At 41.5% G+C, this 61,023-nt stretch overlaps 2 protein-coding genes across 2 annotated transcripts in view; one reads left to right on the forward strand and one right to left on the reverse strand.

The window, feature by feature from the left end:
- Positions 1-2,598, forward strand: part of LOC147030754 (uncharacterized) — a 3,555-nt gene extending 957 nt beyond the window's left edge. The window contains exons 1-3 of the mRNA XM_085875144.1: positions 1-80; positions 178-372; positions 470-2,598. The exon at positions 1-80 is cut by the window's left edge and continues 957 nt beyond it. Coding sequence (XP_085731270.1) covers positions 1-80; positions 178-372; positions 470-1,126 — 932 coding nt within the window. The 3' untranslated portion in view covers positions 1,127-2,598. The remainder of the gene's footprint in view (positions 81-177; positions 373-469) is intronic.
- A 26,858-nt stretch (positions 2,599-29,456) lies between these two features.
- LMF2 (lipase maturation factor 2) lies at positions 29,457-60,162 on the reverse strand. The gene is made up of 14 exons (XM_085875145.1): positions 59,880-60,162; positions 57,061-57,308; positions 56,707-56,735; positions 51,814-52,010; positions 43,879-44,057; positions 40,506-40,641; positions 40,183-40,311; positions 39,682-39,787; positions 38,149-38,245; positions 36,861-37,046; positions 36,604-36,772; positions 32,916-33,027; positions 32,729-32,837; positions 29,457-30,492 (listed from the first exon to the last, which is right to left on the reverse strand). Exons 1-14 carry the CDS (start codon positions 60,022-60,024, stop codon positions 30,256-30,258), a joined length of 2,079 nt encoding a protein of 692 aa, XP_085731271.1. The 5' UTR covers positions 60,025-60,162; the 3' UTR covers positions 29,457-30,255.
- Between the last annotated feature and the right edge of the window lie 861 nt (positions 60,163-61,023).

Raw genomic sequence — 61,023 nt, forward strand, 5'->3', positions numbered from 1 at the left:
TGCTTGTCTCGAACTGTCTGTCTTCTATGGAACTAAACCTTCAAGTTGATGAACTGGATTCAAACCTCTTATCTATTGAGGTAAGATTTTTTATTTTCCTATTTTCAAACTTTGATTGAAGTATACTCATTTAATAATTAAATAACTTAATTAATACATTATTATTTTCTCTCACAGGAAATTGTGTCTGAAATACGAAATGAAAATACTGCTTTTGCTACAACTTGGGGGGAAATTGTTGGCTTGGTTGAAGACCTTATGAGCGACCAAGACCTTGAGTGGGATGACTTTGGTGTTCCTTGGAACTCTCTGTCTTGTATGGAACTAAACCTTCAAGTTGATGAACTGGATTCAAACCTCTTATCTATTGAGGTAAGATTTTTTATTTTCCTATTTTCAAACTTTGATTGAAGCATACTCATTTAATAATTAAATAACTTAATTAATACATTATTATTTTCTCTCACAGGAAATTGTGTCTGAAATACGAAATGAAAATACTGCTTTTGCTACAACTTGGGGCGAAATTGTTGGCTTGGTTGAAGACCTTATGAGCGACCAAGACCCACAGAACGAGTTCGTCCTTGATGACCCAACCAAAGAGTTATACCTTGGAGACCAGCAAAATCCTGAAAAAGAGTTTTACAGCAATAGTACTCATTGTGAGTTATCAAGACAATACCCACTGAACAAGTTATACCTTGATGAGCCAGAATACAAGTTTTACCTTGGAGACTCACAAATTTTGAAAAAATCAGTAAATGAGTTCTGCCTTGATGGTTTAAATAACTACCTTGGAGACTCAGGAAAAGGGTTCTGCCAAGATGGTTCTAAATATGGGGCCTACCTTGGAGACTCACAAATTTTGAAAAAATCAGTAAATGAGTTCTGCCTTGATGGTTTAAATAACTACCTTGGAGACTCAGGAAAAGGGTTCTGCCAAGATGGTTCTAAATATGGGGCCTACCTTGGAGACTCACAAATTTTGAAAAAATCAGTAAATGAGTTCTGCCTTGATGGTTTAAATAACTACCTTGGAGACTCAGGAAAAGGGTTCTGCCAAGATGGTTCTAAATATGGGTCCTACCTTGGAGACTCACAAATTTTGAAAAAAATCAGTAAATGAGTTATCCTTAAGAGACTTTGTAAGTTGGTTTTACTTTGAATACTTGAAATGTGGGTTCTGGATTGATAACTCACAATGTGATACATATCTTGGAAACTCAACGGGAATGTGGTTATACCTTGAAGACTTGGAAAGTTGGGTTTATGTTGGACACTTGAAACTTTTTTGGGGGCTTTTATTTATTTATTTATTTATTATTATTATTATTTTATTTATTTATATTTTGGAGACTTTTGGAGTTGCTATCACTCTTTGGGATCTAAACCTATCGATGTAGTTCTTTGTCGGATGGTGCTTGATGGGAGCAAGATCAAGAAAGTTCTGGGAAGAAAGTGCAGGCTTCTCCCCCTTTTTACGTCATCAAACCTGAAAGCCTTAAAAGACAGAATTGGAAGAAGAGAAAAAAACAAAAAATATACATTGTTCGTTCTGGGAAGAAAGTGCAGGCTTACTCCCCTTTCTACGTCATCAAACCTGAAAGCCTTAAAAGACAGAATTGGAAGAAGAAAAAAAAAACGTAAAAATATATATATATAGGTGGAAATCTCATTTTGAAAAAGACATTGTGTTGGGCGAGGATTGAGTTGGGGTTGAGATTTTGAATGTGAGGGTTGGGGTTGAGATTTTGAATGTGAGGGTTGGGACACACACACATACACATCAACAAACAAAAGTTAAGCCTTGACTATTCAGTTGAGGATTCTGTGTTTGGGGTTCACAGATCTAAGAACGTCCCCTTGACACACATTATATACTGTTATACACCTCGGACTTGGCCCTCGAGTGTCCACAAAGGTGTATTATCTGCTTAGTTTTGTCTTTTGTAATTCCTGTGAATAAAATGAACCTAAAATCTCTTCCCCTTCCAAATCATATATTTTATAAGTCCAAGGAACTGTATCTATTACATCAACAATTTTAAAAAGTTCTTTCGTCCATCGTTCAGTAAAACCCTTTTCAAAATGAGATTTCCACCTATATATTCTTACGATATCACCAACTTTGAACTTAGGTTTTCTGACATTAATCTCTTTTTCATATTTTAATTTTGTAAATGTTTCTGATGGCTTCATATTCGTTGACGTGTGAATCGTGTCATTATACTTATCCACAATATCCTGAATAAAAGATGACCATTGTTGTGAACCGAGTTGTGTGAATTTTTTATATAGTCTCTCTTTTAAGGTACGATTAAAACGTTCAACAACAACTGCCTTCCCTTCATTAAAGGTACTGTATAATGTAATACTGTTATTTTTTAGAAAATTCATAAATGTCTTGTTATAAAACTCTCTACCCTCATCAGTCCACAATTTTTTAGGTTTTCTCTTACTTTTATTAAATATCTGTTGAAAAGCTAACATAAGAGTATTACCTGTTTTGTTTTTTAAAGGGACAACCCACGCATATCTACTCCTCAAATCAATAACGGTTAAAGCATACTTGTACCCCTTATCATTATTGAGTTCAATCAAATCAGCAGACCAGATATAATCAACTTCCTTGGAATAAACTTTCCTTCTCTGAAACTTTGTGAATATTGGTTTATGTAATTCATCAGCTAATTGCTCTTCAGTCTTAATGGCATCATTAGAGTCTATAAGTTTTTTGAATTTCCAAGTCCAAGTTTCAATTTAGCACTAATCATCTTCTTCACGATGAACCTATCAACTTTTTCTCTCAAGGTTGGATTTTGTATCAGAGACAAATTATACAACATTTCTCTATCGGCTTCATGCTTTTCTTCCAACGTTGTGGTATTCCCATAATCAATATAGTGTCTCATGCACACTTCATCAACTCTATTGATTGGTTTACTCCAGGATTTAGGATTGTCTGCCTCATCTAATCTTTTATCCAAGTTTGTGCCTGGACCACAGAAAGAATACCCTGGAAGATGTAATTCCCCTGGTATTCCAGTAGTTGTAAATTTACTTCCTGATAAAAACTTTTGTATATCTCCTCCGAGTTTGTGTTTGGAGATAAATTGATTTTTTTTTGAATCACACACCGAACATATACCTTTTTGTATAACCCTGTTATTTTTACTTTTAATATATGAAATATTTTTAGTATTAGTTTTCTTTTTACATTTGAGACAATAACTCATTTATTTATGAGAAAAATTTCTGCAGAGTGCAAAAACCTTTTTAGTTTCCAACATGCACATTTGAATCTTAATTTTTAAAACATAAAGAATCCTTAGAAATGCCTTCACTCTCTCCTCCATTTATTTAAGAAAAACTTGAATTAAAATGAATAGCTTGACGATGCTAATAGTTTTGTTGAAAGTATTGCAAATAGACTTGTTAATTCTTTGTATTCCTCCCTGGTGAGATAAGTTATTTTCTTTAATACCTCTATTCTTTTTTGAATCTCACTGGTTTCCATATTTTGATATTTATTCATTCTCTCTCTTTCCTCCCTCTCTCTATTCTCTCTTTCCTCCTTCTCTCTCTTCTCTCTTTCCTCCCTCTCTCTATTCTCTCTTTCCTCCTTCTCTCTCTCCTCCTTCTCCTTTTCCTCCTCTTCCCTCTCTTCTTCAACTCCTTCCTCATCCCTTACTATACTTGAATCGTTTACACCCCATAGAATATTATACATATATTCATCAGGATTTCTTGTTATTCCTGTATCCAAAATAATTTTTTTTACAACAGGAAACCAATAAAATTTCTTTTGAATTTCTAAAAGAGCCTTACCTTTTCTTAACCTTATAATTTTTTCATTATTTAACATTCTAATTAAATCTAAAGTTGTCGGTTTATCAACATCAGCATAATGCCAATCTTTTATTGAAAATACCTCATTCTTATGTTGTAGAACATATTTATTAAAATACCGAATACCCTTTTCTTGAAGGTATGCTTGAACACAGAAATGATAATTTTCTTGAAGCCTTCTTGCTGTCATTTATGTATTAGAAATATATGTTAGAATAATATTATGGCACGAAACACCTCCCCATCTTCCCATAGTTAAATCATTTTGTATTTCCTTACTTATTATATATAATCCTGTTTTTTCTGTTTTCATGAGATAAACAAGGGCAAAACCATTATTATATTTACCCTTATTAAATTCTTATATTTGTTGTTTACTAATCGTGGCTCCACAAAACTCATTCTCGATACCAAGTGGATAATATTCTTCCTTACGAGACTGATTTAATTGTTCCAGGTCTTCGAGGTTAATTTTAAATGACCAATTATACCCTAAATCATTCATATCATACCCCCATTGTTCTATTCTCATACAAACGATACGCCCTTCTTTATAAAAATTTATTTTAATTCGAACTGTGAATTCTGTATGACCTGGAGATAATATCAACACTTCTGTATCTTTAGAATACACAGCCGTTTTATTTAAGTATATATATTGTGATAAATCGCTTAATCTCACCAAGTCATTCGCGTCAGTCGGGCTTGGATAATTTTTTAATTTATAAGCATTTTTCATGTTAATATTTTTGTTTATATTATATTTATATCGTTCAGCCTGTGCCTTTGTATAATAATTTGATAAATCAATATCCAGTTCTTGAGATACACCAAAGATAGAACCATCTTTACCAACATAAGTCATTTATATTAGATTAAAAATAATATCATAAAATTTTTTATTTTTGTTGAGTTGAAATAACACATATAGACATAATTGACCACAACACTTGGAATTTAATTCTTGGACTTGAAATGTTTGATAAACACCATTCTGTAAGAATTTTATGACTTCAACAGGTGGTGGAAGACCAAAACTATCAAAATAATATTTGTCTTGACTATTAAAAATACAAACCCAATGAGAACCGTTCCCATCATTATCTTCTAAGTTCATAATAATATTCTTTGTATGTTTCGACACATTTGTTAATTCATCTCTCATACAAATAACCACATTATGAATTTTTATTTTCTTACAATATTTGGCAAGTTGTAAATTTGATGTTGTATTCTTTCCAAATTCTTTCAACCACTCATCAATGCTCATTTATTTATTAGAAAGATATAATCCATTACCTCTTTTCGTTAATTTTACACCTGCTTGTGCTATAGAAGAAAGCATATCTCCAACTAACAATCTCGCTTTATCAGGCAGACCTTCAAGTTTTTCAGCAAAATCTACAATTACACCACTTCCACTAATTTGTTTCTCCAACTCTTTGTTATGTCTTTCCAATTCTTTTTGAGCCTGGAGTTGAGCCTTCCTTTCGTTGGCAGTTTTGACCGCTGTTGAAATACCACCCGTCAATGCTCCAACCGCACTTAAACCAGCAAATAAAGGAATTAGAAATGGGAGAAATCCTCCACTCGTCTCTCTTATTGAATATTTTTTCAACATTGGTTTTGTCATTTTAATTTTAAGTGAGCCAGTGTCATTCAAGATTTTAACCTGTTCTCTTGTGAGCAAAACATCAATTCTTACTGCTCCTTTTCTCTGAATTGTATTAACGTTAATCGTACAAGGCTTTTGATTTTGAACACAAGATGATAGTTTATGAAGATTGATTTGATTAACATATACCCCAGTTGGTACTTTGCCACTCATTTATTTAACAAAAAAATTATGTGAGACTAATCATCACACCATTATCTGTATTAATCTGCAATTCTGTTTCTTCCAAAAGCAAACAATATGTATCAACTTCTTCACTCTCTCCTCTTTCAATGTATAGGGAAGTATCCACTCGATTAGACTTTATAGTTTCTTTTTGAGCGCTCAGGTCAAACGTATAGATTGTATACAAACTTTTAAATGCTGTCATATCCAAAATAGGTTCTTTATTTCCATTACTTTCACACACCTTTTGGTAAGACTTGTATGCTTCAGCAAAATCATTTTTTTCCCAATTAATTTCCAATCTATCTCGTGGATAAAATGTTCCATCTAGAGAAACGCGAAGTTGTTTCACCTTAGCATTATCACTCAATGCATTATTCTTATCAGTCGCAGTATCACCATCTGGCTTTTTAAAAATGATCCACAGATATCGTGGCTTTCCTTCCAGAACACCCAAATTCCACGTGCAAGTGGTTTGATTCAGTTTAACGTGTTGACATATTCTTTTACGGTATGATACATTGAGTGGTTTCTTTGAGTTAAGTCTTCGATTCAACATCTCTTCTGTTTTAAGATTAGGAGTATATTCACTGATATACCAACTCATCTCCTCAATTACAAATTTATTCTGATCACCAAAAGCATTACCAACACCAAAAAGCAATCTATTTTCATTATCATTCCTTTGTAGTTGAAATCTAATTTTAAGACCATACAGAACTTTATCATAATCACAAAATCCAAATATACCTTTAAGAGGAACTGCCACAGTAAAACTATTTTCTGCTTTTGTATCATCATTATACATTCCTTTCCTTTGAATATATCCAGGGTCTGTGTTTGTTCCCGTTGACATATCAGGAATAAAACCTTCGACAGACCCCTTTCCCATTCTATCACTGAATGTATAGAGTGTAAATTTCATCATTTCAGATACAGCAGAGACATAATCAACCGCTTCAACTTCTTGTGTTCCAATATACAATCGCACACTATCAAACATTTTCCAGAAGAAATCATTTACAAGTGTAGCGTTTGTGTTATTCCCAGCCTTAGTGAATTTAAATTTACACAACAAGAAACTTTCGGAGAGATTCAAATAGGTTTGTTGATTATTTATTTCAAAACTTTTTGTACCATTTGTATTCCAGTCTGTTCCAGTTATTGCATTTACCTTGAAGTAATCTTCTTTTTTAGTGGAGTTTGAGATAATAATAGTATCATCCAAATCATAGATACTATCAATTGCTTCCATACTTGTATTTATTTAGGAAAAAAGATGTTAAAACTTTTGAAACCCTGATCCAAGTATTTGAATTATTTTCTGTCGTTCTTGGGGGACAACTGAGTTTTACCTTTCTTAATTTCTTTTATTGCTTGTAATTTATGAGATTCTTTCTGAGCATCTTTTATACTCTTTACAGCACCTGCTACATTTCCCACAGCAGAAGCAGTTGAACCAATTAGGTCTTTATGTTTAAGAATAGTTGAACCAATACCCATGAGAGTATCAATTATCCCATCTCCTCTAAATTGATGTCCGACACCCCTTTGTCTCTTAGGTTTATAGTATCCTCTACCAAGATACATACCTTCACCCTTGTAGTACGGGGAAAGGAACATCCCATCCCCTGTAATTATTTTATATTTTCCCAACTCGTGCTTCCTCACAATAACCATCGTATTTATTTATTGAAAAACTTCACGTAGGTGAATTCTGATGGATATAACTTCTCCATTAAAAGAAATCACACGATTATCTTGGTCGGTTATCCTAAAATTTACTCTGTGTATGGTTTTTCCTGACACAGGTAGATAAACCAAATTTTTAGGCTCCATATTGAATTTATAACCAATTGGGGTTGAGTATGCGCTGAATGAAAATATTGTATTTGTTTTTAATCCATCATTATAAGCACCATCAATCAAATCACAGTGAATTAACACCGAATTTATTCCTGAGGATATTTGAATGACATTATCACTGTAAAACGTCCCATTAGTTTCAATCTTTTTTGAGGAGAAACCTAATAACTCTCTAAATGAATTATCAATTGTGAAATCAACCTTGTAGTTATTTTTAACTTTAATCGTTGATTTTGAAGTATGTTTTTGAATGTTTATAACAATATTTTTTGGTTCATCACACTGTTCTTTCATAAGACGAGCAATTTCGGAAGATATTTGAGAAATCTCGTATGCTCCGGGTGAGACTGTTATCGTTTTGTATCCACTTCCCGGATTATAACTAAACTTGTCATTTTTCTCGGTTATATTAAATAAGGTATTATAAGTCTCCATGGACAATAAAGATGCCTCATATTCTTTTGTTGTGTCAAGTTGTAGTGGGTATGGGAATGAAGATGTGTGGTCGCTTGTTGTGAAATTAAAACTCAGGATTGTGCTTCTCATCTTATTTAATATGAGATAAAATGTCTTTATATTGAGATTTATTAATTATTTTCATGTTCATCAACTGGTCTAAAATGGCTGATGCTTCATTAAAACAATTGTTATTTCCAGCCTTCTTACTGCCGAACAACAATAACAGTCTATTAACTAATTGCGATGGGTCATTTGGAAGAAAACTAATACCTGAACCAAGGATACTTAAAGCCTGAATAATGTGTTTCTCCTTCTCATTCTTCCTACTTTTACCAGAAAGAATAACCTTATAATTTAGAGTGTTCAGCAAATCAATATATACTCTATCATCATTATTTTCCATATCCAATGGTTTATCAATATACTTTGATTCATCCCTCACAGTTGAACCTTGCCTTCCATCTTTTGTGAGAAGAAACATTAATCTCGGAGTTAGTTTAACAGGGGTTGAGCAGAACTTAAGAACCTTAATTCATCATTAAATATCAATACCTTTTCTTGAACAAGATGAAATATTGCTGGTTGTTCTGTTGGAATGAGTCCTGCTTTGGTTTTTGAATCTGCTGAATATTCATTGTTTTGAACAGCATTCACAATATAATCAGGGGGTTGATTAATCTCTTCCAGTTGTTGAAATAAACCTTCATCATGTTCTAATTCTCCAATATGCTCTAATTCTTCCTCCGTCATTTGACTGAAATCTTTTAACATTTGAAGCTTTCTAGGAGTATATTCTACTGTGGGAACTGTGGAAACATCTTTCATTTTTTCTTGGGAAGTTTTTAAAAGTGGTTTAAAAAATTTATCTTGTTTTTTTCAAATGCTTCTTCGCCCGTTAGTTTCTGTCTGCGTTTCTTCTTTATGTCTTCCTGTTGTTTTACAACTTTTGAAACCAACTCTTGATGTTCCTTAAATCTTCTTGCTCTTTCTTTTGTATCCATTTATTTATTGTAAAATATCATTTAATGAATTGTAAAGATCAACAGGGAAATTTTCCTTTTCTTCATCATTCAAGTAGATGTGTTCAAATAAATCCTTTTCTTTAAATATTTCATCAAATTCTTTATTAACATTAATGCGAGTTGTAATTTCTTCTTCACTAATCCTTGCATCTCTGCTTTTCATACGTTTGTGTTGAGTTTCTTCATCAACATCAAAACCGAATGATAAAATCTTCACTCCGCTCAGATATTTAATAATTTGTCTCGTTCCTTCTGGATTAGTTTCTAATATCCCAACACCACCAGATTTTAGTTTCTTTAACTCACTCTTACAATGTGAATATTTTGTTGTACCAAGAGAAACCTCCTCAAATATTTGTCCTTCATTCCTCAATCGCATATGTTCCTCCACTGAAATATAGTGATAATCTTCACCTTTTACTTCTCCAGGTCTTATTGCTCTAGTTGTTGTTGATACAATGCGTATCACGGGGTGTTTTTTAAGTAAATTTACAATATTCTCATTTGTACTACACAAGAACCTTGATTTATGAAAGTTTTTTTCCAGAAGCAGATTTACCCACAAGATTTATAATAATAGTTGTCATTTATATATGTAATTGTTTATAAAACAAAAAATATATCCCTTAATATCTCATCTTGTTTCACAACAATATATTTATATTTTTCAGTCGTGTGCTTCATATAATCCTCAAATTTCTTTTTACTACATAATGTAGAACAATTATCTCTCCAAAAATTATTGATATCTATTGAATTTAACTTGAATAAAATAAAAGTATTAGCATTGTTTCTGATGGAACGACGAGGAAGTTGAAAGTACGATTGACTAAGATAAATACAATTACAAGAAGAATGTCTCCCTCTTGTGTAGTAGCTGTCCATTACCGTTTGGTTTCTCTCATTAACACAATCATCAAAGATAACGAGGTTCTTTTTTGATTTATCCAAATCTTGGGGAGACGGTATATCATCCGTATTATCACTAAGAATACAAGTTATAAGATTTGATTTCTTTTTACATCTCTGTGTATCACAAAATAGTTGAATTATATCTTCAATGTTATAATCATTTAGGTTTTTTGACGTTTAAATAAACCGATTATATCTTCTTTTTGAAGACCAGCATTAAAACCTTGTGAGAGTAGTTGATACTCTGGTTGAAAACTCGACTTTGTGAAAATTATTAAATTGTCATAATCTAAAAAGTTGGGAGTGAGGAGCATTTTTAAAAGTAAGCAGGTTTTTCCACATCCACTTGAACCAACTATGAGACATCTTAATGAATTTGGGAGATTTTTATGGTTGTTAAATTTTATCTTATTTTCCCAAATAGGTAAAAAATCATTCATTTATATATTTGAAAAACAGGTTATTTAATTTATTATTAGCTTTTTTAGAAACTCTATATTTTATCCTAAGTTCAGGTTTAATTTCAAGATAATCCATTATTTTATTTATACAATATCTTGTGTTGATATTTCCCTGAAAATTACATCCATGAATAATATACAACAACAATCCTTTGAACATTTCTCTTATACGTTCAGTTTCTTCCCTTGTAAGGAAAGGTGTGTTATCATCCTCATACTTTACATTCATTTCTCTAATCAATCTTGTAAAGTAATTCATTTTTGGTGTAAATCTGAAAGAATTATTTTCCTTTTTATATTTTTTATTATCATTAATTAGAAGATAATCACAGAATATACATTGTTTATAGGCTTTTGACTCTGTGTTTAATCCCTGTCTTTCACACGCAGGACAATTCTCAAATTTGTCATATGGAGAATCAGGAAAGTCTAGCATATTTATAAAGTAAAACTTTACTTAAACTGAAATTCATCTATACTTTCAGTTGTATATTACCATCGATATCGATATACTTTTTTTCATTATCAGATTCAACGACAACATTTTTTATATTAAAGGTAATTTTAAAATTATCGTTAACTACTATTGAACGAAATGTCATTTCACCTGATATATTAACATCCTTTATTTCATCAAGATTTACATCTTTAGGGTTGTTGAAAAAAATACAAATTTCTCCTTGCATATTACAGATGGTCTTATCTTTTCTTTCTAAAGCTTCATCCATAAGGTTTTTGTTCTTTGATACTTTTTCTTGTTTCATTGCTTTTTCTAGTTTTGAATATATTACTAGAAGGAGAGGAGAAACTTTTGTTAGAGATACTTTAATTGATGTTCTACCAGGTATACTAAAAGCCCTTCCACTGAAGGAAATTGAAGAACTCATATTATTTACCATAATAGTTTTTATCCAATAGTTGTTATATTTATCTTTGTTCAATTTTACATCCTTGACATATTTCTCAGTATCTTTAACAGATGAAGAGATTGATTGAAACTTGTCTTTTGTGTCTTGAAACATTGTATTTATTAAGTGAAAAAGTTGGAGGATAAAATGTTTTTAAGCACAGATTCACCTATAAATTAAACGAAATTTTCATCAAGAAAATTTTAGTTTAAGCAAAGTTTTATTCTATAAATATGGTGAATACAACGTACTGCGATGTTTGTAATCACGAATATAAACATTATAGAAAACACCTCCGAACCAACAAACACACATTTAATCTATTTCATCAAATATCTCCTCTTGAGTTGGAAAGAAAACATTGTGATATCTGTTCAAAGGATGTTTTGAAGAGTAGTTATAATCAACATCTTCAATCACAAAAACACAAGAAAAATGAGTTTAAAGTAAAGGGAGACTATTATATTGAAAACACTGATGGGGCATTTAAAGGGCATATAAAAATAAGGATTTTTCAATTTGGAGAACCCGGTCCATCATCAATAGCTGAATCAATTGAAATAGTGAAACCCGATGTTGAAAAATTTATTAAAAAGACATTAAAAGAAATGAAAACTTTAAAGTTTTATATGGGAGTGAAAATGAATATGAAAAGACAAGATGAAGAACAAACTCCTTATATGAGAACAGATCTTCATTTTATAACATCATTTCAAGATTTTTTGAATAGTGGGGTTTATGAAGAACTATCAAGACAAGAGGAGGATGTTGATAATACAGTGGTAGGAAGTGGATTCAATATTAAAAAAATCATCTTTTTAGACATACACATTCTAAAATCAAACCCTCTTAAAGCTTCTTCTTATATTGAATTACCAAAAGAAATAAAACTAAAGAAGGCAGTTGTTAATATTAAGAACAATGATAATAAATGTTTTCTCTGGTCTGTTCTTGCTCACTTACATCCACCAAAATGTAATTCAGAAAGAGTAAAACAATATATGAAATATGAGAATACCTTAGACATTAAAGATTTTAAATTCCCAATGCCACTAACAGATATTCCTAAATTTGAGAAAAAGAATAATCTTTCCATTAATGTATATGGATTAACGGATACAAACAAAGTTCAAATATTAAAAATTTCAAACAACTATAAAAATGAAGAAACACACATTGACCTTTTATATTTTAGTGTTGGAAAGAATTCACATTACACATACATCAATAATTTATCAAGATTAATCTCTTCTCAGGTATTCAGAACAGCAAACAAAATATATCCTTGTAAGCGATGTCTTAATTCATTTCATACAAAAGAACGATTAGAACAACATTCAAAATATTGTAGTAATCATAAATCAGCTGTAATTACAATGCCTAAACCTGGTGAAAAGATTTATTTTGAAGATTATAATAAATCTATCATGCACCCATTTGTGATATACGCTGATTTTGAATGTATCCTTAAAAAGATAAATACTGCTTCTCCTAATCCAAAAGAACCATATACAAATAAATATCAAAAACATATTCCTTGTGGTTTCTGTTATTATATCAAATCATCTGTTGGAGAAAAGTATAACAAACTTGAACATTATCGTGGAAAAAATGCTTCACAAGAGTTTGTAAAACGATTAGAAAAGGATTGTATAAGACTCACTAAATTAATGAAAGAAACAAATGAACCGATGAAATTAACCAAAGAAGAAAAATTAGAATTTAGAATGAACAATATCTGTCATATTTGTGAGGGGGAAATTAAGGAGTCTAAAGTTAGAGACCATTGTCATCTTACTGGTAAATATAGAGGTCCCGCTCATTCCTGTTGGAATCTTAATTATAAATTACCTTCTTTTATTCCAGTCTTTCTTCACAACAGCGCCAACTATGATACACATCTATTTATAAATGAACTTTCAAAAACACCAGGGAATATTTCTGCTATAACAAACACAAGTCAAAAGTATATTTCATTTTCAAAAATGATATTCACAAAACCTTTAACTCTTATTAGGTTTTTAGATTCTTACAAGTTTATGGGAACACCACTAGCCTACCTCGCATCAAATCTAAGCTCCACGGACTCTTTTCCAAATCTTAATTCATTCTTTCCAAAAGAGGAAATTCTCACTCAAGAGGAAATTCAGATTAAACAGAGAATTCAAAGTAAAGAGGAAACTCTAATTAATGAAGAAATTCTAACTGAAGATGAAATTCTAATTATAAAGAAAATTCGAACTAAAGAGGAAATTCAGATTAAAGATGAAATTCTGATTAAAGAAGGAATTCTTACGAGAGAGGAAATTCAAACAAGGAATGAAATTCAAAGTAAAGAGAAAATTCTTACAAGTAAGGGAATTTATCCTTATGATTATATGGATTCATTTATGAGATTTAAAGAAACACAACTTCCTTCAAAAGAAAGTTTCTATAATAACCTTTATGAAGAAGAGATAAGTGATAAGGAATATAAACACGCACAAGAAATATGGAAAATATTTAAGATAAAGAACCTTGGAGAATATCACGATTTATATCTAAAAACAGATGTTTTATTGTTAGCTGATGTGTTTGAAGCTTTTAGATCACTCTGTCATAATAAAAATTGTTATGGATTAGATCCTGCCCACTATTTCACAGCTCCTGGTTTAGCTTGGAGTGCAATGTTGAAAATGACAAAACAAGATATAGATTTAATCAGTGATGTGGATATGCTTTTGATGATTGAGAAGTCCAAGAGGTGGAATATCACAAGTATGTTCAAAAAGATATGCTAAAGCAAATAATAAATATCTTCCAAATTATGATAGTGAAAAAGATAGTAATTATTTGATGTATTTTGATGCTAATAATTTGTATGGATGGGCAATGTCTCAATCTCTGCCTTATGGTAAATTAGAGTGGGTGGAAGAAAAGGATTATGAAAAGGCTTTGATGAATATTGTTATTTCTTCTCAAGAGGAATTGAATGACGAAGAAGAAGGTTATTATTTTGAAGTTGATTTGAGGTACCCGAGTGATCTTCATAATAAGCATAAAGATCTTCCTTTTGCATGTGAGAAAGAAACTCCAAAGAAAGAATGGTTAAGTGATTATCATAAAAGTTTTAATATTAAAGGTAAATCAACAGAAAAGTTATTAACAACATTCTATGATAAAGAGGGATATGTTTTGCATCAGAGAAGCTTAAAACAGTTTTTGAGAGAAGGATTGAGAGTAGCTAAAATTAATAGAGTTTTAAAATTTAAACAAAGTCCTTGGGTGAAAAAGTATATTCAATTCAATACAGATATGAGAGCAAATACAAAAGTAAAATTTGAAGGGGACTTTTATAAATTAATGAATAATGCTGTATTTGGAAAGACTATGGAAAATGTTAGAAACAGGCAAAACATTAGATTCGCAACATCTTGGAAAGAAGCTTCGAGATTGATAAATAAACCAAGTTTTGAGAGAGAAGAGGTTTTTTCAGAGAACTTTTCTGCAATTCATATGAAAAAGGAAAGTATTGTAATGGATAAACCAATTTATATTGGAACAGCAGTTCTTGATTTATCAAAGATATTGATGTATGATTATTTGTATAATGACTTAAAGAAAGAGTATGGTGAAAATGTTTCATTGTTGTATATGGATACTGATAGTTTTATCCTAGATATAAAAACTGATGATGTTTATGAAGATATGAAGAAAAATATTGGAGTATATGATACAAGTAATTTCAGCAAGAAGAGTGAGTTATTTTCCAAAAAGAATGAAAAGGTTATTGGTAAGTTTAAGGATGAGTTGGGTGGAAAAGTAATGAGTGAGTTTATTGGATTGAGAGCAAAGGCATATGCTTATAAGTATGGTGAACAGATTGATAAGAGGTTAAAGGGAATAAAGAAATATGTAATAAAGAAATCAATAACTTTTAGAAATTATTATAATTGTTTGATGAATAAGAAAGAAGAATATAGGAAAATGAATACAATAAGAAGTTATAAACATAACATATATAGTGAAGAAGTAAATAAAAAGGCATTAGGAGCCTTTGATGATAAGAGATTTATTTTAGATAATGGAATAGATTGTGTTCCATATGGATATTGTATGATAGAGTGTATAAAATAGATTATGTTTTAACGATGGGAAGATGGGTTAGGGTTTTTAAGGGCTACCGCCACGTTTTTTCACAATATATAAATGGTTAAACCAAGTATTAATCAAACTAAAGAGTGGAGAAAATCTCAGTCTTGGTATATAAATGGAAAACATAATGAATGTGAAAAATATCAAATAAGTCTTATTGAAAAAATAACTAAAACAAAGGTAAATAAAACAAATAAGCGAATTAATTTAAAAACTAGTAAGTTAGAGGATGTATAGAAAAAAATGAATATCCTTGAATGGACTGAAAACTTTGATGGTTATCAATTGAACAATGAAAAAACAATTTACTATAATCTCAAAATGATATGTGGCTCAGGAGGTGGTCAGATGAGAGCATTAAGAGAAGTTTATCATTTCGTAATGGCACAAAAGGGATATCTTAAAAAATATAAAGATTCAAATGTTTTGTTTGTCAATATTTTAGATGGGGATTATTGTGCAAAGAAAATTAAACTATTGAAGGAATTTGAGAATGAACAAATCTTTATAGGTTCAATGAGTGAGCTGTTCAACCCCCAGGTGTTCAATTCAATGAGGTTCAACCTCCAAGTTAAAAGGGGAGACAAATAAATATACCTTGGGATAAAAAGGGGATTTATTTTTCGGGAAAAAAAATATGAATCGCTGAAAATCCCCCATTCATTTACATGGGGAAAAGTGAGCCAGAATCAGTATTCTTACCCTACTAACCTATTTTTTAGGAACATCAATTCTTGACTTGTCAAAGTCATTAATGTATGACTATTACTATAATAATTTAAAATTAAAGTATAAAGATAATGTCATTGTTATATATGGATACAGATAGTTTTATATTAGAAATTAAGACAAGTGATGTATATGAGGATATGATTGATAATATTGATATATATGATACAAGTAATTATGTCAGGTGATGTGTTGTTTTCATCAAAGGATAAAAAGGTTATTGGTAAGTTTAAAGATGAATTGGGTGGGAAGGTAATGAGCGAATTTATAGGATTGAGATCAAAATCTTATGCTTTCACGTATATTGATAATAATAACATTAAAAGGTGTGATAAGAAGCTAAAGGAAATGAAGAAAAATATAATCAAGGAAACAATAAACTTGAAACATTATTACAACGGTTTAACCTTAAAGAAGGAAGAGTACAGAAAAATGAATACAATTAAGAAGTTATAAATATCAATTATATACAGAAGATATAAATAAGAAAGCATTAGGAGCTTTTGATGATAAAATATATATTTTAGAGAATGGAATCAATAGTCTCCCTTATGGTTATAAGTATAAGTGTTAAGATATTGGGTTGGGAATTTTAACAGGCTACCCCCGTCTTTTTACTGATTTATAAATGATAGAACCAAGCAATAACCAAACCAAAGAGTGGAGATGTAATCAGCCTTGGTATTTAAATGGGAAACATAAAAAAATGTGACAAATATCAAATAAGTCTTATTGAAAAAATAACCAGGGTAAAAGTAGATAAAACAAATCAGCGGATAAATTTTATTACAAATAAGATGGATGATGTAAAGAAAAAAATTAATATCCTTGAATGGACTGAAAACTTTGATTCTTATCAATTGAACAATGGACAAACAATTTACTACAATCTAAAAATGATACGTGGCTCAGGAGGTGGTCAAATAAGAGCATTAAGAGAAGTTTATCATTTCATTTCTGCTCAACAAAGACACTTAAACCAAGAACCAAGTTCCAAGTTATTCTTTGTGAATATACTCGATGAAAATGAATGTTATAAGAAAATTAAGTTATTCCCTAAAGTAGAATATGGTCAAATATTCGTTAGTTCGCACTTTGAGTGGAATGAAAAGAAGAAAGGGAAGAAGTGCTTTCATCAGTAAGTATCCATCTTTCATAGTCTCAATTTTACATTTGCTTGTATGGGAGGGAAGGGGATAGGTGGGGAGAAAATCAGTCTCCTATTTTACATTTGCTTGTATGGGAGGGAAGGGGATAGGTGGGGTGAAAATCAGTTTCCTATTTTGGGCTTTTGGGGCTTGAGTTAAAGTTTTTCCCTTTCCCCCCATTCATTTGAATGGGCATCACAGAAACCCCATTTATCATCTACTCACATTGCAAAGCTTATAAACGCCCAGACGCCAGCATTCGTGGCTTTATTTCATTTCTGTACATGCCATAACCTTGAGAATCTCTTAAAACAAGCCAAATTTCAAAATTTAAGCTCCAGAATTGAACTTAGCAACACTTCCGGCTCATAGTGTTCATTTGTCCAATCCGGACATGGCTTGGGCGTTTCCAGGTACATGGGTTTATATGACCGATTGGCATTCGGTCATCGCTTGCTAAGCCAGGAATTCAATTGGAGTGCTTAAGCACATGGTGAGCACTCACCTAGCTGCGTGGTTGTTAATTATTTCAGCACTACCAAAAGTAAGATGTCGCTTCACTGATGGAAATACCAATATTTGCGGAATTGCTAAAAACAAACAAAAAAACATTTTTTTTTTAAAACCCAGAATTTAAATTAACTTTCACCCTTTGAAAATCGTGTAAATCAATTATCAGCTGTAAATGAAAATCAGCTGCTTTTTCATATTCTATTCTCAACTGTGTTGCAAGTCGAGCAACCTGCTTTGTGATGCTTGAAAAGGTGGTGTATAATCAGAGTTTTCTGGATCTAATCAATCTGAGAAATGGGATTGAATGAGACATTATTATAAATGAAGAAAGAAGAGAGTTTTTCCACCTGGTTTCAAAAAGAACACGGTGGTTAAAAACAAAATGTTGCTGTTCGAGTGTGTTTTATCATCCTGGTAATGCCCTTGTATGTTGCTTACCTTCCCCCTCACACTTCCTTCCCTTGCTCTTACGCTGCCTCTCCATTCCCTCATGCTGCCCTCCCCTCTCCCCCCCAACCCTTGCACTGCTTTTGCTCCCCTCCCCCCACCCCTTGCGCTGCTTTTGCTCCCCCCACCACCCCTTGCACTGCTTTTGCTCCCCTCCCCCCACCCCTTGCGCTGCTTTTGCTCCCCCACCACCCCTCGCGCTGCTTTTGCTTCCCCTCTCTCCCCCCACCCTTGCGCTGCTTTTGCTTCCCCTCCCCTTGCGCTGTGTTTGCTTCCGCTCCCCACACCTTGCGCTGCGTTTGCTTCCCCTCCCCTCATGCTATCCTCCCCAACCCCCTCCCTTCTCCACCTCCATTTAATTTGATCCTGCACTCCCTCCCCCACCCAAGTCCCACTACTAAACACAAGTCGAGAACCCCTCCCCTCATGCTTTCCTGCTCACAAACTCCTCCCCCTGTGTGTATGACATTTGGTGAGGTGTCACTCTCCCCCCTCCTTCCCCTCCCACCTCTCATCCCCAACCTTCCACTCTGTTAAAAAAGGGACTATGTAGGGCTGACAGTTTAGTTTTGAATTTAAAACAGCTTCCCCAGAGTATAGCATGTATGAATCAGATTCAGAGTAAGCCGACTGGGGGGATGCAAAGGTCGTTACATGTATGAGCATGCATACAGGCAGGCCTTTGTCAGGCAAATTGTGTTTTAAAGAGAACATATGTGTAAAAAAAAAAAATATATATATATATATATATATATATATATATATATATATATATATATTGTTGTGGTTACCAAATTCGCAAACCACCATTCAGGTCCCTTAGGTGAGGTATCTCGGTAAGTGCATGTGTAGTTCGGCCCGAACCCGTTGTCTCGTGGGAATACATGTCATTTATGCGTGCTGCGACTCTTCAGGATAGCCGTTTTTCTTTTACTATCTTTATTTTGGACCAACCGCCATGATTACCACCACAACCACAACATCAACCACCAACCACAACGCCGCTTCACCACAACCGCCACGACCTTCACGTCACACCTCGCAGCCGTCGCATCGCCACCGTTCTTGCCCCGCTGTGGGTACCGGTGTTGGACTCGTGCAGGGCGCGCGTCGAACAGCGTGTACAAAATCACGGATTTTGTGCTTCAAAAACGGATCAAAAACGACACACGCCCACTTTTTGCCGTCCAATCGGTGAGCGAGGGGCGATTTGGCCCCGCCTCCAGGACGATCGATATATGCAAATTTGTGGATCAAAAAGCCTTCACGCCCACTTTTTCTCGGGCCAATGGGGAGCGAGGTGAAAGGTCAAAGGGAGGGGGTCAAAGGCGAAGCTACGGGGGGATAAAAGGACCGTGTTCGTCAGTCAGGAGAGTCGGAGAGTCCAGAGGCGGAGAGGAGGAGAGTCGAGAAGGGGAGAGTCCAAGGAGGAGAGTCCAAAGAAGAGTCCAGAGTTGGAGAGTCGGAGAGTCCAGAGGCGGAGAGTAGGAGAGTCGGAAGCAGAGGGTCAAGACTTCGCGGGCGGTGGAGCTGCTCGTCGTGTGCGTTGGAGTCGGAACGGAGGGGACGAGCTGTGGAAAGGCGGCGACACCAGACGAGGGGGTGCTCGCGTCGTGCAGGGAGCTGCACCCGAGGGAGGCCGACAGCGCGACCTGGCCGAGGTGGAGACGCACACCAGGGATAATAAAGATCCTCTATACCCCGAGCATCAGCAACCCCCTCCTGTTTCCCCCCCGCGCTGAGATAGTGCGACCAAGGGGGCCCCTTTCCCACCCCCTACCAGACACCGTCCGCGAGGCCCGCGGGGTTGCGGCGCCATCGCCGCTCCGCGTCTCATCACCAGACGGGCAGGCGCGACCCGGTCTCGGCCTCAGGCCCGCCTCATTCTTGGGGGTATTCTTTCCTTGGTTTTGGGTATGTGTTGTCGGCGCCGTCTGTGAAGTAGAATTGTATAAGTGTTGCCGTGTGCTCGGTAGTCGGTATTAGCTCTGCATTGTGTTTTCGCTTTTATATTTGCTTTTTGTGTAAATGGAATTGTGTGTTTTCTGTGTGCTTTTGGTGGAATTGTATATGTGTGCTTCCCGTGTGCCGCGAATAAATGTGCTTTGTGTTGAACTGTTTCCCGCTTCGCTTCGTCATTTCTCCCATTGAATCCTCATCTTGCTTCACGTAAAGGGTTGGTAGTGGGCTGAATACGCCCGATAATTAATCGAACCGTCGAGGTCGACGATAACACCGCTCGGTTATTCTGATAGTACGGAACGGGTCGCTTAAGTGGCCCGTGTCCGAAGTCGACCTGCGGCGAGGTGCGATCGCCCGGTCTACCCTCCGCGTGGGTACTTAGGTAGGTCGAATTTGGCGAGCAACCCTATCCCACGCGGGGGCTGATTGGCTCGATCGCGGTGAGACCGAAAGGTCCACCCGTGACTGGTTCCCGGCGTTAGTCCGAGAGGGTCACGACTGGATTGTCCGTCCGGTGGGCGACGTGCCGCGATTCGAGTTACGTGGCCGTCAGCACGCCGGCGGGCGCGAAACCCGCAACACTGGTGTCAGGTCGTGCGATACAAATTCATCGCCCTCCTCGCGGCACTGGTATTGGAGAACAGGAAAACGGGCTCTCCTGTCTCCAATTAAATTCACGGGAATCGGTCCAGGGGTGAGAGAAGCGACCCCCGATTCCCTCCAAATTACGAGCGATTCAAATTAACTCTTTACGAGAAGCAAGATGGCGTCTCAATGCGAGCGGGAGCCGGGGGTATTAGAAATGGATGTAGAATGTGTAGGATCCATGGTCCAGGATGGAATCCCCGAGCAGGAAATGTTGATTGTGCAGGAACACGGACTCGCCCAACTGAACCCAGAGCCCGAAATGGGTGCGGCAGCGGCCGCAGTGTATGACACCTCCCCCCCCCCCTCTCCACCAAAACCCTTCCCCAACCCTTGCCGAAACGGCTCAGCTGAGTGCATCCGACATGGCCCAGCTATGCGCCATGCTGGCGGCAATGAACGAAAAGATGAATGCGAAAATGATCGAAAAAATGGATGCGAATATGAAAAACGAAATGAAAGGCATGAACGAAAAGATGGATGCGAATACACAACAAATAAACGAAAAGATGGATACAAATACAAACGAAATGAAAGGCATGAACGAAAAGATGGATACAAATACAAATGAAATGAAAAACGAAATGAACAAGCAAATAAACGGAATGGAAGCAAACATGAAGGAAGAAATGAAAGAGCTACGGGGTGAGACGCAGAACGTGGGCCGATGCCTGCAGGCGGGCATGAAGGCCGTGACCAGGGAGCTGGGAATGGCGACTCCACGTGTGGGAGCAAACGAGCTGGAAGGGGGTGCAACGGCTGACAGGCCCGCGGTGGAGGCGGGTAAAAAAATAATTCGGGGGGCGTGTTGGGCAAGGGTCGTGACAGAGGAATCGACGGTGACCAAGAGGAAAAAATTAAATGGGGAGACCAAAACGTGTGAGACGAGACACGAGGTGACGACAACGGAAATAATAGTGGAGACAAGGGAGGTAAAGGGTGAAGAGTTGGCAGTGACGGTAGCCGGGAAGGGAACGATAGAGGAGAGACTGCACGGTGAGGACGGGGTAAGTGACGCACACACGGAGGTAGTGGAGGACAATGGGGTTGAGCTCGCGGAGCGTGTCGAGACCCAGTGCGAGCACCTGGATGGCCTCCTCCAGGAACGAGGGGAGGGAGTATGCCCCCTTGAGGCGAGTCACGACCAGGTGAGTTCGGTCGTGCTTTGCGAGGTCGAGGGGAGGAGTGCTGTGGACAGGTGCACTGAGAGCTTGGGGGGTATAGAGGCCCCGGAGACCCTTGTGGGGACACGAATCCCCAGTGTGGTTGTCCCTGTGTGTGTGGTGCAAGGTGTGAGTGCGACCCCGTGTGTGAGTGGTGTGGTGGCGATGGTGCCAGAGTACGTGCTTCCCAGCACGCCGTGTGTGGATGAGGCACCGTGCGTGAGTGTCGCCATGTGTGTGAATGAGGCACCGCGGGTGAGTGCCCTCGCGTTTGTGGATGAGGCACGGAGTGTGGATGAGGCACCGCGGTTGAGTGCCCCCGCGTGTGTGGATGAGGCACGGAGTGCGAGTGAGGAACCGCGGGTGAGTGCCCCCGCACGCGTGAGTGAACGGCCGTGTGCAAGGTCGCTGTGTGCAAGGGAGACCGTGTATGTGAGAGAGCGGTATGTGAGGGAGATGTCGGTTGGCATGCGGGAGCACGCAGCCGCGTCTCCCGGTGTGAATGTGATGGAGTGGACTGTGTGCGTCGTAACACGCAGGTATGCGTGTGTGGAATGGAGGCGACGACGGCGACATGTAAAGAAAGAAAGCCGAGTAGCGGCTGTAGCTGTTTCGTGGACCGTGCCGGGTTCACCCAGCCGCGAGCACGAGGTTCGTGCTGTGCAACGCACGAGACCGCCACGTGCTCGCTTGCGAGAGTGAAGTCCCGGTCCGGAAACGCACGCGGTGGATTTGCCGATCCCGCGGACGGACAAAGTTTAGGCAGGAAAATGGATTTGGACCGGACGGGTTCTCCACGCGATCGTGTGTGTTAAGCTCCAACGGGCAAAGCACATGTGTTCGCGTGGGGAACCCCTCGAGACGTGGGGCTTGTGTTTTTTTTTTTTTTTTGCGCACGGTGACGTCATGGCTGCACGTGTGGTTGGAATCCGGCAGGAGGGGTATCTCTGCCGGATGGTAGCGTCCAAGGAGGGACGAGGAACACGTGCAGCTGCATGACGTCACGGGCAGGTGTAAAGTGCGCGAGCTCTGAGTTGCCGCGCAGGTGCTGCGCATGAAAAAAAAAAAAAATAAAAAACAAGCCTCACTTTCGGGTGCACAGGATTCCTGGGCAAGGGGTGAAAGACCCCCTTAACCCGGGGCACAGGATGGAAACTAGTTAGGGGGAAGGGTTAGCTTAGTTAGACCGACTTCATGGGGCAGGGGTAAGTCCTCATGGAGTCCGTGGAATGGATTAGTTAGAGGGATTGTAGTCAGATTTAGGTTGGGAAATAAAATGATTTATTTGGAGACAGTGACAGACTTGTGGATGTGTAGAGTTGACGTAGCTTAGCGACGTAGTGTTAAAAGGAACGTGCTGTAGTATAAGGGACGACGTGGGAGCACGAGTTAGTTAGGGGATGTAGTTAGAAGGATGGCAGAGTTCAGCGGTGAGTGTGTTGAAGAGTTGGTGAGATGTGAGGTGAGTACATGATGAGTGAGTGAGGCCAGCGGGTCTGTGTGTGTGGAGTGAATGGGGAATGCATGGTGCGATGAGTGATTGGGGGGAGGAGTGACTCCCGCCCAAGGGACCCCGGGGTCAGTATAGAGTGAGTGAGGGGGTTAGTCAAATTGAAAAATGGAGGTCGTTTTGTTGTTGGTGGGAAAGTAGGCTCGAGACCCATTTGGAGGGGTGCAGGAGCCCTGTTGACGGGCTTGGGAGCGTGGCTGCGAAAGGTGAGCATCGCTGAGAGGGTACCCCGGGCACCAGGCTAGTCGGCCGCGGTAGGCCATGGGCCCATGGGGGGCCGGGATAGAGTAGTGGGCACGGGTGCGCCTGCTTGGTGCGGGGGCCCGGGGCGCCATTAGCCGCGTGGGCAGTGTTGTGGGCACGGGTGACCCTCGGAAAGGGGCCCGGGAGGCCGGCCTGCCACGTGTGCGTTTCAGGGGAGGTGCCATGGGGGGCACTCCCCGGTGTTAGGGAGCTGGTAGGCTCGGAGGCAGTGTAGTGCCCGGGGGTGCCATAGCGGGAGAATCGGCAGAGGGTCGTGCCTGCCAAAGGGAGCCACGTGTCCCAGCCAGGAGACCGTGTGAGGGCACGGAGCGAAAATTGGGGGGCGAGGCCCGAAATTGTGAGGACACCAACATAGGCGACGGGAATCTGGGTTGTTAGAACCAATAGTTTAAGCGAGAGGCGCTTGTTGAAAGCCCCGGGGTAGTTTAACTGTTAAATGGATAGGGTAGATTAGGAGATGTACCCCTCCGCACCATCCATCCCCTCGCTCTCGTTGTGGGCCGCTGGACCCACTTTGGGTTAGATCGCCGAACTCTGGGGAGGCCATTCTGAGGCTTCGTTGGGCCTCGACACAGGACGTTAGCTCTCCCTTATTCCCCTCCGGGAAGGGAACGTCGGGGTTGGGAGTAGGCTAGGTGACAGGATAGGTTAGCCGAACAAGGACGATAAAGGGGGTTAGGGGGACGATTTATAGTGGGGAAGTAAAAATAAAAAACAACAAAAAAATAAGTTGGGGCTAAATTGGGGTTTGACAAATTAAGGGAGTGGGTATGTACAGTGACAGGCAAAGGCGATAGGTGGGAGGGAGACAGGTAGGTAGGTCCGAGCCCGCCTTCCAAGTGGCCAGCACCACCGCACTCCCTCCACCAACCTCCACTGAACGGCAAAGGCTGGCCAACTTCATCGGCTGGCCGTGTTTTGCTTCAAGGCGGAGGCCGGCCAACTTCGTCTGCAGCTGCTGTGCTGCAAGGCCTGTGCCGGCTGGATCGTCTGCAGCTGCTGTGCTGCAAGGCCTGTGCCGGCCAGTTCATCTGCTGGCTGTTTTTCTTCAAGGCCTGTGCCGGCCAGTTCATCTGCCGGCTGAGTTTGCCTGCAGCGGCCTTATTCTGCGGGCTGTGATTGCCTGCTCACCTTTGCCATGCCATGCCCACTGCCCATGTTCACCAGCCCCGTTCAATTTTTGCTTTGCCCCCCCCCTGTTCATTGCCATGTGCGCCAGGATCAAGGCAACAGTTTGCAAGCTGCAAGAACTGCCCTGTTGGCAGCTACAACACGGGCCTGCAGTGGCGGCCCGTGCACCGTGTTTGTGTTCATCCATCCATTCGTTGTGCTCATTGCGTGTGCCACTTGAGCTGGCACGGAGACTGCGTTTGTGCAGCCCATGCACCGTTGTGGTTCACTGCGTTCAGTTCAAAAGGGAAGGCCTTGGACTGCGTGTGAGCAGCCAGCCACGTTCCCTGTCACCTGCATTGTTTGAGCCAGAGACTGCATGCGGGCAGCCTGGCTCCCTGCTAACTGCTTTTCTTTTGCAGAGTTCAATGATCCTGGGCCATGGTTTAGTGTAAAATTTGTAAGTTAAGGTAAGATGTACTGTAAATATGAGTGCGCCCCCGGCATGTCTGTCTAGCGCCGGCAATTTTATTTAAGTCGTCCGTGTGAGTGAGTTTGTTTAGATAGTTACGCAGCCCTCAGGTTATTTATTTTGGGGACACGAATACCATGAATGTCGCACTCAGGGATCCGTAGGTAAAATGTACTAGGGGAAAACTACACATGATGGCACACGAAAATTTGACGACTCGGGACGAGTCTGTAAAAAGGGAAGGGGGTAGTGTTGTGGTTACCAAATTCGCAAACCACCATTCAGGTCCCTTAGGTGAGGTATCTCGGTAAGTGCATGTGTAGTTAGGCCCGAACCCGTTGTCTAGTGGGAATACATGTCATTTATGCATGCTGCGACTCTTCAGGATAGCCGTTTTTCTTTTACTATCTTTATTTTGGACCAACCGCCATGATTACCACCACAACCACAACATCAACCACCAACCACAACGCCGCTTCACCACAACCGCCACGACCTTCACGTCACACCTCGCAGCCGTCGCATCGCCACCGTTCTTGCCCCGCTGTGGGTACCGGTGTTGGACTCGTGCAGGGCGCGCGTCGAACAGCGTGTACAAAATCACGGATTTTGTGCTTCAAAAACGGATCAAAAACGACACACGCCCACTTTTTGCCGTCCAATCGGTGAGCGAGGGGCGATTTGGCCCCTCCTCCAGGACGATCGATATATGCAAATTTGTGGATCAAAAAGCCTTCACGCCCACTTTTTCTCGGGCCAATGGGGAGCGAGGTGAAAGGTCAAAGGGAGGGGGTCAAAGGCGAAGCTACGGGGGGATAAAAGGACCGTGTTCGTCAGTCAGGAGAGTCGGAGAGTCCAGAGGCGGAGAGGAGGAGAGTCGAGAAGGGGAGAGTCCAAGGAGGAGAGTCCAAAGAAGAGTCCAGAGTTGGAGAGTCGGAGAGTCCAGAGGCGGAGAGTAGGAGAGTCGGAAGCAGAGGGTCAAGACTTCGCGGGCGGTGGAGCTGCTCGTCGTGTGCGTTGGAGTCGGAACGGAGGGGACGAGCTGTGGAAAGGCGGCGACACCAGACGAGGGGGTGCTCGCGTCGTGCAGGGAGCTGCACCCGAGGGAGGCCGACAGCGCGACCTGGCCGAGGTGGAGACGCACACCAGGGATAATAAAGATCCTCTATACCCCGAGCATCAGCAACCCCCTCCTGTTCCCCCCCCCCCGCGCTGAGATAGTGCGACCAAGGGGGCCCCTTTCCCACCCCCTACCAGACACCGTCCGCGAGGCCCGCGGGGTTGCGGCGTCATCGCCGCTCCGCGTCTCATCACCAGACGGGTAGGCGCGACCCGGTCTCGGCCTCAGGCCCGCCTCATTCTTGGGGGTATTCTTTCCTTGGTTTTGGGTATGTGTTGTCGGCGCCGTCTGTGAAGTAGAATTGTATAAGTGTTGCCGTGTGCTCGGTAGTCGGTATTAGCTCTGCATTGTGTTTTCGCTTTTATATTTGCTTTTTGTGTAAATGGAATTGTGTGTTTTCTGTGTGCTTTTGGTGGAATTGTATATGTGTGCTTCCCGTGTGCCGCGAATAAATGTGCTTTGTGTTGAACTGTTTCCCGCTTCGCTTCGTCATTTCTCCCATTGAATCCTCATCTTGCTTCACGTAAAGGGTTGGTAGTGGGCTGAATACGCCCGATAATTAATCGAACCGTCGAGGTCGACGATAACACCGCTCGGTTATTCTGATAGTACGGAACGGGTCGCTTAAGTGGCCCGTGTCCGAAGTCGACCTGCGGCGAGGTGCGATCGCCCGGTCTACCCTCCGCGTGGGTACTTAGGTAGGTCGAATTTGGCGAGCAACCCTATCCCACACGGGGGCTGATTGGCTCGATCGCGGTGAGACCGAAAGGTCCACCCGTGACTGGTTCCCGGCGTTAGTCCGAGAGGGTCACGACTGGATTGTCCGTCCGGTGGGCGACGTGCCGCGATTCGAGTTACGTGGCCGTCAGCACGCCGGCGGGCGCGAAATCCGCAACAATATATATATATATATATATATATATATATATATATATATATATATATAATCACACACACTGATGAGCTAAAACATTATGACCACCTGCTAATATGCTCCTTGGTCCTCCGTGTGCCACAAAAACAGCGCTGACGGCCAAGGAATGGACTCGACAAGACCCCTGAAGGTGTCCTGTGGTATCTGGCACCAAAACATGAGCAGCAGATCCTTCAAGTCCTGAAAGTTGCGAGGTGGAGCCACCGTGGATCGGACTTGTCGGTCCAGCACATCCCACAGATGGTCAATCGGATTGAGATCTGGAGAATTTGGAGGCCAGGGCAACACCGTGAACACTTCATCATGTTCCTCAAACCATTCCCGAACAATGCGTGCAGTATGGCAGGGCACATTATCCTACTGAAAGAGGCCACTGCCATCAGGGAATACCATTGCTTTAAAGGGGTGTACCTGGTCTGCAACAATGTTTAGGTTTGTGACACGTGTCAGATTGATGTCCACATGAATGGCCGGACCCAGGGTTTCCCAGCAGAACATTGCCCAGAGCATCACACTCCCTCCAACGGCTTGTAATCTTCCCACAGTGCATCCTGCAGCCATCACTTCCCTAGGTAAACGGCGCACACGTACACGGCCATCCCCGTGATCTAAAAGAAAACGGGACTCTTCGGACCAGGCGACCTTCTTCCACTGCTCCAAGGTCCAGTTCCGACGCTCGCGTGCCCATTGTAGGCGCTTTCGACGGTGGACAGGGGTCATCATGGGCACTCTGACCAGTCTACGCAGCTCCATATGCAACAGGGTGCGATGCACTGTGGATTGTGATACATTCCTCCCGTGACCACCATTAAAATTTTCTGCGACTTGTGCCACAGTCGACCTGTTGGTTCGGACCAGACGGGATAGCTTTTGTTGCCCTTGTGCATCGATGAGCCTTGGGCGCCCAACACCCTGTCACCAGTTTGTCCCTCCTCAGACCACTGTCGGGAGGTACTCACCACTGCTGACTGGGAGCACCCCACAAGCCGTGCCGTTTCAGAGATCCTCTGACCCAGCCGTCTGGCCATAACAATTTGGCCCTTGTCAAAGTCGCTCAGGTCTTTACTCCTGCCCATTTCTCCTGCATCCAACACATCAACTTCAAGAACTGACTGTTCACTTGCTGCCTAATATATCCCACCCCTTGACAGGTGCCATTGTGACAAAATAATCAATGTTATTCACTTCACCTGTCAGTGGTCATAATGTTTTGGCTCATCAGTGTGTGTGTGTGTGTGTGTGTGTGTGTGTGTGTGTGTGTGTGTGTGTGTGTGTGTGTGTGTGTGTGTGTGTATATATATATATATATATATATATATATATATATATATATATATATATATATATATATATATATATATATATGCTGGCAAGATGACTGATCAGTATGCACAATCACCTCTAAGCTGCCTTGTCTGGGTTTAAATCCTGATCCAGCTATAAACTGTCATCCCAGGATTTCACATGCAGGGCGATTCATTATTGTGCACCATCCTTCATATGGACATTAAACGTGGCTTCCCATCTGCCAATATTAGTTGGTGGACGATAAACATCCTCCAGTAACCTTAATGAAGAGAAGGTGAGCTTTCACCATCACTGTATAAATTTTTGCCCTCACCTACAGGGAGCACTGTGATCCACAACTTTGTGAAATGCACCTCAGCAATGATGCAATCAGCAGCCACAGGGTGCATATTGTCACCCTCATAACAAAAGTGCCGAAGTCATTTTTCCCAGTTTTGAGAAAAACACAAACAACTGCAGCAATTCTTCATTTTGACTTAGACATTTTCATTATGAGTTAGACTGAAATAATACCAATGACTTGGGCATTGTGACATGTGTGGCAATTGACACAAGAAGTGATTTAGGCAGAAAATCTCAAAAACTGGAAAAAATGACTGAGGCACTTTTGTTATGAGTGTGAAAATGTGAAATGTACGTATCTACTACAACTCCAACGAGATAGGGAATGCACAATCAAATAAAGTTTAAATCTTTACTGCTGTCAACACCTTTTAAAATGAATTCATCAATCAGAATCTCCTTTCACATGAGGGATTATTTCCAAATATACTTTTCCTCAGCTCTATTCAAGCTGTTTCTCAACAAGTTGCAGGGAACAATTACCCAAATGGACATTCAAAAAAGGCATTTTACCTTTGTGTGTGACCATGTATTCCTGCAGATTCCAGAAGATGCATTTGCTGCTGCAAAATAACCGTTGTACTTGAGACCAAGCAAACTTAAACAAAGTTGTACTTGAGATCTTTCTTTAACAATTCAGTCTCCCTTACCCTTGTAGTTCCCTCAAGGAGGAAATATAGCAAGTACAGCCAGACCAAAGCAATCCAAATTTATTGCAAGGTCATGCGAATAATAAACTCTGCTCCATGTTACCCACTGCACTCCCCTCACCCTCATTCCCACCCACCAACTCTATTATCCTTCAATTTCAATCATACAGAGAGCAGGACTAGACAATGAATACCCCATGATTAGCAAATCATTAAAAAAATAATAATAATAATAATAAAGCGAAGAGTTTTTTTTACCCTGATTGGGTAAAACGAGGCGACTTTTCCCCAAATTTATTGGGTAGCAAAATGAAACATTATCCATCAGCCAACAAGAAGGCAGAAAATGTAACGAAAAGAAATTAAGTGCTCTTCCTGCAGCCAGGTTAAGCCCCTTGCCTGATGATTAAAAATAAAATAAAAAATAAAATTAAAAAAACAAAAAACATTAACACCCCTTCATCAATCTGCCACTGTATGCTTTATATTACTCTTGTTTCCTCCCCTTTCCGGATTTCCCCCGCCGGCTCTTAGGTGCTTCCATTGGCCTCCCTTTTGATTTGCGGCTGGGTGTGGTGAACCGCTGAGAGAGGATGGACAGCAAGACGACAAGGCACAGTGCTGTGGTGAGATGGTGTGGGGGAATTGAGCGTACCACACGGCCGATCAGGGTCATGGTCTGGTGCAACTGGCTGGCTGAAGGTTTGTCAGCAGGTGGGGAACCCTCGGGAAGCAAACACAGGAGAGAGAAAGAAAGGAAAAAAAAACAAAAAAAAACTAAATGATGGACCTGGTTTTTGATTTCCAACATGATTAAAACCCCTTCCTCACCCACCCTCCCCCCCATCAAAAAAAGCTCCAAAAAGTCAAGTCCTAAACTGTGCATTAGCAAATGTCACATTTTCTTCTTTAGAACGTCATCACTGCCAGCAATACCAATGTGAAGCTGCTGTTTTATGTTCACAACATAAACATGATTATTGATATAATGCAGGTACCACAGACTGACAAAATATTCTTCCACTCTAATCCGAGCTTCTTACATTGTAATCCTAAAAATGCAATCTCATCAGTGCACAGTCCACTGTATTTCCTCTCACATTATTTCAATCTTTGTTTTTGAGAACAAATCTGCAGAGTTTAAAAAAGTAAGGCGTGCATACACGCCGCTTCACCGACATGTTTAATCAAAAGACAGCATGTTGTACTTCACAAACATATTGCATTTCCATCTGTGAATCTCAATGAAGATATACCATGAAGTGAAACACCTAAAAAGGTCTTTATTGCTGCTGTTGCTGTCATGGTGGCTGTGGTTGTTGTTTGTGTGCTCCTTCCGTTTATTATTTATGTATTTTAATATTGCTCTGAGAAGTATTACTATCCTGTATATAATTCTGTGTGCTCCTTCCATGTCTTATAAAGTGTCCTGCTGTCAGAATAGTAAATGTTACCAATGGAACCGCTGCATGAAGCTCCCATTCCCGCTACTTCTTCAATCCCGGAAAGACAGGCTTAAGCAGGCATCTTTATGATGAAAAGAACGTAAATATTTGTTCCAACTAAATGGATTATATTAGCTTTCCAACCAAGTAAATTGATTATTATCTTCCTACCAGTTAAATTTTTATTCTACAACAGCAGGAACCGCTACATTAACAATAGTTCTGGTTCTGGATCTGGATCGGAAGCTCTGCTTTCATTTATTCGTGACCATAAAAGGCATAAATCCTAGTCTGCAAAGACCTGAGAGCCACACTGACGCCATCCTAGTTTGGAGGTGATGCGTCTCCATAATTTGGGTGCACGACAGTGTCATGTCGCATCTTGGGTCAGTGTGCTCCTTACGTTTATATATATATATATATATATATATATATATATATATATATATATATATATATATATATAATCATCCTTATCCCAGATAACATTTACATAATAATTATCAGATATGAGATTAGTTCACGAGATAAAACTCGCATTTTATGATTTTCAGTTAACAGCTAATTAAATAAGAAATTTTACTATCATGCAAAAGCCATAGTTCAAATAATTTTTAAAAAAGTGGAGATTTTGAGAGCTTGTCAATACAAAATACATTTATTGGGCTCCATCAAAAAATATAATCTTTGCAGTCATGAAAAGAGGAATCAGTAGCTCAAGTCTCAACTGTTTTGAGTGAGAAGCCAGTTGAAAAGTGGTGTGGAATCAAACATAGCATCAGTTTTCATAAAAATAAAGATAAAAATAGGCTGAGGTTGTTGGTGTTGTTCCTCCCTCCTCCTCCCTCCTACCCCTCTTCCTCCTCCCTCCTACCCCTCTTCCTCCTCCCTCCTACCCCTCTTCCTCCTCCCTCCTACCCCTCCTCCTCCTTTGTCCTCCTCCTACCCCTCCTCCTCATCCTCCTCCTACCCTCCCACCCCTCCCCCTCCCCCTTACCCCTCCTCCTCCTCCCCCTTCCCCTCCTTCTCCTCCCCTCCCTCACCTCCCTCCTCTTTCCCCCCTCCCCTCTTCCCCCCTATCTTCCCTCCCCATCTCCTCCTTCCTTCCTCCCCGTTCCCTCCCCTCTTCTCCTCCCTTCCTCCCCTGTTCCCTCCCCATCCCACCCCCTCTCCTCTTTTCTTCCCCCCTCCCCTCCTGCCCCACCATCTGTGTCTCTGTCTCTTCACTCCTGCCCCTCTTCTTCAAATGTTGAAAAAAAATGTAATGATTCCATATTATATTACAATCCATGAAAATAAATTTTTCTTGAAGTTTTCAAATTGAGCATTTACATAAAAACACCACCACCACCTGATACAACCCATGGTGTAAAAAGGGAAAATAAAAATAGAACAAATAATTTTTTTAATCTGTAAAAGAATGACCAAGGTTAAAAAAAAAATAAAAAAAAGAGGGAAATTTGGTTAAGGTCTTACTCTGGCATTGCTTGGTCCACTGCACATCTTAAGACTTACCTTGCAGCCAAACTTTGCCAGCTGAGACTCAAACTGAGGTTCACCAAGATTCACAGTCGGATGAAACTCATTCACCCACTCCCTCCACCACCAGGCTTGCGGTAACGAGCTGCGCAAACAAATAAACAAGAGATGATGATAATGGCAAGGTTGCTAATCTTTTTACACTCAAAACACTGCAACTCACCCATTCTTTAAGATGCTTGTATAATGATACTTGTATAGCTGAGCCCGTACAAACGTTGGTGGTTTATGGGCAAAAGGGTAATTTGATTGGTCACTCTGGATTAGTCGCAGCACTGAAATGAGACAAAATATATATATATATATATATATATATATATATATATATATATATATATATATATATATATATATAAACATATTTTATTAGTTTGAAGTATCAATTATATTTGTTATGGATATTCTGGTTAGATTGAGGAAAATATCTGTATATCTATATCTATATCGATATCTAAATATTCTACTGGGCAGGAGGACCAGCTTGTTCAACACAAATGTTGTCCAAAACCTCGTTGATCAGCCGAGGAAACACATTGTGATGAGACCACCAATCAAAATTCAACAGCTTCATCCTGAAAGCAATACAAGGTTTAAATAAACAATGTTTATCATTTATCAATCAATTCAGTAATTTTAAAATGATTTAATTGTATTTCCTTTATTGCTTAATGTACATATAATGGTGTAAAATGCTCATCATTGTGTTAAATATTTCCTGTTACATTACATCGATCATTGCTGCACGTATACACGACGAGACAACACGCCATCTTTTGGAACCAAAGATAGATGTTCAAAGGTGTGAAGGAGGAAATGACAAGGGGTTCTGATAGAGATGTTTAATATTGTGAAGGGTATAGAGAGGAAAAGTGCAGAATAGATAGTGACAGGACCAGGGGGCCAGCCATGGCACGTGTGTAAATAAATGGAGATTGTGGACGACATTAAGGCATGGAGTCTTTCACTCGGAGAATAGTAATTGCGTGGAATGCTCTCCCTGGAAAGATGGTGGAAGCAGAGACGGTGGATTGCTTTAAACTGGAATTACATAGTTACCTCGAAGCAGTTGGGATAATAGAGGGTTGGATGAATATTGACATCATTGTGCAGGCTTGATGGCTCCAATGGCCACCACCTGTATTGAAGTCCCTTGTGAAAACGTTGCAACAACATTTAAAGGATTGCGCATTTGCGAGGTATCGCCCACGGCCCAACACGATGGAACAATGCCACAAACAGCTGGAATTTATGGTAGAGGCTGGTGACATCCAAAAACTAGGAGGCATAAAAAAAAAATAGGCAGCAGATCCCATTTTTTTTTCTGCATCATGTTTGCACAAGAAACTGCAATGACAATTGGGAGAGTGCACACCTCCACCAAGCTGAAGAGTTTACATCTTGTATCCCAACGATAGGCCGGATCTGCATCCGGACCTTAACCAAAATCTAATCAGCTTACTCTTGTCGCCTACTCAACTGATCCACAACTTTGTGAAATGCATCATTTTTGGCCCCATCTCTCAATGGCAAAGAATCACAAAAGGAATAATAACAATAAAAATTGTCAGATCCGGATCTTCCCCAAAATTGAATGAATTAGTCCGTGTCGCACACACATGTCCACCAAGTTTGGTTTGAATCCGTCCATAACTTTTTAAGATATCCTGCTGACAGGCAAACAGCAAAGACAACATAACATAATCTCTGTCCACCTTCGGTGATGGAGGAAATGAAGCTATGAAATACAAATGCAATTCAATTTACGCTAAACACTTTCAGTCACTCGACAATACACCAACAAAGAAAAGTGCTAATAACCAATTATTAATCTTAATTGAAATAAACTGAACATTTATGAGATGCCAAGAACAGGTGATATTGTTACGAATCTGGAAGCTTACTGCACACAACAGCCAGAGTCCCTGTAGATCAGTTATATCGGTAAGTATGTGTTTCTGGTTTGGGTCCCATCCCTAGAAAAATGGGAATTAAATGTTCGTGTGCTGCGGAGTTATTTTGATAGTCAGGGTTTTCTTTTACCGTTTTACATCACTTACAACTACAACAACACCTTTGCTCCATCCTGACGCCATGACGCTCGTGGTGGGCGGAGTTCAAGAAGGACTTGGCGTCTCTCTGGACCAATCGGAGAGATGCGAGTGAGTTTTCCGTTGGTCGGCCAATGAGAGCCAACGCAGGACAATGCTACCCCTCTTCCTGTTTGAGGGGCGGTCCGCCGTGGCGCCCGCCACGCCCCCCCCCCCCGCCTCCCCCTGGTCCAATCAGCGGACTTGGTGCCCCTTTTGGCCAACAATCTATTTTTCGCTCAATATGCGATCTTTTGGTTACATTTCCAAAGTGGCAGTTCCTCCTTTGCTGATACTTTTCACCGGCCAACTGGAACAGCGACTGGGAACCTTTAATGGTCACAAAGTCACGATGGAAATTGTGTGGGGCAATGTGGGGCAAATTTCATCGAAATTGTGTGGGGCAAAAACAAAGTATTACTGGCTTTGGCCAATGAACATGTGCCGATATCGAACCCTGGCTGGATGATGTATTTATCCAGTAACGTTTTACAGCATGGGGTTTTCACCAGCACAAAGGGTAGACAAAATCGTTAATGGTCAGTTGGATGAGCAATATTATGGTAAACATTAAAAATATGGAATAATTATTCATTGTTATTAACGACTTCAAACAAAATGTCAATATATAACCTGTAATAACGACTTCATTCCCAATAATTACAATCTACTCGATTCCCAGGAACTACTTGATTCTTGAGTAAAGTTTGGGTGTTCACGTGAAAATAATCAATACAGGTGCTGTGGCATGATGCAAACGATGTTGCATCACAAGGAGTGGCGGTGGAGCAAGTGATTACTGGTGCCACAAAAAATATCTGCAGACAGCGTTCTTGGATGGCGAGCCAGGCCAGACCTCTGCTCGTGCAATGTGCACATATAATTACTCCTTCCAATTTATCTGTGTTAAGCTCTTAAGCTTCTAGAAACTGAGAAAGTCTCAGAAGAATTACCAAGTCGCTACAATGTTATCAGTAAACCCAGTGGACTCACTAATGACCTTCAGGGAGAGGAATTCTGCCTTCCCTGTTTGGTCTACATGGCCCCGATCCAGATCTCATGGTTGCCTCCAAAATGCATCTTGGCAAGTTGCATTGGCAACATAAATGTTGGCGACAGAGCTCAACATAAACATTTTTTCAGCCTGTTCATGGGACAGCCCAGGTAGGTTTTAGATTTTACCTTCTTCTCAATCACTGCACCTGCCCAATTATTCATGCTGCAAGCAAGTGGGGCGATACCATCTGTGTACCCCAAACTGAATTTTTTTAAAAAAAAACCCGTTAAATTATAAATGAACCACCTTAACCACAAAACAGAGACGCAAATCATTCACATTCAAATTTTGCCATCAATACAATTTTAGAAAAGGCCTTAAGAAATCTCAGTAACCACAAGGTGTTGATAGCAATTTAATGTTCACCAACCTTGTCAGCATTGCACGAAAAGGGAAAGTTCAACACAAACCAACTTCTGCTTTTTGTTACAACGGCAGGTTTCCGCGTAACGGTTTGTGAGTAATAGACCTGCTACAAAATGTTCCATGAAGAGTGAAATTTGACAGGTTTTGGACACATCAGGTTTAAGTTCCAAATCAAAACGTTTGCTTATTTTAATAATAAATCGGCCAAGAACCAATGCCCAAAATAAATAATTAAAAAAAAAAATATATATATATATATATATATATATATATATATATATATATATATATATATATATATATATATATATATATATATATATATATATATGAACAATTACCATCTTCCTTGCCCTCCAATATGCGAAGAAGCAAACAAGTGAACCACGGGCTTTGCCGCCTGTCCCCAAGTGCTGCAAACCACATCTGCCAATCAAGACGAGGCTGATGAGGCGTAATGAAAGGCAGTGCGGTAGAAATGTTCCCTGGCTTGTACATAAACTCCAACTCCTAGAGAAAGATGGACATAATTCAGCAAAAACATCATTTTGCAGAAGAATCCATTACATTAACCCAACAAGAAGCAGCGCACACTCACCTTCCAATTCCTTCCAAGCTCCCAGCTTCCTTCAATCACCACTTCAGGCCTACCTCCAACGCCGGTCATTCGGCGAAACAAACCGTAAGAGCTCGAGACCTGCCAGGGATCTACGATCTCATGCAACTTGCGCACAGCTGGCCATAGCATATCATGTGTGTGTGGATGTAAATATGAATAGGGAACCTGGGAAAGGCAAAATAAAATAAAGGATTTGGAAGAAGCAACGAGAGGGTTCAACAAGTAAGTTGTATTTATTTATTATTTTTTTTTTTAATTTCCACCGATCTAAGCCTGATGAAAGAGCTTATATACACACACATCACATATCACACAAGGTAATAAGGAGACATCAGTGTACTTGTGCATGATTAAAAGAACATCAGCAAACGGTGGAAAACATGATATACAATTTAACTTAGGATCTCAGCATCAGAAGCCATGTGCTCAGTTGTGAAGAGAAGGTTGAAAAAAATTTAAAAAAAAACTCCGCGTGCATAAAACAATCTATTACTGCATACAGATATTTCACTTGCATTTTCAAAGTAGGACCTGGCAAAAACGGCAACCTCAATCTCTCCTTTTCAAAAATATCAATGCCATCAATATTCTGACATGAACAATTCCAATAAGAGATACCCATAATCGGACAACCTTTAATTATGGAAATGATAATCACAAATAAATTAAAAAATTGGGGCAATACCCCTGGATGCTCAACAGGTAGCGGCTGGATAATAAAAACAGAGAACCACTGGTAGACGTGGATGACCCACATAATATGTAACGGAGTAGAAAGTAAATACTCTTGGATTTATTTATTTTTATGCCATGAACAAATTTTGGGACATCACAGGTGCTGAAGGTTGTGGTTAAGTTTCATCGAAATTGTGTGTGCAGTTTCTGACAAGACGTTGCAAGTGTTTGTGGATTGACGTACGGACGGACAACGACGCGCCATCCCACAAGCTCCCCGAAAGTACATTCCAGGTGAGCAAAAAAAATTCCTGGTCTTACCTGCACTAACAATCAGGTTGGCGTTACTCCTGGTCACTCCATGTAGGACATGCCATTTATTATGAGATGTTAATAGGTAAAAGGTTCGATTGTGTATCTTTTGCTTTCCACACCCCCCCCCCCCAAACAAGTCAAAATAATCCTACAACACATCCTCTACAATACACCAAATACAAACATCACATGTGATAAAAATGAGGAAGAATCAAAAGAAAGCCTTACTCACACGTGAAAACATGACTACTGTTAAGTGTGATGAACAGAAACTTACCAAACTTATGGAGAACATTGTAGCAGCTACAACGGAGAAAAAAGCCCACTGGATCATGGAAGAAGACTTGCGGAAGAAACCTCGCTCAGAAAGACACCTGCCAAACAAAGAAACTCGTCCTACTTGCTTGCACCAATGATTTTTTTTGAATGAGGGCACGCCCTTATTCTCCAAAACGACATATTCCCACAATCCACACTTACTTCAGGGACAATTACGAATGCAAAATAGCAGAACTTTAATCTCACCTTCAAAATCCCTCCTTTCATCCGTCTTGACCATACATGTATTCCTCAATTCGCACTCTCCACTATGTACATAAGACGAAAGAGCCTCTCCAAACATCTAAACAATTGTAAATTCCCGCTCATTTTATTAGACTAGAAATACCCACTCACCTTGGGAGCAGTCTGGGGAGAGGGGAGGGGAGGAGGAGGTGGGGGGGGGCAAAGATATTTTGTACCATGGCTAACAAGCCCCCTGGTCTGCAGCAGAGTCAACAAACCATATGCACTGTGACATGTACAAACTAAAAGAGTCATCTTTACACCCTCCCCCCCATCTCCTCACAAGTGAGGAATTTTTTTTATGCCATGAACTGATCCTGCATACTACCAATGTAAGATTTGGTGAAACCTTAGTTGTTTTTTTTCTATGATCAGGTGTGTGTGTGTGTGTCAGTCAGTCAGTCTCACACACACACACACACACACACACACACACACACACACACACACACACACACACACACACACACACACACACACACACACACACACACACACACACACACACACACACCTGACAACCCTACAACAAAAAAAAAAAAGCCTCCTCCTCCCATCTCAAGTCTGCTCTGCTCTGCTCACCCCTTCCCTACCAATCCGAAGGTATTGATACCCTCCCCACACTCAAACCTTCAAACACCCCCTCCCCCATGGCCTTCTTCCTACCCAAAGTCCTCACCCTTCCCCTCCCAACCCCAAGGCATTGCTACCCTCCCCGCACTCAAGCAGTCAACCCACTGCCCCATGGCCTTCTTTCCACAAAAAGTCCTCAACGCCCCCCCCCCCCCACTTCCACCTTCCAAAATTGTCCAATCTTTACTCTTACCCTTGTCCCACTCATAAAAGCAAACGGGCATTCCCATGTCAAAACAGTGGAATACGTAACGTTTTCTGCTCCTCCATCATGTCATCACAGACTTCACAGAAACCCCTCTGCACAATGAACTGTTCAACTCACAATTTGAGAAAATAGTTGAAAATAATAGCAAACCTGCATGACCTCCACAGTTAAAACACTGCTCAAGAGAAAAGGTCATTCCAAAGGGTTTTAAAGGGTAATTCTAAAGGGTTCCTAAATTGGCGCTCGAGTATAGAAATTGTGGGTGGAGTCAGGCGAACTGTCCAACCAATGGGTGGAACTCGCACGCACGCATGGCTCCCCACTCTGGCAAAAAGCAATCGACATCAAATTGATTCCTCAACAGCCCCCCCCTGTGTCCATACTCTGAGTTTTTCAGTAACAAACCGGTGGAATCCGCTTATGATCTCCCAGCCGAGAGAGAGTGTGCCAGCGAGGATTGTAAGGGGAACCATCACACCCAGCCAGTGAGTGAAGTCATAGTAAGTAAACACTGCAAGAAAGACAAAGATTTCATTCAGACATCCACTGTACTGCAGTGAAAAGTATAATTTAGCAATAATTTGGACTCAGAGTTAATCAATTTGCATCACCCTCGACCAATGCAAGTTTTTGGCAACGATCCGCAATATTTTAATTACATTTCTGAATTTGAGTAGCAAGAGGATACATCTGCAGAATCCATAGCTCTTAAAATTAGAATGATCTTGAAAATATAAGCACTGCAAAAGCCAACGCATCTTCAGAAAGAGAAAGGACAAAATTTACACAAAGAGATCCAAAAAAAAAAAAAATAACAATTGGTTCATGGTAAAGAAGAAAGATGTAATGATAGTCACTTCCAGGAAGTGGGATTTGCAGCATGGCATGACTTGAATGTTTACTCACTGGTCTGAGACAGGATAATGCCCTGTGACCAGTCGAGCTGCAGATTAAAGTACCAGATGGTACAGACAACCAGCATCAGGTACACGGACGATTCCACAAGCAGGGCTATCCAGCCAGCTAATCCTCGACCTGCAGTGAAGGAAAAAGGAATGGGAGATTACAAGTCAGAGGATGGAAAGGCATAACGGAAAAAAAGAATAGAAGGGACACAAACATGTAGTTCAATAAAGAAAATAAACAAAGCAAACCAATGATGAAAAAATACAAACAACAATCTTGATTGCATTTTCAACTCATCCCCAAGGGAGTGCAATGAGGTTTACCCTGCGAGTGGCGTTTCTTATCTGGAGTCCCAAATGGTCGGTGGGAGTCATCGGCGAGAGAAAAACAGAGTGCAATGGTGAGCAAATTGAAGAAGTTGTAGTTTCCCGTAAGAATAATCATTGCTTGCAGGAACACCTGACGGAAGAAAAAGCGAATCTATGACTGGTCGATAAAACATCGGGTGAAACTGCATCATCCAGACTCGCTGAACACCTCAAATATTGTTTGTTCCTGTTGTCCCACGTTTGTGAAACGGTCTTCCTGAGGCTGTTGAAGCCACAGAGAGAAGAGTGGGTTTGAAACTGGCATTATTACCCTCGCCAGAGGAGAGGGTATTGCATTGGAGTCCGTTTGGCCAAAATTGTGTGACAGACAGACAAAAAATTTTTTTTCACCAAGTTACAAACACAGTTTTCAAGCAATCGTTCTGAAATGTTTTGTGTATGTAGATGACCGGCCAAGGACAGCAACGTTTCATTTTAGTGAAGATCCGAATCCGGATATGAGAATTTTTTAAGTGATTCTTCACCACTGAGAGATGGGGCCAAAAACTATGCATCGCATGAGATCTCAAAAAAGTTGTGGACAAGTTATAACAAAACTTGGTCGACGAGTTGGTTTGGTGACAAGAACAAGCCAATTCAATTTTGGCTAAGGTCCGGATTCAGATCAGACATATTCGTGGCATACAAAATGTAAACTGTTCAGCCTGGCGGAGGTATATGCTCTACCGAGTGCCGTTCTGTTTCGCCAAGTGCCACTCTTTGAATGATTTTTCATTTGTCCGTTTGTTTGTGCGCACAGAACTTTAGTGTTTTTCTCCGCAAACTCTTGCCGGATTGAGATGAAATTTTCACCATCAGAACAAAGACTCATGTGGAATGTTTTAATTACAATTAGGACATAATCGGTCACGTGGTGTGGCAGCCATTTTGCAACAACATTAAAAAAAAACAAAAAAAAAAAAAAACTTTGAACCTCTGCATCTCTGAAACCACACCAAGGAAAACATCGAAACTTGGCATGCAGCAAGTACTTACCCATCATGGGGAATAAGCGATATTTTATGACATCATAAGTGCCTTCATTATGACATCATAATTGCATATGTAGAATTCTACATCCGATCAGTATGAAAATTTTTGAGGGTCATCTCGGGATAAATTGGTCCACAGGAAAAAAAAGAAATTGATGACGACATCGGTCACGTTATTTGGCAGCCATATTGTTTGTTTTTTTTAAAACCTTCAAAAACATTCTTTGAAATGGCTGAACAGATCAAGGCAAAACTTTACACGTATGACCACTTTTCCATGAGGAACAAAACGTTCACACATGTGCCATCATAGATCACATGGTTTCGCAACCATATTGGATTTACCCTCAAACCTATAAAAAAAAAAAATATTCTCCAAAAGAGCTGGACAGGTTGAGGGGAAACATCACACAAATGTTCCCCAAGCCATGGCGATACCAGGGCATTCACAAATAGAATTGATGTCACATGGTCTAGCAGCCATATTGGATGAAACAAAAATATTAAAAAAAAAAATACTTATCTTGAACTACTTCATCGATTGACATGAAACTTCACAATTATGATCTGTGGCGATAGGGAATATGTTTTAAATTTCAACCTGATTGGACACATGGTCTGACAGCCAGAATAATTTAAAAAAAAATTTGATCTGGGTTCTGTTTGACTTTTTTTTTTGATTGAGACTCACTTGGTTGTGCCTGGATGGCTTGCGGGTAAGGAGGAGGAGCAGCTGAAACCTGAATCCTATCCAGGTTCCTCCTGATGACTTTATCTTTACTGTTTGCTTCTTCGGGTTCCTGATGACTCCAATACAGGACTGTCCCTATTTGGTCTTCCATTTGATTTGAATTTATCTTAATCCCATTTTGAATTCAATTGAATAACTAGGTGAAATTTTATCTTGCAAAATGGATTGACTATTCTTTTCTATTTGATGTGCTTTATGACCAAAGACTTACGACATTTACTAAATCAGAAGTCATTGCAAGCATGTCAACATTTCATGAAACATTAATTTAACACTGTCCAGCAATATAGAACTGTGCATCAATTTAATCATAGGAATGAACTGTGTATAATATTAATTATAATTATTCATAATCAATTACATAAATACAGTAAAACCTGTGACTGTCACTCATGGGGGGCCACATAAGTAAGTTCTTTATAAAAGAATTTACCATGTACAATGGTAAATACACTTTAAAAAAATAAAAAATCAGCCCCCATGACCCCACCCCGTCTGGCCCGGCCCCGAGGGGTCATATCAAAAAAACAACAGTGTTATGCACTTCCCCATACATATATCTACTATGTCCCAAAGTTTCAAGTTCCTCTCTCAAACGGTGTAGGAGGAGCTATTTTGACCCCCTATCCGCTAAGCACCCCCTATCCCCCCCCAAAGCACCCTCTGATCATCATGTGTTTAAAAAAATATGTTGTTAAATGTATAACTCATAAATTTGTTTGATTAAAAAAGCTATAAGACAATTTTATTTTTTTAAATCGACCCCCACAACCCCAACCCCTCTGGCCCGGCCTCTAGGGGTCATATCAAAAATCCGAAAGTGTTGTGCACTTCCCCATACATATATCTACTGTGTCCCAAAGTTTCAAGTTCCTATTTCAAACGGTGTAGGAGGAGTTATAGGGTAAGACAGACAGACGTATGTACGGAGGGACAGTGGAGACAATCACAATATTCCCGCTTTTCTTCGAAAGCGTGGGAATAATAATAAATGTCATGGGTCACATGGTCTGGTCAAGTGCCTGTTTAAAGCGGGGTTGCATCAAAGCAGGACGTCTTCGTACCCGGTCATCACTGCCAACAGTTATAAAGTGACAGTTGTAGTTATGTCTCTTATTAATTACGTAACACACCAATACACAAACACCACACAAAACAAGTCCAAGCGAGGATCTGCAATCTCTGACTGCTCTTTTTCATGTGTTATTTTGCCTTTCCCAGGTGCCTGTTCAGACATGCCTGCACGCCTACACGCAATTATGGCCTCATCTCATGTTAACCCCCACTCCAACCTACAATCTTTGCCACTGCTATGAGCACTACCTCTACCAACCCTCCTATTTGCAGGTTACTGTGTCCTCTCTCCTCTTTTAATTTATTAATTTCCATGCTTTTTGAGTCCAAAATATGTCCCTAACACTGCACTGTCTTTTTATGCTCAATCATGCAACTCTCCCATGACTTGATCTCACACAGAATAAATTAACAGACAATGATAAAATTTTAACAAAAATCCAAGCATGCTAAATAACAAAGATTGACAACTGAATGTTTTATGAGCCACGAGTAAATAATATGCACAAACCTGACAATATGCAGCAAAGAGTCTATGGCGACGGAATGGGCTGAAGAAGAGAAGCGGGAGTGCAATCTCAATGACATAAGTCTGAACCACACACAGCTGCTGGAACCAGGAAGGGAGCTGATGAGCAAACCATGCCAGAGGTGTTGGAATGCATTGGGACTCATAATGGTAATGTAGAGCTGGGGTGGCCAGAAAGGTGGGGTTAAGACAGGAGCACACTGAAGTAGGCAGCTTTAAAATTCCACCCATGAAAAATCATCAACTACAGTCAATGGTTACTGCAATAACATTTCACAAGCTCAAGCACAGAGTTTCCTATGTACCCATTATTTTAAGAATCATATATATATATATATATATATATATATATATATATATATATATATATATATATATATATATATATATATATATATATATATATATATATATATATATATATATATATATATATATATATAATAAATACATACGACCGCCACCGTTACCGGTGGTTAGCAGGGTACCAGTGGAAATTGTGCTACTGCTGGGCGAAGGAGGAGAAGGAGACGGGGAAGGCGAGTCCGGAGGCAGTGGGAGAGGGGGAAGGGTAGAAGTGTGCAGGTGAGAGTTGGACCTCTGAATGTTGGGACGATGACTGGCAAAGGGCGAGAGTTGGCTGATATGATGGAGAGAAGAAAGGTGGACATACTGTGTGTACAAGAGACCAAGTGGATGGGGAGTAAGGTGAGGAGCATTGGAGGTGGTTTCAAACTGTCCTACCATGGTGTGGATGGGAGGAGAAATGGTGTCGGGGTAATCCTGAAGGAAGATTATGTCAAGAGGGTATTGGAGGTGAGGAGAGTGAAGTTGGAAATTGAAGGGGTGATGATGAATGTCATCAGTGCATATGCCCCACATATGGGGTGTGAGATGGAGTATACAGAAGATTTCTGGAGTGAGTTAGATGAAGTGGCGGAGAGTGTATCCAAGGATGAAAGAGTGGTGATTGGAGCAGATTTCAATGGGCATGTTGGGGAAGGGAATAAAGAGGATGAGGAGGTGATGGGTCGGTACGGTCTCAACAAGAGAAATGTGGAAGGGCAAATGGTGGTAGAGTTTGCAAAAAGAATGGAAATGGCAGTGCTAAATAGGTATTTCAAGAAGAAGGAGGAACACAGGGTGACATACAAGAGTGGAGGAAAGTGCACACAGGTGGATTACATCTGAAGCAGGAGATGCAACCTGAAAGAGATTAGTGACTGTAAGGTGGTGGCAGGGGAGAGTGTAGCCCGACAGCATCGATTGGTGGTCTGCAGGATGACTTTAGAGGTGAGGTTGAGAAAGAGAGTGAGGGCTGAACCAAGGACCAGATGGTGGAAGTTGAAGGAGGAAGACTGTTGCGTGAAATTTAGGGAGGAGGTGAGACAGGCGTTGGATGGTGGTAAAGATGGGTGGGATGATTGGGCAACTACAGCAGAAGTGGTGAGGGAGATAGCCAAGAAGGTACTTGGTGTGACATCTGGACAGAGGAAGGAAGATAAGGAGACTTGGTGGTGGAACGAGGAAGTACAGGAAAGTATATGGAAGAAGGGGTTGGCGAAAAGGAAGTGGGATAGTCAGAGAGAGGAAGAAAGTAGGCAGGAGTACAAGGAGTGGCAGCGAAAGGCAAAAAGAGAGGTGGCAAAGGCCAAGGAAAAGGCATATGACGAGCTGTATGAGAAGTTGGATACAAAAGAAGGGGAAAAGGATTTATACCGATTGGCAAGACAGAGGGACCGAGCTGGGAAGGATGTGCTGCAGGTTCGGGTGATAAAGGAAGCAAATGGGAATGTGCTGACGAGCGAGGAGAGTGTGTGTTGAGAAGGTGGATGGAGTACTTTAAGGAGCTCATGAATGAAGAAAATGAGAGAGAGAAGGTTGGAAGAGGTGGAGATAGTGAATCTGGAAGTGGGGTGGATCAGTAAGGATGAAGTGAGGACTGCTATGAAGAAGATGAAAAGTGGAAAGGCAGTTGGCCCAGATGGTATACCAGTGGAGGCATGGAAGTGCTAAGGAGAGATGGCAGTGGGGTTGTTCACCAGATTGTTTAATAAAGTCTTGGAAAGTGAGAGGATGCCGGAGGAGTGGAGATTAAGTGTACTGGTTCCAATTTTCAAGAATAAGGGTGATGTGCAGAGCTGTGGAAATTACAGAAGGATAAAGTTGTTAAGCCTCACCATGAAGTTGTGGGAAAGAGTTGTGGAAGCTAGGTTGAGAGGAGAGGTGACGATCTGTGAGCAGCAATATGGGTTTATGCCAGGAAAGAGCACCACTGATGCGATGTTTGCTTTGAGAATGTTGATGGAGAAGTATGGGGAAGGCCAGAAGGAGTTACATTGTGTGTTTGTGGATTTAGAGAAAGCTTATGATAGGGTGCCAAGAGAGGAGTTGTGGCATTGTTTGAGGAAGTCGGGAGTGGTGGAGAAGTATGTGAGGATCGTGCAGGATATGTATGAGGACAGTGTGACAGCGGAGAGGTGTGTGGTAGGAATGACGGACCGCATTAAGGTAAAAGTGGGATTGCACCAAGGATTGACTCTGAGCCCTTTCCTGTTTGCAATGGTGATGGACGAGATCAGACTGGAGCCTCCATGGACGATGATGTTTGCGGATGACATCATGATCTGTAGGGAGAGTAGGGAGCAGGCTGAGGCGAGCCTCGAGAGGTGGAGGTACGCACTGGAGAGAAGGGGAATGATAGTCAGTAGGAGTAAGACGGAGTACATGTGCGTAAATGAGAGGGAGGGTGGTGGTATGGTGCGGTTGCAACGAGTTGAGGTGGGGAAGGTGGATGGGTTTAAATACTTGGGATCAACTGTCCAAAGTAACGGAGCGTGTGGGAGAGAAGTGAAAAAGAGAGTGCAGGCAGGATGGAGTGGGTGGAGAAGAGTTGCAGGAGTGATCTGTGACAGAAGGGTAGCTGTAAGAGTGAAGGGGAAAGTATACAAGACTGTAGTGAGACCAGCAATGTTGTATGGTTTGGAGGCAGTGGCGCTAACAAAAAACAGGAAGCGGAGCTGGAGGTGGCAGAGTTAAAGATGCTGCGATTCTCGTTGGGAGTGACGAGGATGGACAGGATAAGGAATGAGTATATTAGAGGGACAGCGCAGGTAGGACGGTGTGGAGACAAAGTGAGAGAGTTGAGATTGAGATGGTTTGGACATGTGCACAGGAGGGAAGCGGAGTATATCGGGAGAAGGGTGTTGAAGATGGAGCCGCCAGGCAGGAGGAGAAGAGGAAGGCCAAATAAGAGGTTCATTGATACGGTGAGGGCGGACATGCGGGTGGTTGGAGTGTCAATGGAAGATGTGGAGGATAGCGCGAAATGGAGACGGTTGATCCGCTGTGGAGACCCCTAACGGGAGCTCGCCGAAAGAAGAAGAGATGTATATATATATATATATATATATATATATATATATATATATATATATATATATATATATATATATATATATATATATATATATATATATATATATATATCCGAGCCGTATCCCTGGACATATCACGTGCTTTTGACACAGTCTGGCACCCTGCCCTACTCACCAAACTCTCTTCCCATGGTATTCAAGGCCATCTCCACTCATGGCTCGCAGACTTCCTCTCCTGTCGCAGTCAACGTGTGGCCCTAAATGGAGTTCTTTCATCCCCTCTTCCTGTGCAGGCTGGAGTTCCTCAAGGTAGCGTTCTGGGCCCTGTTCTTTTTCTGGTTTTCATCAATGATCTCTCGGACTCTCTGGAAAATCCTCTATTTCTCTTTGCCGACGACTCCACCCTCTGCCGTACCATCTGTCATCCCTCAGACCGGCAAGCAGCAGCTTCTTCGCTCACTGCAGATCTGGATAAAATCACAAACTGGTCCAACACGTGGAACATGTCTTTCAATCCACACAAATCTCACACTCTCACCATGTCTCTTCGAAAGGACCGTTTACAAAACCCCCCCATCCACTTTCTCAACAATCCTCTGGAAGAAGTCTTTTCTTTCAAGCTTCTGGGTCTCACTATCTGCCATGACCTTTCCTGGGAAAGTCACATTTCCAACCTTGCCTCAAAAGCCAGTCGCCGACTGGGAATCCTCCGTCGTGCAAAGTCCTTCCTCGGCCCTCTTGAGCTCCTGACTACTTACAAAGCTTTTGTCCGTAGCCTGATGGAGTACTGCTCTCCCCTCTGGGCTGGTGCTCCTGCCTCCCACCTTTCTCGACTTCACGCTGTCGAAACCAGGGCTTTTAAGATCATTGGCATCTCCCGCAATGAAGCTGAGTCTTTGGGCCTCTCACTCAATCACCGCAGGTTGGTCGGTGGTCTTTCTGTCTTCTACCGACTCCTCTCCAGCCTTGCCCCCCTGCTCTCTCTGCGATTTGTCCCAACCACATTTCCACAGGGCGCTCAAGGTCCGCCAACAACCCCCTTCTGGTAAAACTACCAAAATCACGAATCACTGCTCATCTTCACTCTTTCATTCCTCTTTTTTCCCGCCTTTGGAATAAACTTCCTCACTCTATTCTTTCCCATTCTTCCCTCCAGGCTTTCAAAACAGCTGTTCACCACCACCTCTTATCTTCCCCCATCCAAATCCTCGATCTTTTCTACCCCCGATAATCCACCCAAGCCCACTTCCTTCAATTCTCCTGCTTTCCTTCCTGAAAGTCCCTGTAATGTCCATCTTCTCCTCGCCATGTTCCCCGTCCCATCCCCATCCCTCTCCCTTCCACAGTTCACCTGTGTCTGTTCCCCAATGTTTTGTCCCTTCCACTCCCACCCCTCTTGTCTCATGCCTCCTTGCTGTGAGTTGTGTGTTAGCTCTCATACGAGCCTCGACCAAGGTATACAAAAAATATATATATATATATATATATATATATATATATATATATATATATATATATATATATGTACACACGAGGTCAGTCTAAAAAGAGTAACGGGACTGAGCCTGCTGTGTGCTCCACTTACACAACTTGAATGAACGGGTTGTGTCAGTTTTTCACAACATTCCAGCAATATATATGATTGGTGATGGTTGACTGTGCTCATTATGTGATTTTTTACAGGTCGGGCTTTACACGCTGTCTCGTCCGAGTCGTCGCGCTATGAGTCGTGAGCAGAGAGCCAATCTGAAGTTTCTTGCCAAGCTTGGCAAAACACCTTCCAAATCCTTCTCAATGCTGCAGCAAGTCGATGGGAAAGAAACGATGTCACATAGACGTGCATTTGAATGGCACAAGAGGTTCAAAGAGGGACAGGTGGAGGTGGAAGACGATCCATGGTCTGGAAGACCTTCAACGAGTAGAATGGTGGACAACATCGAGCGTGTGAAGCAGAAGGTGCGCACAGATCATCGACTCACGGTGCGGATGATTGCTGAGGAAGTTTCCATCAAGGACACTGTCTGGTGCATCATCACTGAAAATCTCGAAACGCGCAAGGTGTGTGCAAAGATGGTCCCCAAGCTGTTGTCCGAGGACCAGAAACAGGAAAGAGTCACTGTCTGTCAAGACATTATCGAGTGCCTCAAGGACGATCCAGACCTGCTCGGGAGAGTCATTACTGGTGATGAATCGTGGATATTTGAATACGATCGCGAGACCAAACAGCAGAGTTGTCAGTGGAAAAGTCAGGCATCACCAAGACGAAAGAAAGCAAGGATGTCAAAGGTCAAGATGAGCTCGTGATGTTTCTTGACATCAAGGGCATCGTCCACTTCGAGTTTCTACCACAGGGTCAAACAGTGAATCAATACGTGTGCAAGGAGATCCTCTGGCACCTCATGAGATCAGTCTGGGACAAGAGGAGGGATTTGTGGGAGAACAACGCCTGGGTGCTCCATCATGACAACGCCCCTGCTCACAGTGCCCTGAGCATCCGACAGTTTCTGGCGGAGAGGAACGTGCCAACTCTGGAGCAACCCCCGTATTCGCCAGACTTGGCCCCTTGTGATTTTTTTTCCTCTTCCCCAAGCTCGGGGGGGGGGGATCAAGGGGACCAAATTTCCTAATGTGGAGGCCATAAAGAGGGCTGTGACGACGGAGCTCCGGAGGATTCCAGAAGAAGCCTTCTGGTGGTGCATCGAAGCGTGGAAGACAAGTGTGTGAGACTGGAGGGAAACTATTTTGAAGGGGACAAGCTGTGATTTCACTATATTTTTTGGAATAAAATTTCTGCGAAGTCAGTCCAATTACTTTTTAGACGGACCTCGTATATTATTGTACGTTGTTGTATTAAATATTTATTTTTTGGAGACAAAATAAAAAAGTCCTATTATCAAACAGACATTTAAAACAAGTTCAGAATAATTGCAAACAAATGTCATAATTCAACCAGGACGTCATGCAATGTCATACGAATGAACACTAGTTAGTGATCTTTAAATCCTCTCATTTGACAATCACAGGAAATAAAGGAAAGGTCCATTGAATTATGTTGATGGGACAGCATCTTCAAATTAGAGTTTAGGCAAATCTACTTTCTGCGACTAAAATAGCTAATATTTTATACAGCATGACCATTTCATTAAAACATCATAACGATGCAACATCCAGAAAACAATCAATATTACTATAATGCAGCTGTTATGGCGTCGGTATATATGTATACAAATATCCCCCTAACTTGACGAGACAGCAGGGCACAGATCGAGTGCCATCGCAGCACTTGCGACATGACAGGTTCGCAACAAGTGTCATCTGCCACACAAACACATAGTCTCTGTCCTGCTGTTCACCACTTAGGAAGTTTACAGTCAGGAATAATAAATTAAACAAAATGAGCCCACTGACCCTAGATGTGACATAACACTGACATCATGCACATAATTTCTTGTACGTGTATGTATGTATCCAAAACTCCAAAGTCTATGAACTACACACGATTAGAACATTCCTTGAAACATTTCGACCCTGACTATTGGAAAGTACCCTTTAAAGTTTCGACCCTGAGAACTTTTACACCATTTACACGCATAAAGCCTTTTCAATCCTTGTCGACCTATACACTGCATTAGATCCTTCAGAATCTTACTATAATACAGCTATCGCGTATGTATGTATGTATGTATGTATGTATGTATGTATGTATGTATGTATGCATGTAGCCGGAATAGCGCCCCCTTGGTGGTGTGCATGCTAGCCCAGAAGTGGATGGGAAATTTAAGCTACAATTCAATTGCAAAAATATACAACATGTACACAAAAAATAATTTAATTTGAAACCAATTAAATAATGTAACCATCACAGAACATGGTTATATGAGCCGTTTGAGAAGAACAGTACTCAAGTGCCTGTCATCGATGGGCCCTTCAGCTGGTGATAAGAATAATAGGAAGCATGATGTTTAACGTCTCATCTCCAGTAGCAAGTTCAGAACGTTTACAAGACAGAAATGGGGAGGGGGGTGAGGGGGGGGAGGAAGCAATCTAGGTATGGATTTCCTACTAGCAAGGCAGACATCATCACAAAAGGTCGTCAACAGGCAGTGTTCATGGAACTGCAAATGGGCAGAGCAGTACGGTCAGTCAGAACGATTTATCTCCGGAGTCACAAAGACTCCCCATTGTATAGACGTCCGATGGTGTGTTCATCTGTCAAAGCAAAGACTGCCATTGACTGTGCGATGGGTTCTCCACTGTAAATGCAAATTATAAAAAAAACGTCATCGAGAACTCCGTTCCTATTTAGCTTTTCACTACAGTTTGTATATTCAAAATAAATAAATAAAAACACATGTCAATCTGTAGTGTTTTCTTTGGTCCACAATGCTTCAGATCTCCCTCTCCACAATAACCAGGCAAAAGGAATTCAGAATTAAAACCTGTTGAGAAACCTATGCAAGGATGACGAAGTAGCAGTGACAATGTGGGAATAGAAGTAAAGCCATACCTGATCAACAACAACAAAAAGGCCAAGGCCCACCTGAGAGTCCCCACCATGTCGGGCAACGAGAAGTCAACTTGACCACCCCCGAAGCAAACATTAGGCGGAACAGGAGCCAGCGTATGAGCCAAAAGAGTGAAGGGTCATGAGGTTTGGCCTTAACTTCACGCCACTTTCTGATGTGTAGCGGAGCGACCAGCACGGCGAGCCATCCAGCCTCAAGTAAGAGGCTGTCCCTTTCGAGAGAATGTCAACAGGAGTCTGGTTAAGCTCGATACATGCTGTTCAAAAATATTTTGCAACTTAAAAACGAGTTATCTTTGTAGATGCTTGCTCAAACAACAACTGTTATCATACTGGTTCTCTCCACTATTTTACCCCTACAAAGGAGAAGGCTCACAGTGGCTAAACCTCCATTTTGCTTTGCCACAGGGCAGGGCTCAATATTAACCCCCCCCCCCCAAGCCTGATGTACATATGACAGGAACAGTAGGTTTTGTATTTTACCTGTCCCATCAACCATTGGACCTGCAGCTATTGGGGATGCCTCTTCACGGTGGTTGTACACCCAAACGCAAGTTGGGGGCCAAATCATCCCACTCTTCCCTGCTACCTGGATTCATCAGCAAAGTATGACCACAGTCAGACCACCGATTGGTCCGCATAGACCGGATCTCTTCTGTCCCCATCCACCGTGTCAGTCTCGTCTTGGTCCATCTCTATCTCCTGGCCCTGGTTTCATGAAGGTGGGGGTACACCATATTGAGTGTGGGAGATCTCTGTGTCAATCCTGGGAAAGCGATCAGCCGTCTCAGTGCCGTGGGCCTGTTTGAGAGAACTGTCTGGGGCTATACAACAGCAACAACTGCACCTGTCAAACTATCTGTACATACTTCAAATATGTGGGGCCATACCTATGTTTCTTTGAAGCTTACGTCGGCCTGCGGGGGTGGTCAGGTCTAAAAACATCGCTGAAAATGACTGTAGCTTTACCAAAAAAATAAAAAATATAAAAGAACTACGACGTTCAAAGCCAAGATATGTCAAGCTTATTAAACTTCTGGATGGTAAAATTGACCTGTCCTGTAGAGAGGTTTATTGAGGTTTTCACTTGTCCAACCAATAACATTGCTTGTCCTGAACAGACAGACAAGGTCGTAGTTCATGAACTGGTCACCCTAAAAAGGCAGAGTTGTTACATGTTTTTCAAAACATCCACTTTCCACTTTGACTACAGACCAGAAAAACCACAGATATCTAGATATCTTAGTATGAGAAGAAAGGTAATTTTGTCTAGTTTAATGTGGAATAAACAGAAATAAAAAATATGCAATAGTTTTTGTGTAACAGGCAAATAAGTGATACAAGTCAGGGGTGGAGTAAACAGGCAGAGGCGGCGGATGTGGTGAGTCAAATTTGGAATAAACTGAACTTATTTCAATCAATAAGCTTTAATCCAATCTATTTTGTTATTTTTAGGTGAGTAACACTTGGGACTTACTGTTGCATGATGCAAAATTGATTATTCAACTCTGTATTATTCAGCAAACCCTGACTCATATGTACAAACTCCTAAAAGAGATCTAGTAAAGATCTTTATGTAGTTATGTATCTAGCAGATTCTCAGGATTAATTTGGCACTTGAATTGTCCAAAACGGCCAAAGGATAACTGATCCACATTCAATTTACTCAGAAAGGGTGAATTCGAGATAAACGCGAAAATGTGTTTTCCTTGTAATGCATTATCCATTAAAGTTCATAATTAAAAATACCATATTCACCATTAATTAGTGGTTTTTGCTAAAAAAAAAAATTCACACAAGAGCATGTAGCTTGGTGATGTCTATCAACACAGAGAAAACTGAAAAATTGAATATTTTGACCCTGTAACGCAAATGATGACCAGTTCATGAACTACGACCACAACCGTTATTGTCAAGCCCTACCCCAGGTCCAGTCTCTGCTCCATTCCACTTAACTCTGTTCTACCTTACCTTTTCCAACAAGCATTCAGATGATAATTTATTCCCTGTTAATTTATGTAGTCTCATGACTATTCAGAAACTCGTCCATCAGCAACCATCCAGACCCAAAAGGTTCGCGCATTGTAATGTTGTCGATATACAAAATGCACGTGACTTGCATTTTAAGCTGTTCAACCAGATACAAAATATATATTGTTGTGGTTACCAAATTCGCAAACCACCATTCAGGTCCCTTAGGTGAGGTATCTCGGTAAGTACATGTGTAGTTAGGTCCAAACCCGTTGTCTAGTGGGAATACATGTCATTTATGCGAGCTGCGACTCTTCAGGATAGCCGTTTTTCTTTTACTATCTTTATTTTGGACCAACCGCCATGATTACCACCACAACCACAACATCAACCACCAACCACAACGCCGCTTCACCACAACCGCCACGACCTTCACGTCACACCTCGCAACCGTAGCATCGCCACCGTTCTTGCCCCGCTGTGGGTACCGGTGTTGGACTCGTGCAGGGCGCGCGTCGAACAGCGTGTACAAAATCACGGATTTTGTGCTTCAAAAACGGATCAAAAACGACACACGCCCACTTTTTGCCGTCCAATCGGTGAGCGAGGGGCGATTTGGCCCCGCCTCCAGGACGATCGATATATGCAAATTTGTGGATCAAAAAGCCTTCACGCCCACTTTTTCTCGGGCCAATGGGGAGCGAGGTGAAAGGTCAAAGGGAGGGGGTCAAAGGCGAAGCTACGGGGGATAAAAGGACCGTGTTCGTCAGTCAGGAGAGTGGAGAGTCGGAGAGTCCAGAGGCGGAGAGTAGGAGAGTCGGAAGCAGAGGGTCAAGACTTCGCGGGCGGTGGAGCTGCTCGTCGTGTGCGTTGGAGTCGGAACGGAGGGGACGAGCTGTGGAAAGGCGGCGACACCAGACGAGGGGGTGCTCGCGTCGTGCAGGGAGCTGCACCCGAGGGAGGCCGACAGCGCGACCTGGCCGAGGTGGAGACGCACACCAGGGATAATAAAGATCCTCTATACCCCGAGCATCAGCAACCCCCTCCTGTTTCCCCCCGCGCTGAGATAGTGCGACCAAGGGGGCCCCTTTCCCACCCCCTACCAGACACTGCCCGCGAGGCCCGCGGGGTTGGGGCGCCATCGCCGCTCCGCGTCTCATCACCAGACGGGTAGGCGCGACCCGGTCTCGGCCTCAGGCCCGCCTCATTCTTGGGGGTATTCTTTTCCTTGGTTTTGGGTATGTGTTGTCGGCGCCGTCTGTGAGGTAGAATTGTATAAGTGTTGCCGTGTGCTCGGTAGTCGGTATTAGCTCTGCATTGTGTTTTCGCTTTTACATTTGCTTTTTGTGTAAATTGCATTGTGTCTTTTCTGTGTGCATTTGGTGGAATTGTATATGTGTGCTTCCCGTGTGCCGCGAATAAATGTGCTTTGTGTTGAACTGTTTCCCGCTTCGCTTCGTCATTTCTCCCATTGAATCCTCATCTTGCTTCACGTAAAGGGTTGGTAGTGGGCTGAATACGCCCGATAATTAATCGAACCGTCGAGGTCGACGATAACACCGCTCGGTTATTCTGATAGTACGGAACGGGTCGCTTAAGTGGCCCGTGTCCGAAGTCGACCTGCGGCGAGGTGCGATCGCCCGGTCTACCCTCCGCGTGGGTACTTAGGTAGGTCGAATTTGGCGAGCAACCCTATCCCACGCGGGGGCTGATTGGCTCGATCGCGGTGAGACCGAAAGGTCCACCCGTGACTGGTTCCCGGCGTTAGTCCGAGAGGGTCACGACTGGATTGTCCGTCCGGTGGGCGACGTGCCGCGATTCGAGTTACGTGGCCGTCGGCACGCCGGCGGGCGCGAATACCGCAACAATATATATATTCTAACAAAATATTCTTACATCTTTATGTCTAATAGATGACATATTATGTGACTACAAAGCTGCAGTTTACAGTATATCATGACAAAATATAGATTGCATCACCGACTGGATGTATTGTTAATTTTCAACAGGGCAAATGATAAATTACAGGTGCAGAGGGTGGGAGAGGGCTTAGTCAAGCAAGGGGTAAGATATCGGGGGGGGGGGGAAGCAAAGGTTTGCTTGTCGGGGAGGAGGGGATTAAAGGGAATGCAAGGGAAATGTAAAGTGAGGGGAAGGAGAGGGGGTGTACGGGAGATACGAGAGAGAAGCGTCACAAATATTTTCATACGTAATATGTGGATGGCCACGATATCTATGCATTCCTCGAGGTCAGTTTAAAAAGAAAAGAAAAGAAAAAATGCTTTCCATGTTAAAACATCTTGGAGCCAAAAACACAACATGTATTCATTTCCATGGGCATCATGAAACTCACTCACTCACTACGTAACTAGTATTGACAGCAACATCCAATGATTTCATTTTTGAGCTCAATCAATCGCATGCTGCAAATATCCAGCCATCCTACCTTCAGAGCTTTTTTTCCGGGGAGAAATCACAAATTGTGGGTAAGTGCTGTTTAACATATTTACACTTTCAAACAAAATGTACAATCATTTGAAGTGTGAAAAAAAAAATTGGGTGGGGGGGGGGAGATTTCGGAGATTTTGATGTTGGGACATGCCAGTCAGATGCTGTGCAGAAGATTACACAAGTTCCCTTACAAGGAACTTCAGCCCAGGAGGAGGACATGAGGACCATCAAGTATGTACAATGATCGCCAACCAATGGTCGTTTGTCCATGCTCTATTCTCTTAAATGCTGAGCGTCAAGCAAAGAAACAGCACAGACCATTTCTAAAGGCTTTGGTAATACTCGGCCGGGGTTCAAACCGACTCCCCACCGTCTCTCCCAGACTCAGCATACGCTCCAACCATTATACTAATAGAATGAAAAAATAAATAAATAAGTAAATAAAGGCATTATTGATATTTATTTAAATAAAAACAACAAACTTACCACTGAAAGTAGAGAAAAACTTGGCCAACCTAAGGAAAGGAAGGTAAATCAGTGGGGTGAAAATTTAAAGCCAACTTACAGATTTGCTCATCTACAACTCTAAGATTAGAAACCAACCACAGTCATCAATTGCATTTAATCTCCAACAGTTAGATGACAACAAATCTACTGCAACTCCCCACCTTAAAAACCCAAACCAGAACAAACCACTACAAACACAAAAAGGAGGGATCGCAAAGAAAAAAAACCTGCACATTTATGCAGCTGATATAATGCTTGGAGGAGGTGGAGACAGGGGGTGGGGGGGGAGTGGGGGAGAAAAAGCATGTGGGCACAGGTAAACAATAAACATACTTGGTGCACCATCAGGTAAAGAAACCACAAGCCAAGGAACATCACACAGTCCCTGAGTGGTTCGGCGAGAGCGACACTGAGTGCCAGACAGGCGCCAAGCAGACAAGCAATCTCGAGGCACAGCTCGGGGGATAGAGAGAGGAGTGTCGTCAAGGAAAGCAGAGCGGAACGAGACGTGGCTGCACGTGAATCTGCAGCCCCTGAAACCAGTTTCCACACTGGTAGGACACCATCTTTGCCATAAAGTCCTACGAGGGTAAAGTAGGAGTGGGGTAGAGATGGGGGGAAAAAAAAATAGTTTTGAAAAACAGCCTCAGAACAAAAAGTGACCATCTCATAATTATGTTATTTAAACATAATAAAAACCCCATAATGTCAAAGTGGAATTTTTTTTTTTCAAATTCTTACAAATGAAAAGCTGAAATGTCTTGATTCAATAAGTATTCAACCCCCTTCGCTATGACACTCCAAATTGCACTCAGGTGCATCCAATTTCCTTTGATCATCCTTGAGATGTCTCCACGACTTGGAGTCCACCTGTGGCCAATTAAATTGATTGGACATGATTTAGAAAGAAACACACCTTTTTTTGTTAATAAGGTTCCACAGTTGACAGTGTTATATATATATATATATATATATATAGATATATATATATATATATATATATATATATATATATATATATATATATATATATATATATATATATATATATATATATAGATATGGTTCCACAGTTGAAAGTGCACGCCAGAGCAGAAACTCTACCATGAAGTCCAAGGAACTGACCGTAGAACTCCGAGATAGAATGCGAGGAGTTATAGATTTCGGGAAGGGGTATAAAACAATTTCTAGAGTGTTGAAAGTTCTCAAGAGCCCAGTGAGCTCCATCATTAGGATATGAAATGCATGTGTAACTACCCCGATTCTTCTTAGAGCTGACCGTCTGACCAAACTGAGCAACTGGGCAAGAAGGACCTTGGTCAGGGAGGTGACCAAGAACCCAATGACCACTCACTCTGACATAATGACAGAGTTCCTTGGCTGAAATGGGAGAACCTGCTGGAAGGACAACAGTCTCTGCAGCACTTCACAAATCTAGGCTTTATGGGAGAGTGGACAGACAGAAGCCACTTCTGAGGAAAAAAGGCACAGGACAGCATGCCTGGAGTTTGCTAAAAGACACGTGAAAGACTGAAAGCATGAGGCAAAAGATTCTATAGTCTGATGAGATGAAAACTGAACTCTTTGGTCTGAATGTAGAGCCCTACATTTGGCGGAAACCGACCACAGCTCATCACCCATCGAACACCATCCCGACTGTGAAGCATGGTGGTGGCAGCATCTTGCTTTGGGGATGCTTTTCAGCAGCACGGATTGGGAGGCTTGTAAGGACAGAGGGAACAATTAAGAGAGCCGAATACAGACAAATCCTTGAAGAGAACCTACTTCAGAGAGCAAAAGACCTTAAACTGCTGCGAAGTTTAACGTTCCAATCGGATAATGATCCCAAACATAGTCAAAAGCAACACTGAAATGGCTTCAGAACAAGAACGTGAAAGTCCTCGAGTGGTTCAGCCAAAGCCAAGAATTTGGCTTTGAATCCCATTGAGAATCTGGTGGGAAAGACTTGAAGATTACTGTTCACCGACGCTCCCCATCCAACTTGACAGCGCTTGAGAAAATCTGCAAGGAAGAATGGGAGAAAATCCCAAAATCCAGATGTGTAAAGATGATGCTGTGAGCCGATGAAAAATCTATTTTTAGATCCTCGTGGAGGATCTCAAAGTCTTACTCACGTTGTTGTTCTTGTGGACTTTTTTGTTTCACGGCCTACAGTTTTCATCGAAACTTCCCAAAACTTGGCATATACTGTATATGTAAAAATTCCCTGCGCAGACAGTAACCATCTCCAATTTTGAAAATTCCTCCTAGAAAAAAAAAAAGTTATGACGTCAAAATATCTCCGCTAATGGAAATCGGCAAAAATAATTATCTCCGAAACTAGGCAAGCTTTTTGAATTATGTTTGCGGGAATCGAACAGGGCATTAGCAGAGATTAATTACTGCACACACGATACATCACTATGATGTCATATCAATTTTTATGACGTCATTCCTATTTTTTGACATTTTTGTTTCACAACCCAGAGTTTTCATCGGATCTTCGTGAATCATCTCCGAAACTAGGCAAGCTCTTTGAATTTTTGTTTGCGGGAATCAAGCCGGGCATGAGCACAGATCATTTATCGCAAACCTGATGTACATCACAATGACGTCATATTCGTTTTTATGACGTCATCATTAAGAGGACGAGGATCTTAGCTCATTTGAGCATGTTTTTCCTGATATTCTCTGTGAACGCTGGAAACACAATACATTCGCTCGGGGGAAGTTTTCACAACAGGATCGAGCAAAAGTGAAAACGACTGCCCGGACAACATCGGTTGCATGAAGACCGCCATGTTGTTAAGCAGTGCCGAGCACTCCGTTCCGTCGGAGAGCTTGCTCAAGCCGCTCGATAACGAAACACCCCTGCTGACTGCTGCTGCGTGATGAAGCAAGAAGATTAATTTTAATAATAATCAGCTTCCATTATTACAGACGTACATTACGAGCGCGGATAATGATCTTTTCACGACAAATACGAATTTATAAAGTGCCGAGAACGCCCCGCCGGCCTGGCCAAGCGGGGTTGGCGGGAAAGTGGAGGCCCACACGGCCCGAGCAGACGAATACCGAGGCCCAAACACAGTTTCGCGCTCAGCAGGACCGTCCCGTTAGTCTGAACGAAGGAATCCCGACGAGACACTCACCCGGCACTTGCACGTACAGCGAAATGAAGGCGATGGCGTAAATAACGGACAAACTCCACAAGAACCTTTTCCTCGGGCCTAATACTAGCGCCATGGTAACCAGGCCACGTAAGATGGGCGGTGATGAAGGAATCGTCACTTTCATGTAACGGTTTTTTTCATTGGCAAATTCATTCAAACGCAGTTACTCGATGGCAATAATGTTCATTTATAAATATAATGCACTCGGGCGGCGTTTGTTATGATTTTTTTTGTATTTTTTTTTTCCTGAGCTCATCCCGTATTATCATGTATATCAATTGTCGACAGAGGGTGCGGCGTGTGTTCCGCACGTGTTTCGGGGCTTGGCACTGATTGGTACACGAGATCACGTGGCATGGAAACTCTCACGTCTAATCCAATCACGTCAACCTTCCAGGATGGACATGGGGGAGCAGGGAAATGAACACACGATCATGCGGCATCGGATCACGTCTCTCTTCATTATCACGTTCGCCAAGGATTCGGACCAAACTTGGTGGATGAGTTGGGAAGGTGACGAGAACATGGCGATTAAATTTTACTTCAGGTCCGAATTCAGATCCCGTCTATCAGTGGGAAATTAACCAAGCATAAACTAATCAGCCTGGTGGACGTATGCGCTCTAATGTGTGCCCTTCCACTTTTACCCTCGTCGAATGATTTCGAGAGGGTATTGTATTTGGGTCTGTTTGTGTGTTTGTTTGTCCGTCTGCTCAACTCCAGCCCAAACTGCTCAACCGACCGTTCTGAAATTTTCACAGATCAAGATCACCGACCCTCACTAGTTACAGGGAGGGTCTTTCTCCCTCTCTTGCTCTCCTCTTCCCCCTCTCCCCCTCTCCCCTCCCCCTCTCCTCTTCCCCCTCTCCTCTTCCCCCTCGAGTGACCCGCATTGAAGTTTAGTAAAATTGGGTCGACGGAAAAGGTCAACATCAGCCAATTTTTCTGAAGTGCTCAATTTTCATCCAATTGACTTGAAATTTGAACATGATTTGCATATCAGGTTGCTGAATTCAACCACCTACTGATTTTGAGGTCAACATAGGTCATAAGGTCAACATAGGACATAAGGTCAACACAAGATAGGCCAAATTTTTTAATTGTTTCTAAAATTGTCAATTTT

The sequence above is a fragment of the Eptatretus burgeri genome, chromosome 3 (genome assembly GCF_056783735.1).
Source record: "Eptatretus burgeri isolate ZD-2024b chromosome 3, Ebu_testis_v1, whole genome shotgun sequence".
Classification (NCBI taxonomy): domain Eukaryota; kingdom Metazoa; phylum Chordata; class Myxini; order Myxiniformes; family Myxinidae; genus Eptatretus; species Eptatretus burgeri.

What these genes read in the sequence shown, in the direction of transcription:
- LMF2 (XM_085875145.1), bottom strand. Translation starts at nt 60,024, where the DNA reads ATGAAAGTGACGATTCCTTCATCACCGCCCATCTTACGTGGCCTGGTT. An exon ending in GACATGGTGGGGACTCTCAG is followed by an intron (nt 44,058 to 51,813) that starts GTGGGCCTTGGC and finishes TGGCCACCCCAG; the next exon opens with CTCTACATTACCATTATGAG. An exon ending in ATCATAAGCGGATTCCACCG is followed by an intron (nt 38,246 to 39,681) that starts GTTTGTTACTGA and finishes TTTGTTTGGCAG; the next exon opens with GTGTCTTTCTGAGCGAGGTT.